This window comes from Mus musculus, chromosome 8 (assembly GCF_000001635.26).
Source record: "Mus musculus strain C57BL/6J chromosome 8, GRCm38.p6 C57BL/6J".
In the NCBI taxonomy this organism is placed as follows: domain Eukaryota; kingdom Metazoa; phylum Chordata; class Mammalia; order Rodentia; family Muridae; genus Mus; species Mus musculus.
Window position 1 is genome coordinate 18,488,787 of NC_000074.6, and position 72,089 is coordinate 18,560,875.

Consider the following 72,089-nt stretch of genomic DNA (forward strand, 5'->3'; position numbering starts at 1 on the left):
AAAGCCATTGGCAAGACTAAATATCCACCTGACACTTGAAATTTTCTGGTATCACGAAACCACCATCTGCAAGGACACACGGCTGGCCCTTCCTTTAGCTTTCACAATAACTTTGTTTTGAATTCATACAGCCTTACCAGCACAAGCCATCACTGTCCATTCACACCCACACACTCTCCAGATGGTATCAAATTATTCCCAATACTCCAAACTTGAACCTAGATATTCTTGCTAGAGTTCTCTGGAAAAACGAGAGATGGTACCAACCTTCTGAAGTACTTTGTGTTTAATGATTTCAGAGGAAATCTCATTCAAGGTCACAACAGCTCATTAAAAAAAAATTCCCATATGTAGTTGTAATCTCCAAGTAGTTCCATTAAGGGGGAAATGTGCAGGATTTGATTTTCCAGAGACTCAAGAGGAAAAAAAAAAAAAAGCCTTGGTTGTTCATCTCCTCCAGGAATCCCTCCCCTGCAGACCATCACAGTCCATACTCTGGGTGCTTCATGCCATGAAATTCCAAATTTGGTCCCATCCCTCACTACACCTAAGGGCAAATAACAGGCTAACAACCCCTCTGTTTTTAGAAAGCAGAGAGCAGCAGGTCAGACAACTGGGCTTCTAGCAAGGAATGCAAATGCTTTCAGTCCAGACAGCCCATCACAACCTCAGTGACAGACAGAAGCCATCACAGATCACAGAGAGCCCTGCCTCATAGGTGTTCAGAATGACATCATCAGGGCAACACACAGTTGGAATTTATAGTGATTACTTGGTAACCGCAGTGCTTCTAGAGGATTCCAAAAACTCCCTTTCAGTTACACACCTTTGTTTACCTTCTAAAGGCTTCAAATATTGAGCAACTCTGCTAATGTATAAATGTGTGAAAAAGAATCACACAGTTGGGGCGTCATGGATGAGGTGTCTGGGGAGAAATGATGGGTTGGCTTCCTGGGTCTGGTTGGCTGCTTCTGCTTTGTTTTAAGACAGGGTCTTGCCATCTAGCCCAGGCTGCCCAGAAACACTGGACAAACATCTTGACTCAGATTTCCAAGGCTGGGATCATAGGCACAGGCTCCATGCCCTTTTTATGGGGTATTTAATTCAGAGTTCTCTCTTCGTTTGCAACCTATAAGAAATCACATGACCCACAGACAGACTCCAGTAATCCTGTCCTTCCTTAGGCAAAAGTGGTTCTGACAGATAACCCCTAAACTATAGAACAACCCTCCAATGTCTGTGTTTCAAATTATCTCTGACCAACTGCTTGGCATGCTGAGAACTCATGTTTGGCATTGTTGGTTTTCCTTGAGTTCATGAATCCTGTGGATGCATTGAGTGGCCAGTAGATGCCTGGTATTGTGCCAGCACCTGAGATATAATTGTCAGTGCAGGGATGGGAAAGGTGGCTCAGCAGCTTTAGAGCACTGACTGCTCTTGCAGAGAGCCTGGGTTGAACTCCCAGCACATACATGGCAGCTCACAACCATCTCTGAGTCTAGCTCCAAGGAACCTGACATCCCGTCCAAGTAACTGTAGGCAGCAGGCACACACATGGTACACATGGCATACACGCAGGCAAACATTCATACTCATAAAATAATAATAAATAAGTCATATCTTAAAAATAAGTGTAAAGAGCTCACAGTTGTGTGGGAGGTGAACAAGTCCTTCAGGAACACAAAATGAGACAAACAAATACTGATGAGGTACTAAGAGACTTTAAAAGAACAAGGGTCCCCAGTCAGGACTGGTTACAGATACAAATGATGAGGAAGGGACATATAGGGTAGAGGTACAGCACCAGCAAAGCTCAGAGGCATATGCTGGTGAGCTGCCAAGGGACACAGAAGGCAACCTTGTGTCTGCAGGAAAGGTGGGAAATGGGGAAAACAGAGCTAAGAAAAGAAAGCTGTTAACTCCTCCCACTTAGGATTCCAGACTTTACTCTGAGCCATCAGGTGATTTGAAGCAGGAAAACCATGATTGGATTGATGTTGGAGAAAGACTCCTCTCTCAGCAGTGGTGTGGAGAATAGACGAGCGGGAAGGAGCTGAAGTGGGAACCAAAGTGAAATCAGAGCATCTGCAGTCTTCGCCACCTTCCTGCAGAGATCTGAAAACGTGTCTCGAATGGAGTCTTCAACTTTCCATGCAAGGATAACAACCTACTGAAAATTATAGCATCTGTAGCCACCAATTCAAACTCCATTATTAGAAACATCCAGGGCAAAGTGTATTACCATTTCAAACAAAGAGGTTGCCATTGATACAGGAGGCAGGGCAGGGAGCTCACTGATGGCAGATGCTCAAGGTTGCAGTCATAACATCCAAACAACAGTGTTTGCTGTTAAATCAGAATGAATACTCTTCATTTTGTATTAGGAATTACACACTCAATCCTCTGAAAGTGTCCCCACAATGCTACTATTCTTGGTGATTCTGCTGACTCACGTGAGATGGATTTCTAGTTCAAGTACTTAAATATCACCCTGCCTGCCCTGTTTGTCTTCTCTTTTTGTATTTAGGCAATTAAAATTAATCAGTAATAACGTAGGAATATCATGCTTTCTCTTTCCACCTCCCTGTAATATGTACTTGTAATCATTTCTGTGGCTATGTTTCCATACACAGGTCTACAGTTTTCAGGTAGGGGTGAAACACATGCTCCTTTATATCCCTGTATCACTTTCTTCTGGGAACTCTGGGTATTGTTCAGGGCTCTCCAGAGAAACAGAGTCCTGTGTCTACATGCAAGCACATAGACATCATAGGAGACTCAGCTCATGTGATGGTAGAGGATAGAAGGTTCTACAACATGCCATCATAGCTAGACACATTGCACACTCAACAGTATGATGCAGTTGAAGTCCAAAGGTTTAAGACCTATGGGAATCAATAGTCTACATCCCAGATACTAGAGATCCAAAGGTGAGACTCTCATATTTTTGAGAGTGATGGAAGATGACTTCTGACTTCTCCAGTTCAGTCAGAGCACATTCAACCATTGTCCACATTGCAAAAGAAGATGACTATTGCAACTCAAGCTATCTGGGTGCTACCTTCCTAGGTACAAGAGTCACCTTCATAGGCACCATAGCAACAGTATCTGGGCATCCCTTGGCTAATACAAATGATGTATGTTAACCATCCCAGCCCCCACTTTCCTCTTCCTTGCTGTGGATTAAAGTGGTTTGACTGCAGTGCTCCCTGTCAGACGCTGCCAGTTTGAAGAGGTAAAGCTGATCAATTATAGTCAACCTGAGATTTCCAGAGACACTGGGACAGAAATAGTCTCTTCTCTGAGAAAGCCCACAGCAGCAGCATGGCCTGGTGATGACTGTGTGGTTTCTGTGAATGGAGATCATTTGTGAAGTAATAAAATTCAGAGGTGAGATAAAGTATGCTATGTAGCATCTCTTGAGCACTTGGACATCCAATGGTAACCTCTGACCTCATGGATCAGTGCCCTTGCTTTGTCCTCCTGAGCAAGGGATGATTACGATTTCCATCCCAGGCAACAGCATTTCTGAGTCTCAGAATTTACAACCTTTGAGAAGGAAAAAGAGAGAACTCACACAATTATTCCTGGACTTAAAGAGTCATTAGCCTGGCCACACTCCTTCTAGAAGGGCATGAGCTTTCCCCAAACCATTGTTAGCATCTCAACATCTTCTCCACTTCTCATCTATTCACACCTGCTAGCACTCCCTGTCCTCAAAGGAATATAACAATAGTAGTAGTAGTAGTAGTAATAATAATAATAATAATAATAATAATAATAATAGTCAGATGTCACCTTCCCTTGATCTCAGACAATGGAGATTCTTGCCTTTGGATCTCTAGTCCCTGGGTTGTAGACTATTGACTCCCATAAGCCTTAAACTTCCACAGTTGAACTGCATTACAATGCTGGGTGTGCTGTGTGCCCAGCTCAGTGATGGCATGCTATGGGGCCTCCTACATGTTCATGTGTGTATATCATTACATGAAGAGTCTATTATCATCACTACCATCATTATTATTATTACTATATATATATGTATATATATGTATATATATGTACTTGTATGTATTGAGTGCATGTAGACGTGTGTGTGTGTGTGTGTGTGTGTGTGTGTGTGTGTGTGTGTTTAGACTCCCTGGCCAACCAGCCTTCCTATTTGACTAAATGGAGACCAGTAAAAGACCCTGTGTCTCTGACCTCTCAAGACAGATCCCCAAGGTGATTGCTTCTGAAAAATGACATCCAAGGGTTTCTTCGAATTCACACACAGACACACATTTACACACATACATGTACACACATGCACACACATACACAGAAGAAATAAACACACAGATATACACATGCACACACATGTGCACTACAATTGTGGATTCCAGGGCTGTGCTGCCACATTGCCTGAGACCTCACACTACCAGAGATTGTGAGCTTGAGTCATGACCTGGCTATGTGGCTTTTTCTTACTCCTGGACCTGTTCTGTCATTTCACATTGAAGGTAATATCTCCAATGAATTAATCTGAGAGGCTTTCATCCTCTGAAGAGAGACGCTGCACTTGGATACCACTTTAGGATTCTTCCAGTCTATGGTTTGAAAAGAGCTTGCACAAGAGCTCGTGTCTCTAGCTGCATATGTAGCAGAAGATGGCCTAGTCAGCCATCATTGGGAAGAAAGGCTCATAGGTGTTGCAAACTTTATATGCCCCAGAACAGGGGAACGCCAGGGCCAAGAAGTGGAAGTTGGTGGGTAGGGGAGCAGGACTGGAGGAGGGTATAAAGAACTTTTGGGATAGCATTTGAAATGTAAACAAAGAAAGTATCTAATAAAATTTTAAAAAGAAAAAAAGAGTGTGGTGTGATGGTGAATGCCTTTAATCCCAGCACTCTGGAGGCAAATGCAGGAGGATCTCTGAGTTGGAGCAGTAAAGCCCTAAGAGAGCATAGAAAGGTCTAAGTTCTGCATTGCCTCAGCATAAGGAAGCAAAAGGGTAAAAGTGCAGAAGGAAGGGAAGCTCCAGAAGCCACAGAGGGAGGAATTCACAGTCAGAAGTGATCTTGAGAATGGATGTCCTTGGATGAGAGCTTCATCACAGAATTAGAATGAACTGACAGAAGCAGAAACAGACCAGCTAACACCAGAGATAACCAGATGGGGAAAGGCAAGTGCAAGAACATAAGCAACAAAAACCAAGGCCAGATTGCCACAGCACACTAGAAAGGCAGGACTCTGATTTAAAATCACATCTCATGGTGATAATAGAAGACTTTAGAAAGACATAAATAATGCCCTTAAAGATATACAAGAGAACACAGGTAAACAAGTAGAAGACCTTAAAGAGGAAACACAAAAATCTCTTAAAGTATTATAGGAAAATGCAACCAAACAGGTGAAGGAAATGAACAAAACCATCCAGGATCGAAAAATGGAAATAGAAACAATAAAGAAATCACAAGAGATGACAACACTGAAGATAGAAAACCTAGAAAAGAGATCAGGAGTCATAGATGCAAACATTGCCAATAGAATGCAAGAGATAGAAGAGAGAATATGGCAGAAGATACCATAGAAAACATTGACACAATAGTCAAAGCAAATGCAAAAAGCAAAAAGCTCCTAACCCAAAACATCCAGGAAATTCAGGACACAATGAGAAGACTAAACCTATGGATAATAGGTATAGAAGAGAGTGAACATTCCCAATTTAAAGGGCCAGTAAATATCTTTTAAAAATTTATAGAAGAAAACTTCCCTAACCTAAAGACAGAGATGCCCATTAACATACAAGAAGCCTACATAACTTCAAATAGACTGGATCAGAAAAGAAATTCCACCCATCACATAATAATCAAAACACCAAATGCACTAAACAAAGAAAGCAGTAAGGGAAAAAGGTAAAGTAATATATAAAGCAAACCTATCAGAATTATACCAGACTTTTCACCAGAGACTATGAAAGTTAGAAGATCGTGGACGGACATCATAAAGACCCTAAGAGAACACATATGCCAGTCCAGACTACTATACCCAGCAAAACTCTCAATTACCCTAGATGGATAAACCAGATATTCCATGACAAAACCAAATTTACACAATATCTTTCTACAAAACCAGCCCTACAAAGGATAATAGATGGAAAACACCAACACATGGAGGGAAATTATACCCTAGAAAAAGCAAGAAACTAATCTTCTTTCAACAAGCCCAAAGAAGATAACCACACAAACATAAAAATAACATCAAAAATAACAGGAAGCAAGAATTATTATTCCTTAATATCTCCTAACACCAATGGACTCAATTCCCCAATTAAAAGGCATAGACTAACAGACTGGATACATAAACAGGTCCTAGCATATTGCTGCATACAGGAAATGCACCCCATTGTCAAAGGAAAATACTACCTAAAAGTAAAGGACTGGAAAACAAATTTCCAAGCAAATGATCCCAAGAAACAAGCTGGAGTAGCCAATCTAATATCGGATAAAATCAACTTTCAACCAAAAATCATAAAAAAAAAGAGAGAGAGAGAAGAGAGAGAGAGAGAAAGAGAGAGAGAGAAAGAAAGAAAGAAAGAAAGAAAGAAAGAAAGAAAGAAAGAAAGAAAGAAAGAGAGAGAGAGAAAGAGAGAGAGAGAGAGAGAAAGAAAGAAAGAAAGAAAGAAAGAAAGAAAGAAAGAAAGAAAGAAAGAAAGAAAGAAAGAAAGAAAGAAAAGAAAGAAAGGATGGAAGAAAGGATGGAAGGAAGGAAGGAAGGACATTTCATCATTTCATACTCATCAAAGGAAAAAACTACCAAGAAGAACTCTCAATTCAGAACATCTGTGATCCAAATTCAAGGGCACTCATATTTATAACGGGAACTTTATTAAAGCTAAAAGCGCACAATGCACCTCACACAATAATTGTGGGAGACTTCAACACATAACTCTCATCAATGGACAAATGAGGGAAACACAAATGAAACAGAGACACAGTGAAACTAACAGAAGTTATGGATCAAATGGATTTAACAGATATCTAGAAAACATTTCATCCTAAATCAAAAGAATATACCTTCTTCTCAAAACCTCATGGTACCTTCTCCAAAATTGACCACATAGTCACAAAACAGACCTCAATGGATAAAAAAAGACTGAAATACTCCCATGCCTCCTATCAGATCACTACAAATAAAGGCTGGTCTTCAATAGCAAAAAAACAAAACAAAACCCACATACACAAGGAAGCTGAACAACTCTCTACACAATGATAACTTGTTCAAGGAAAAAAAGAAAGAAAGAAAATAAAGGCTTTTTAAAATTTAATGAAAATGAAGGTACAACATACCCAAACGTATGGGACACAATGAAAGCTGTCCTAAGGGGAAAGGCTCTGAGTGCCTCCAAAAAGAAACTGAAGAGAGCATACACTAGCAGTTTAACAGCACAACTGAAAACCCTAGTCCTTTTTGAAAGAACAAAAAAGAAGAAATACACCCAAGAGGATATGGTGTCAGGAAGTAATCAAACTCAGGGCTGAAATCAACCAAGTAGAAACAAAAAGAACTATACAAAGAATCAACAAAACCAGGAGATGGTTCTTTGTGAAAATCAACAACATAGATAAACCATTATTCAGACTAACCAGAGGGCACAGCCTATATCCATATTAACAAAATCAGAAATGAAAAGGGAGATATAACAACAGAAACTAAGGAAATTCAAAAAATCATCAGATCCTACTACAAAAGCCTATACTCAACAAAACTGGAAAATGTGGATGAAATAGACAATTTTCTAGACAGATAACAAATACCAAAGTTAAATCATGATCATATAAACCATTTAAACAGTCCCATAACCCCTAAAGAAATAGAATCAGTCATTAAAAGTCTTCAAAACAAAAACAAAAACCCAGGACCAGGTGGTGCAAAATTCTATTAGACCTTCAAAGAAAACCTAATACCAATACTCTTCAAACTATTCCACAAAATAGAAACAGAAGGAACACTATCCAATTCGTACTTTGAAGCCACAATTACTCTGATACCAAAACCACACAAATACCCAACAAAGAAAGAGAACTTCTGACCAATTTTCCTTATGAATATCTATGCAAAATTAGGTAATAAAATTCTCACAAACCAAGAACACATCAAAACAATCATCCATCACGATTAAGTAGACTTTATCCCAGGAATGCAAGGATGGTTCAAGATACAGAAATCCACTACATAAACACGCTCATAGAAAGAGCCACATGATCATTTCATTAGATGCTGAAAAGGAATTTAACAAAATTCAACATCCCTTCATGTTAAAAGTCTTGGAATAATCAGGAATTCAAGGCCCATACCTAAACATAGTAAAAACAATATACAGCAAACCAGTAGCCAACATCAAACTAAATGGAAAGAAACTTGAAGCAATCCCACTAAAATCATGGACTAGACAAGGCTGCCCTCTCTCTCTCCCTATCTAATCAATATAGTACTTGAAGTTCTAACTGAAGCAATTAGACAACAAAAGGAGGTCAAAGGGATACAAATTGGAAAGGAAGAAGTCAAAATATCACTATCACATCTCCAGAGAACTCCTACTGCTGAAAAACTGTTGTGTCCGGCCAGCGGTTCACATGTCTGGGTTCTGTTCTGGGAAGGCATTTTGGAATCTGGAAGAGAAGAGGGAGCTAGGTGATGTGAGAGAAATATGAAACCAAGACAGTCATTCTGATCAAAGTTCAATTTTAATGTCAGCAAACACGCTTTATAAAGAAGAGGGGAGGCCCATACCTAGCCATGCAAAGTTTCTTTGAAGTAGATAGGTCAGTCTTTTAGTGGGAACTCGTGAAGATTGCAGTTCGGTGCTAACTCCAGAAAATCTTGGAAGACAACAGGTTCTGCCTCAGGCAGGTTGGGCCTCGGGCAGGTAGTGGCACATCAAAGGAGCAGCACAGCAGGTGGCTCCTCTTAAGCGGCGGATGGTCATAGCCAGCTTTGCTAGGCTGGAAGGAGATAACAAAAAACAACTTCAGCAAAGTGGCCAGATATAAAATGATCACAAACAAATCTGTAGCCTTCCTCTACTCAAAGGATAAACAGGCTGATAAAGAAATTTAAAAAAAAAACACCCTTCACAATAGTCACAAACAATATAAAGTATCTTGGTGAGACTCTAACCAAACAAGTGAAAGATCTGTATGACAAGAACTTCAAACTCTAAGAAAGAAATTGAAGAAGGCCTCAGAAGATGGAAAGATCTCCCAAGCTCATAGATTGGCAGGATTAATACAGTAAAAATGGCCATCTTGCTGAAAGCAACATACAGATTCAATGCAATCCCCATCAAAATTCCAACTCAATTCTTCATAGAGTTAGAAAGAGCAATTCTCAAATTCATCTGGAATAACAAAAAAAAAAAAAAAAAAATCCAAACAAACTAACAAAACAAGATTGTGAAAACTGTTCTTAACAATAAAAGAACTTCTAGGGGAATCAGCATCCTGGACCTCAAGCTGTACCACAGAGCAATAGTAATAAAAAAATAAAATTTAAAAAAAAAAAACTGCATGGTACTGGTACAGTGACAGAGAGGTAGATCAATGGAATAGAATTGAAGAGCCAGAAATGAACCGACACATCTACAGTCACTTGATCTTTGACAAAGGAGCTAAAACCATCCAGTGGGAAAAAGGCATCATTTCCAACAAATGCTGCTGGTTCAACTGGAGGTCGGCATGCATAAAAATCCAAATTGATCCATTCTTATCTTCTTCTACAAAGCTCAAGTCCAAGTGAATCAAGGACCTCCACATAAAACCAGATACACTGAAACTAATAGGAAAGTGGGGAAGAACCTTGAACACATGGGCACAGAGGAAAATTTCCTTAACAGAATACCATAGCCTATACTCTAAGATCAAGAATTGACAAACGGGACCTCATAAAATTACAAAGTTTCTGTAAGGCAGAGGGCACTGTAAATAGGACAAAAAGGCAACTAGCAAATTGGGAAAAGATCTTTACCAACCCTGCATCTGATAGAGAGCTAATATCCAATATATACAAAGAACTCAAGAAGTTAGACTGCAACCAGGTGTGGTGGCGCACGCCTGTAATCCCAGCATTCGGGAGGCAGAGGCAGGTGGATTTCTGAGTTCAAGGCCAGCCTGGTCTACAAAGTGAGCTCCAGGACAGCCAGGGCTATACAGAGAAACCCTGTCTCAAAAAAAAAAAAGAAGAAGAAGAAGAAGAAGAAGAAGAAGAAGAAGAAGAAGAGGAAGAGGAAGAGGAAGAGGAAGAGGAAGAGGAAGAGGAAGAGGAAGAGGAAGAGGAAGAGGAAGAGGAAGAGGAAGAGGAAGAGGAAGAAGAAGAAGAAAAAGAAGAGAAGAGGAGGAGGAGGAGGAGGAAGAGGAAGAGGAAGAAGAAGAAGAAGAAGAGGAGGAGGAGGAAGAAGAGGAAGAAGAGGAGGAAGAAGAGGAAGAAGAAGAGGAATAGCTGTCTCCTGAGAGGCTCTGCCAGTGCCTGACAAATACAGAGGTGGATGCTCTCAGCCAACCATTGGACTGAGCACAAGTTCCCCAATGGAGGAGCTAGAGAAAGGACCAAAGGAGCTGAAGGAGCTTGAAGCCCCATAGGAGGAAACAACAATATGAACCAACTAGCACCCTCAGAACCCCCAGGGATGAAACCACCAACCAAAGAGCACACATGGAGGTACCCATGGCTCCAGCTGCATATGTAGCGGAGGATGGTCTTGTTGGACATCAATGGTAGAAGAAGCCCTTGGTCCTAAGAAGGCTTGATGACCTAGTGAAGGGGAATGCCAGGACAGGGAAGCAGGAGTGAGTAGGTTGGTGAGCGGGTGGGGGTGGGGGAGATGGAATAGGGGTTGTCAGAGGGGAAACGGGGATAATATTTGAAATGTAAATGAAGAAATATCTAATTTTTTAAAAGGAAGAAAAAAGAAGAGAAGAGAAGAGAAGAGAAGAGAAGAGAAGAGAAGAGAAGAGAAGAGAAGAGAAGAGAAGAGAAGAGAAGAGACGAGACGAGACGAGACGAGACGAGACGAGAAGAGAAGAGAAGAGAAGAGAAGAGAAGAGAAGAGAAGAGAAGAGAAGAGAGCAAAGAAAAGGAATTGTACCCCATCAGAAGCAAACTCAAGGACACAATTACAGTTTCTTGACTCTTCTTTTCTAATCAGTTAATTTTTTGAATCCCTGACATAGAGACATAAATGCATATGCACCAAAGCTATATTTGCTTTCATATATTCTCTTGGGGGGGGGAAAGAAGTACTTCAAAAGATATATAGCAACCCCTACTTTGACATAAAGCCTTAATTTAATATTACTAATTATGGGATTGCATCTCAAATCCAATGAATACATTTAGCTCTCTGTATTGGAGATAAAATCATTTAACATGATTTGACAAGCCTATGCCTCAGCAACTAATTAATTTTGTTACAACCCACCAATCAATATGCACAGACTAATGCTAACTGGTGATGACATCCTGCCTCCACTGCTATCGATATGCTCCACACAGAAATTTCTGGAAGGGATTTCTGCTAATGTTCTCAGAGGAAGGACCAAATGCCACAGGATGATAGCAAACTTTAGGCTCAACCTCTTTCCACATATTTGCTTTGCTAATTATGTTCTTCCTGCCTTATTTCTGACAGCCTCTACCCTGTGGCTTCAGTTGGTTAAACCTTTACTTATAACATCAGCTTCGTGCATTACCCTATAGCACAACTCAGAGGGAATAGAGTAAGAAGTGTTCCTAACACTCAGTCAGGAAGCCTGGGAGCAAAGAGGTAACATGAGGACATGCCACAGGAAGGAAAAGGAAAAGGGGCCTTCCACCGAGGAGCCAGCAACCACTCAGAGCAGGAAGCTGAGTTGGCCTGGTGAAAACACGTCCTTTATACACCATTAAAGTTGGGTCATCATCGCTTCACGGCCTTTTGGCTAAGATCAAGTGTAAAATTGGGCCATCTTCTGGTAGCAAAGCCTTCTCCAGGTAAAGCTCAGAAGGATGTCAGAGACTCCTCTGGTGTAAGTGTGCATGTTGACAGTGTATGCAGAAAGTGTCCTCTATAGCATTCTTCCCTGCTCACCTACATACTGCTCCTTCCAGGATTGGCTAACCCTGCCTCCTTGTTAATCTGTATGTAATAACCCTGCCTCCTTGTTTATCTGTATGTAACCCTGCCTCCTTGTTCAACCGTGGGCAACAGGCCACCTCCCTATATAATAAACACACTGAGCTTCTGGATGCTGAGGCTTCTTCTCCATCAGAGAGCCCAGTCTACCTCATGCCAGCTCTTCTGTGTTGGCTCTTCATTCCCTTGCCATCCAATTAGGTGAATCCCTGGAGCCATGCAAGGACTCAGGTAACATCGGTGCCACACAGTGTTGCCTGGACACAACAGGACCATGGCACACATAAGATCATACAAGCTACGGCTTCATGCTCAAAACCTGAACAAAGTCAGGCCAGCCCAAATCCCAACATAGATGGGGAAGGAGATCTCATCACCTACACTGGCTGAAGAGCTATTGGCTTTGGATGGCTCCTGGGGTCAGGTGAGTTCTCTTCAGGAATGTGGCCCCTAAGAGGCAGCCCATGTTCCAGTGGATGTCCTTAAACTTGTGCATATACCAGCAGCATCAGGCAAACTCTAGTTAAATAAAAGTGTTCTTGAATTGGGAGTTCAGATGGCAAAGATCCAGGAGGAGCTGAAGGGGAGGCACTGGGCATGGGTTTGATCAAAATAAATTATATAAATGCACAAAATTCTCAATGTATATGTATGTGTGAATGAACACATACATATATATATACACATACATACATATATAGATACATACATATATTTGTAAAACTTTATACACATACACAATCATAAGTTAAAAGAAGGAATAACTATAGGGTGATTTTTCTAGCCAAGCCACTTGGCAGTGTCCCTTAATACAGCTCTTCATGGCAGTACAAGTTTCCTGCTTAGGAACAGGAATTGGCTGCTAATCCATCTACTCCTTATGGAGAAGCCTGCAGTGTCTGGACAGAGTCAGCTACACCATCAGATGAACTCCCTCCCTATAAGGCAGACACATAAAAAGCTATACGTTTTAGGGGCTAATCTACACCCAATATGGTAACCCACCTAGTCCTAAATCAAAACAGGGTGCAAAAACAATAGGTAAGACATAAGTCCTACAGGCAGCTGAGCTGTTTACCAAGTTAGACAATCCACTTGACAGTGGCAGCCTGGAACAATTTGCTTAGCTATCTGCTGAAGGAAGATGTTCCAGCTCACTGGTACTTCACTTGCTAGATGCTTGAATGAGTCCCAGAGAAGCAGAAATCAGTGCCACATTATGCATACAAGAAGTTATGCACGAGTCGCCACCCTGACAGCCAGTTGCTGCCCATCATTAGCCAGTTTACTTATCTTTCCTCGCCTACCACTGGTATGCTGTGCAGTGTGTTTTATCTATGACATATCTGTGTGTTTGACGTGCTTTTGCAAAGCCTCATGCTCTGGTCTTCCTGAGGACCCCTAGCTAGCAATGCCATGAACACATATACTGTTTGCATAACACAGTATCAGCCAACCAAAGCAAAGTGGCAGGCCAACTGATCTCCTTTCATTCCTGTTGCTGTTACAAAAAGCAACTTAGTGGAGGAAGGGCCGTATTGATTATTACAATTTCAGGTTACTGTCCATCACTGTGGGAAAGTCAACACTGGAACTTCAGCTAGTCCCATGACATATCCATAATCAAGAGTAGAGAGACATGAATGTGTGTGGGTTCATTTGCTTGCTCACTTACTAGTCAGCTCATGTAGTTCAGGAAATCCCTGCCTAGGGAATGTTACCACCCACAGTTGGCTGGGCCAACCCACACTAATCAACTTAGGAGAGTCTCCTGTAGACATGCCCCCAAGTCCTAACTGAGACTTCCCAGGTAATTCTAGGTTGCTAGGTTGACTGTGAATGCTAGCCATTGCTCAGGCATTATTATCCATCATAGAATGCCTATGGCACAGATTCTCATTATGTCACAGTATCAGAAACTTCCAAGTCTGCTACTCCCTCAGTCTTTGTGTGGACCTATATTATGCAACACAAACAACTCCCAGTTGATCATATACTTTTCTTGTCGATGTGACCACCTAATTACTTGCAGCAGGTAATTGAGAAAGACCTGACTATCTCACCACAGGTATATTGTGTCTTTGTGTCATTTAATGCTTAAAGAACTTAATTTTCTTCCTTTCATACATCAGAGACAAAAAAAATCTGGTGACTTATTTCAAAAAAGTAAAGGAAGTGAAAGCAAAGAAAATTGAGATGAGCTTGAATCTTAATTATCAGTGTGCCTCCATGCACAGCAGAGCATACGATGATGCTATAACTGCTCTGGGAAGGAAACAGGACCATACTTATTTTCTAGCCCAGTTCACATGGGAATACTTTCTTTTTCACCTAATTTGGGAGCTCACAAAACAGCTCAACTTGTCTGATTCTTTCTGTCTCTAGTTGAAATCTGTTCTTTATCTAGTAGGTCCTATAACAGAAATTGCCTTATACCTTTCCTGAAATGCTTCTTGGCTTTTGTTTTTGTCTTTCTCAGTATTTGCACAGATAAGTGTCAGTGTATAACACACGTCCTGTGTAAAGGCCGTAGACTGGGTCAGAAGGGACATGTGGGATTTCAGCAGATCTTTCTCAAACAGGCTGGGAAATCACTGTTCTTACCATGAGGACACATTTGTGTGGAAATCACACAGAGATCCATCCTCCACCCAGCCCCTCCTCTTCTCATAGAACAGAGCACAAGCATACTGAAAAAGTTCCTGATAGCCAGCATCAGAAGAAGCACATTAGGGGTCAGGCTTAATGGTGATAATTGTGCTCTTATTTCGATAGTATTAAGTTTACCCAACTGCACTGTCTTTATATGCTCTTATAACATCTTTACCACTGTGTATATTGTAAAGGCGGATTTGTTTCCATGTTGGTTACTGTTTATTATTTTAAACACCACCTGCCACTTCTATGATCCATGTCAGGGGATGAACTACTAAAATAACAAAAGAGATAACATCTGTTTGATGTGACTGTCAAGTTCCAGGAGGCCTGTGTAGCTCCAAATGCTGCCCAACCTGGCTCAGAGCTCACACTCAAGCCACAAGAATACCAATTCACAGTTGGAACCCCAGAGGTGAAAAGCTACTTGCTTTGTATTAGTTGTTGGACCTCCACTAAGTCATGTGACATTTCTGAGCTGAGTGTTCCCTTCTGCTAAACTGGAAACAGTGATAGCCCACAAAGTACCAATCTCATAAAGGAATAGGAGTGGAGACTGGTAAGCTATGTTTCCAGTAATACAGAAGCCTGGGCAGATATACACAGACCTTTGTTTTGGCTAAACCTGGATGTGTTTATAAAATGAGGAAAGAAAAACAGGTTCAAGATCGGTCATTTCATCAAGCACCCAAATCCAAGAACGGACATTGACCCCATGTGGCCAATTCCCACCAGGGGTCAACCTGTTGTAAAACATCTCAACTAGGATAAGACAGTCTCTAAAAACATATGTGAAATAAACAAGGCATAGACATCTGTTTGTAAAGGTTAGCAAAACGTTCCTAAGGGAATAGAAGCTGAGCAAACTTGTTTACATCTTTGACACCCCTGAGGACTCTGGCCATTATTATCCTAGGCCAGCAAATGAGACTAAGTCAAGGTGATTTATACTCTAAAAGTAATATAATTTGGGGGTGAGGGGTGGGAAAGAGCTAAATGTGTGAGAGCACTTGATGCATAAGCATGAGAGTCCACAAGACCTGGGCATGGACACACACATATACAGACATACATACACACACACATACACACATACCTACACACATATACACATACACACACATAAATACACATACATATACACACACACATACATACACACATATACAGATACACACACACATATACACATACATACACATACATATACACATGCATACATACACACACATACATACAGACGTACATATAGATAAACATACACACATGCACACAAACATACACACACAGACACACACACACACACACACACACACACACACACACACCTGTAGCCCAGGGCTATTGGGGTGGAGACAAGAGGATAATGGGGCTTTCTAGCCACCAGCCTAGCCCCAGGTCAATGAAAGACACTGTCTCAAGGGAATAAAGTTGAATTTTTAAATTTTCAAATGATAGAACACGACATCCAACATCTCCTCTGGAGTCTGTGTATGTACATGGGTGTGCTTACCACCCACAACCACATGCTCATTCAACATGAATGCAGAAAGGTGGCAGGAGGACTGGATTAATATAATTCATTTATACTAGGAAGTTGATAGGATATTAGTTACAGTGAGATGTAAAACATTGACCAGTGCACAGCTAACTTGTACTGTCTCTGGAGTCCGTGTGTCCCTGGAATAAGCAGTATCCTTGCATGGGAGCCTGTTCTTTCTGCTGCATACAGGATGTGTACTGTACAAGCCAGCACTGGCAACCATGAACTGGAACTTTCTTTACATTCTTACTCTCTGGTTCTGCCACCACGTGGATCCCTGAGCCATACCAGTCTATGGTTAACTTTGAAAATAACTGCACACATGCATTCTCCACCTCCACTCCACAGTCAGTATAAACAAGGAAAAGACATGAGAGTCTGGGAGATAACAGCCATTTCCCAGGGCTTATGACTATATGGCCAGTTTCATTCAGATGAAATCGAATGCATTCTGATATCGGGATTCCTAATTGCTATTAGGAGAATTATTAGTCCGTTCTATGTGACAAGCTCATAATCCACCATGGGCTTTGCCCTCCTGGCTTGATCCTGTGTCATTAAGGCTTCCAGGGGCTCCCAAAACAGCATCAACAATTGAACATCAGGTCTTTGGTATATAAACCTTTGGGAAGAATATGTCATATCAACCCATAACACCATCAAGTTTTGATAATATGCCAGTGTGGACACACATCATTTGTGTTCATGACATATACACATGCAAATACATATAAATGCATACACACATGCACTCACAAACTCATATACCCACACACATAGCTCGTAAACACCATGCACACATGTGCACACACACAAGCACAAAGCACATACAAATGCACAAAGCACACACATACACACAACACTCACTACATAGCACATAGCATATAAATACATAGGAAATATACATATATATAGAATATGCATATACTGATATAACACAGACCACACACACCACACAAATATATAACACACACACAACACACAAAGGCATAACACACATATAAATAACGAACATGTAACACATATACACAACACACACACACACTTATACAGACGTGACACATACATACACATAGTATACATACAAGATGCACACACAGCATACACATGGACACAACACACACACACATATACCCCTATACAAGCATAGTGCACACATATATAATACACATAACAGCATGCATACACATAGACACAACACACACATATATACCTATACAGATGGCACACACACACAGTGGCCACTGTCCAATCTCTAACATGAGCATGTCCTCTCTTCCCATAGCTATTTATAATACTCTGTGATGATTCTCATTATGTCTTCCAAAAGTGTGTTCACGGGGATCTCTTTGCCAGATTGGCATGATCTGTGTATTACCAAAGCCCTGCAAAGCCCTGCTGGAAGGATTCCATGGCGGGGAGGAGGAACAATTGGCAAACTGAGTACATGCAAAGATAATGAAAGCAGCTGGGCCCCATTTAGCCCTTGCCATTGTACATTGTTATCGCTCATTGTTCTGGCTTCCTGTGCTAGTGACATAATTCAACACAAGTTCCGAGCTGGGTTTCACATGGAGGGACTTGAGAGAACAGCAGAAGCATGAGACTAATGGGAAATTAGATTACACATTCACTATAAGGAAACACTGCTCTGGTGCCTCTCGGCATCCCATTTGTCAGCGGCAGCTCTTCCCTGAGATAACACAACCGCTTCCCACCACACTGAAGAACCCTTCACCTCATTCGTTAGTGTGCCATGTGCTCTAACATCACCAGACCCACTAGCGTGAACCGAAACCATCTGGCCAATAAACAAATAAACATCGGGATTCAATGTTATAAAAAAATTGAGATCGGTCAAATCTATACAGATAGAAAATAAATACAGATACCTAACCAGTAATGAACAGGTCGCCAAGCTGTGGTCCCCACAAACTGCTTATTCTAAAGTTGCTCCTTTCCTATTCAATGTTCACTGTCACAGTCACCATCTTGCCTTTACACAGATATGACTGACAGTCCCCAGGCTGAATGACTCAATGGCCAGACTGAGCTTCCTAACTGTATTTGAAAACCGCCTCTGGGTCAGCACTGCCCAGCCTGACAAGCTGTGGATGTGCTCAAGGTCCTGAGGCACTGCAGAGAACCAAGTCAGGCCACGGCAGAAGGAGCACAGAAAATGACAGATGGGTCCACTTGAGTGGAGGTCACAGGAGGGGTGGCCAGCTGAGCCTCTTCCTATAGAAACTGGAGGATCGCAAACACCAGGAAGCTAGAGGCCTGCAAATATCCATTAGGAACTTAGGTCCTGTCAGAATACAGGTCAGGTCTATGAAAAATAACAGGGTGGGACTAACATTGTGGGAATTCTAGTCGGCATTAACTTTCCTTGTCCGTATCCGAGTTTTGTAATTGTAGAAAATAAGAATGTATCCTTCTAGGGGTTGGTTGGAGGGAAATGAGACATTACCTATGGGGTCCTTTGTGCCCTGGTAAAGAGAGTATAGAGAAGCACATAGGCATCCAGACCTCCTTGATGGGGAAGAGCGGGTCTCTGTTAGACAGTAGATGTGGATGATAACCCACATATGTCCCTCTAGCCTCCAGGCCTAGGAGGAAAGCTATGCAATATAACAAAGAAGCATCCTGAAGAAGCCACCTAGAGTGCAACTCGCTCGACTCTCTTTACACATACAAATGCATACACATATATACATGCACTCACAAACTCATATACCCATATATACATAGCTCACAAACATCATGCACACACATACACACACACCCAAAGCACATAGCACATGCACATATAGCACACACATACACACAACACACAGAGACTGCCTCAGAAGGCATGGCTTATAGTTTCAGCGAGATTGGGAAAGGGAGAGGATATGAAAGCCTGTTGTCATAAGCACCCACTTCAGCAGGTCACTAGAGAGCTTATTCTTCTAAGGAGTATGTACCTTTAAAAACAGAGCTTCCTTCCTCCCTCCTTCCCTCTCCCTTCCTTTTCCATGTGAGCACACTATAGGAAGACAGTCATTTGCCAATCAGGTTCCTCACCATATTTGATCATGGACCTCTCTCTGATCCTGAGCATCCAGAACTGTTAAACAGTTCCTTGTTTGAGCCATGTGGTCTCTATGATGCTCTGCTACACAACCTGGACCAAATGGGACCATCGGGATCTCTATAGCAAACACATACAGATCACCATGAACTAACAATGAGCCCATTCATTGAGCAGTAAGCTCTGTGCACTGTGGAATCATGTGTGGGTCTGAGAACCTTTCCACTTCAGCCTTTTAGTACTGAGGGACCTTGAGTGATTATTTAAATTTTCTCTGCCTTGCTGTCTTATTTTTGAAAAAGGGGTAAGTAACAGTGATGTGGATGATGGAGGTGGTGGTGGTGGTGGTGGTGGTCAAAATAAGGAGGATGATGGTATCCACCTTTCCAGGATGCTGGGAAGCCCTCAATGAGTTCATCTACAAGCACCAACTGGAATAGAGGCTGGACACAGGAATGAGTGTTCTCATTAAGAGCCCAGGGCTGAGCAGTAAGAACTCGGGTTGGGAACCAACCAATCCCATGAAACTGAGAACGGTTCTCCACTTCGTTGAGCTTCGATGCTTCTGCGGTAAAATGAGGCTGTAGATCATCAGGGCTTTTATTTAACCTATAGAACTCTTGTCATTTCCCATCCTAAACTTTCCTGCCTAAAATTGCTATAGATGGAAGCAAAGGCCCAGTTTAGCATATGCCGTATTTGCTTTACAGAAGGGGTCAGAGCTGAGGAACTTGGAGTGGCTGGCAGGAAGCTAACTCAAGTAAGCCTTCACCTATGGGTAGGGAAATCTCCGGTGTTCAGGGGTTATTGTCAGGAGTTCACACATACAAGTTCACCTAATAGCACAAATCTACACTGCAAGTGATGCATTGCAAATGCTGTGAAAGACATTGAGGTTCAAAGAAGCTTAGAAACGTTCTCATATCTGGATAACTGATGGGGCCCTACGCCGGGTCCTCACTACTCAGCTTTGGGCTCTCTAGTGTAGTAGCTTGTGCCCAGCCATTATTCCAGGTGGTGCTTGTAGAGCAGCTCATTGAGGTTGTTCCAAGAAAGGCAGATACCATTGCCCCCTTCACCAATGTCTCCATCCTCATCTTTGGCACCTACCTTCTTCCATGCACAGGACAGTGAAGCGGAGAGAGTGTAATTCCCCATTGAAGGCTCCTTGGGTTGAAGTAGTGACCTCTCTCGTGGGCCACTGTCCTAGACACAGAGGCAGGGGGGGGGCGGGGAAGGTCTGCACTGCACATGATGCCTAACAGGTGCAATCCCAGCTCTGAAAGTGACCAGAAGTTCCAGCCTTCCAGTTGTCACTCAGTGTGTGTGAAGAGCTACACCACACTAGACACCAGTCTATCTGATGCCCTGAGGTGAGCAAACAAGGTTAAGAAGAAAATATTTTACAGTTACTTTCCATTTGTAAAGAATACACGTGAAATTATTTTAGATAATTTTACTCTATATTTCACCCAAGAAGAAAAAAGCATTCTTTACTGTGATCTATTTCTCAAGGTTAAAGAAAATACAATGAGCTGAACACTAGCCTCTAATGATCTAAAAATAACTGTTGCACGCCTGCGTTTCTGTGCAGGTACCACTTCCGATTTACGCATTTGAGTTGCTTAAGTTAAATGAACTGTATTAAATTTAACACCACAAATTAATTTGTAGAAACTTTTTTGTTGTTGTTGTTGTTGTTTTGAGACAGGATTTCTCTGTGTAACCCTGATTGTCCTGGAACTCACTTTGCAGACCAGGCTGGCCTCGAACTCAGAAATCTGCCTGCCTCTGCCTTCCAAGTGCTGGGATTAAAGGTGTGCGCCACCATGCCTGGCTAATTTGTAGAAACGTTTGATTGGGTCTTTGTGAATTTCACATTAAGCACCCCAATCCCATCCATCTCTCTCCCCCTCATGCCCACCCTTGCAACCTCCTGCCCACCAACACAGAGAAAAAAATCTTCATGGAAGCTGTAGTGTGTCACAGGGTATCTCATAGTACACTCTTTTGTCCACACTTCTTTGCTTGCCAATGTTCATTGCGATGAGTCCATTGGTCTGGTACAAGGCCTCTGGCTTCTGCTACTCTACCAATACAGAAAACTCCCTAGGACTCCTCTCAGATAGCCTGTTGTTGCCATGTGTCATGGATATCCTGTAGTTTTGGATCTGTAGGTCTAACACCTAACCTCCAGTCATTCGTCAATGAGATAGATGTTGGGGTGGGCTGATTCAAAACCCTTGATCTGGACCTGAGAGGTATCTGAGCTGATCAGCAGCCTGTCATCTCTCCAGCTTTCATGCCTTGGGACCAGCTCACCAGCAACTCAGGCAACCAGGGCCACCTCTACCCTGCTGCCCAGGGAAGGTACAGGGCCCACTCTCCTGAGTATTTCAGAACTGGGACATGGCCATTTCCCCCACTCTCATGACTCCAGGGCCAACTCTCCTACCTGCCTTAGATGGCCCGGGTTGAGAGCATGGGAGGGCATTTCTCCCTTGTCCATGTCACCATGGCAGGCAAGTTTCGGGACCAGCTCTCACATGCTTACACCCTCAGGGCTGGCTCTTACCCTCAGGCCTCGCTGACTTGCACTCATGCCATCAGGGTCAGCTCTACTATGCTGCCCAGGTGAGGTGCATGGGCTGCTTTCCCAAGAGCTGCAGCTGATGAAATAGGGCCAACTCTCATGCTCTCATGACCCCAGGACCAGGTCTCCAGCCTGCTGCGGATGGTAAGGGGTGAGGTGGGGAGAAGAGTATTTCATCCTCTTCCATGCTACCACAGCAGAGACAAGTGGTAGGGTCAGCTTTCTCATGCTCGTATCCTAGACTCACCCACATTCCCACAGTGTGAGGGGCCTGCTCTCCTGAATCCCGCAGTTGCCTAGGAGCAGAGTCAGCTCTTCTACTTTCCTGCTCCCTAGGCCAGCTCTCTCACGACTCCCAGGTGAGAGGTAGGGCCCGTTCTGTAAAGCTCGCAGGCATCAATATAACTCCGGGTGCTAGCCTAGACCAGGGATGTCCCCCTGGCCTTTGGTGGTAACCGACCCCTGTGCTGCAGGACTACAAACCCAGATAGTCACATTCCCCTTCCACCCCCCATGGCAGCACAGGCCAGGACTTCACCATAATGCCAGGAGTTATCATCAGCTACTCACATCAGGCTATTCCTCACTTCCTTCAAGTCCCCAGTTCTGCCTCTGTTCATTGTGCCAGCATCCCTCTGTATCTCTCTCTCTCTCTCTCCATTTCTCTACTACTTATTTGCTCCTCTTAGTGGCATCCAGAGTAGCATCTTGGAGTGTCTGGAGTCACCTCACAAGTGGTCTCAAGAGTGCTATGCCCTTCTGGGGCATTATGGCACCAGACAGAATTCAGCTCAGACATGGTCTGTTTTCCCTGGGCTGCATGGCACTGGACTGGTGGTCATCTCAGGCTATGTCCGTGGTCCATGGCACCAATCTGGTGGTCCTCTTGCTTGACCCTTGGCAGCTGACCCTACCATATGTCTCTGGTGGGAAGGTGTGGACAATGGTGAAATACCCTTCTCCCTCCTTTGATCCTCACCACCTGTGGCATGCTGCAGTCCTGGTCCTAGAATCCTGAGAGCAGGAGATCTGGCCCTGTCGCTCACTAGCTGCAGTTGGGTGAGTGTTGAGAGCTTTTGGTGCTACTTATAGGAATTTGACATTTGTCACTGAGCTCAAGCAAGTAAGTAGGCTCAGGTAAGAACGTCAGAAACAGTGACCATGGGGCTTTGTTTACTGCTTTGTTTAATTACTACTTGTGTGATCTCTTTGCTTACTCTCTACTTGATTACTATCTTGTGTGATCTTTTTGTTTGCTACTTGGCTTGATTACTTTGTCTTTGATCTAAGAACTGACCATGTATTTTTGGATGTACCTAGAATGATATAAAAGCAGGCTGGAGAGACATAGAGCTGCTTCAGCTTCAGCACTGGCTGGGGTCGGGTTATCATTTTGTCTAATTGTCCTTGTCTTTTCAATCCTCACTCCCTCCCTTGAGATCTGGTTGACGGACTGAGCTGGCTTGGTCAGGAAAGCAAAGGGGTACAAGCTTGCTTCCTACCCAGCCTGCCTGAGTGGCCCCTTAGAAGGGTTGTCTATCTCGGGCTCACTTTTGCTAGAGTCTCGTGGTCACAGGCAGGGTTCTTCTAGTTTCTGTCTTGCTCCCAGTCCTGGAAGCCTTTCTGAATATGCTTGGTGGTTGTCTCAGGCTACCTGGCTGTCCCAGATCCTCACTCCAGACTGGTGGTCATCTTGGGCTCATGTTTTCAGGGACTGTTAGGCTACTAATCATTGAGATGTCCACAGATCAGAACGCTGGGAAAAACACAACCTATCTCCTCTCTGCCACCTACTGACACACATGTGACACAGCAATCACACTTACCATGCCTCTAGGGGCAGGGTACAAATTAATTTGGAGAAATTAAATCCCTTCTGAATTTGGTAAGTGTCACAGTAACAAAGTCAAATGTTTCTGGAGGGATTGAGCATATTGACTATAGTTCTTGTATTTCTCTTTTTCTATCCTCCTCTTATTCCGCTCTTGGCAGGCTACCCCAGACAGCAAAGAGAAGGGACATCATCCTGAGAGTTCTTTAAAAGACAATTAAACCACTAAATTGGTAATGTTCACAGACCAATGTGTACAAGCACTGTTGCTCCACCCCTATATGTATTCCTTGCCTATATGTAGAGTTTCCAGTTATAATTCTGAAACTGACCATGGGGCTGTTTCTGTGTTGCTGAACTTCCTCACACTGATGCATGTTCGTTCTTGTAACTCCCAAGTGGGAAATATCTATTAATATGGCTGTCCTTGTAGTAGAAATATTTGTTATTGGGTAAAGGAAACGATAGCCATTCACTCCATTCACAGGAGCAGACTGTATAATCCAGTTTGATACTTCAATATGTAAACCGTTACCCCTCCCCAAAAAAAAAGAAAAGCAGCAATATAAACACCTGAAAGTGAGGAGATGGAGAGAGAGGGAGAGAGAGAGGAGAGAGAGAGGAGAGAGAGAGAGAGAGAATGAATGAGATTTCACAAAACAAGGACCAAGTAAGACAAAGAGAATGAGATTTCACAAAACAAGGACCAAGCAAGACAAAGAAAAAGGCACCACATTGACACCGCCTAGTGAGTGTGTCCTGGTGACATGTGTGCCATCATCACAACAGAATTCCCCAGACCAGAAGGTTCAAGCATGAAGCATCTACTTCTCACAGGACAGGAGGCTAGTGCCTACGAGAGCAAGTTGTTGACTGACTCCACTTTCCGTGAGGATGTACACATTTCCAAACTGTCACGTTGTAGAAGAGAGCAACCTGACCCCTTGGTTTCTTTTCTGAAGGGGACTAAAGTCAACAACAAGGTCCAGACTTCATGACTTGATCCTTCCCACCAAGGTATCCTCCTCTAATTTTATCACGTGGGATAAGAGCTCAATCTATGAACTAAAAGCAGGGGACACAGCATCTAATTTATACTGTGATTTTTTAAAAAAAAGAAAACTGCTATTACTTAAACATTTGTGTAGGTAATCGCTTTTTGGGTTTACAAATAACTGGGTTTACAAATAACATATTTCCTGTGCCTAGGCAAAGATAAAATAAAATAAAATGCCACATGGAATAAAAGCTACAGAATAGGAATACTATAATATTGAGCAAAAAAAAAAAAAGAAGACTTTTATATGTACAAAACATTTTTAGTCTTTTGAAACAAGTTACAGGAGCAGAATATCTTATTGACAGCAAAACAAACTATTGTGATTATAAATTTTCACCATCTTCCATGTCCCTTGCTGCTGTTTCATGTCTGTGTCAAGAGCATCGTGATTGATTTCTCATCCCACTGTTCTGTCTTCCTATTTATTCCAGGTTGTGAAAACGGAACTGTGAAAAAGAGAGTGCATATAGAAAAGATGTGTAGTGGTCAGGAAAGTGTGCCTTGGGCGATCAAATTATATGTAACATCATTAGATGTGACGAATCCTTGGATGCATTCTGCAATTGCTGCATGTCTGGCTTCTCCCCGGGCCTCGCTGGGAAGGACTCAGACACATTTGGACTAAGGACAGTGTGCTGTTTCTTTTGTCAACTCATTAGCGGCTTCTGTGTGCCCATATAAAACATTCATCATGGCCATCTCCCTCTTGTGCTTTTTTTTTTTTCTGTTGAAAAGAATGAAAGTATCAAATGCGCCCAGTGGGATGTGTTCTTCTGTGCTTGATAATGCAAAGGAGACAAAGATGGAAAGGTCCTGGACCTCAGTTGTAAAGAACTCTATATTTCATCAGAGAGAAGGTCTGTGGATGTGAATAACCATAGTCCAGGTAGACATAGGTAACAGTCAACAGAGAGGTGAGCATACGGGTTTAAAGTAATCAAGAGCAGCATTGGTGCTGGTTAGAAAGCCCATGCTCAGGGAATTCATGAACTTGTATCCTTTCTGAGGGTATAAGGGACAACTGTAAGAAGGAAGCAGAATTTGAGCTGGCCATTAAAGAATGGGGGTAGTACTGAAAGAACATGGGACATTTGCCTTTCTGCATCTGGGTTACCTCACAAGCTATGATCTTTACTAGTTCCATCTATTTACCTGCAATGTCTATGATTTCATTTCTCTTTACAGGTAAATAGTATTCCATCACGTACAGGGACCATTTTCATGACCCATTCCTCAGTCATAGGACATTTAGGTTCCTATGTATTGTGAATTGAGCAGAAATAAACATGGCCTAGCAAGTATCTGTAGAGTAGGATTGCACTCCTGTGGGCGCATGCTAAGGATTGGTATGCCTGGGTCATATGGTAGACAGAGTTTTAGTTTGTTGAGAATTCTCCATACTGGTTTCTACAATGTCTGGACCACTTGCATCCCAGCGGCAGCGGATGAGGGGCCTTTCCCCTACACTCCCTCCAACATCTGTTGTCAGGTGGTCATCACCTTTGCCATCCTGATTGGAGTAAGATAAAAATCTCAAGAGTTGTTTTGATTCCCATACCCCTAATTGCTAGAGAGAATAAACTTTTTTTTAATATTTCTTAGACATTTTTTTCTTCCTTTGAGGTTTCTAGTTCTACATCTTCAGGTCTGAGTACAAATAATGGAGTCACTTCAGAAACCAGAAAAGTAGAAAGGGGTCGCGGGGTGTGGCAGGAGAACAACAGGGATAGGAATAGCAAGGTGAAAGTGATCTGGTGGAAATAAAGGAGTAGGAAAAAAGGAGGGGACTGGAATATAGAGGAGAGGAAGGTAAATATAAAAGAAGGAGGGAGAGCCTACAATAACAGTAGGATGTCTGAATAGGTCAGAAGGAATCATAACCATCCCTAAAAATGCCTAGGATACATGTAAGTTAGTGTATAAACATATATACATTTCAGCTGAAAGTTTGTCATCTGGGCTAATAATATTCCCTTCAAGAGTCAAAGACTACCTATCAAAAAAAAAAAAAAAATCCAACCCCAGGTTTGACAAGCCCTCTTTTGAGTTGTTAGCCAGAGTTGTTCAAGAGACTCCCAAACATGATATGCTATTGCTGTTGCCATTGGTTGCTGCCTAGGGTGGAAGGTAAGTCTCTATTGCTGAAGGCACCATTGACTTTATACATAGGGTCCAAAAGCATCCAAGTGGAAGTGGCCTAAAAGCCTCTTCCCTGAGTACCAGCTTCATGGTACCAGAAGTCTGTATGCAAGCTTCCAAACAAAATACTGGACAACCAACAGTCCTACCCAGATATGACACCTATGAATCACATCAATGAACAGCATGTCACCTAAGGGTGCACTATTGGCACACATACACTGACAGTAATAACTCTATAATTAGACATAAGACCATTTATGAACAAGAGGGTAATCATGACTGGTAGCAGAAACCCAGCCAACTAACCAAGGCTACTAAAGTCATAGACCATAAAGAAGAACCTATGACCCCCAGTTTTCTAAAACAGCGTAATTCTTAACTAGATTCTAGATATTTGTCCCAATACCACAAAGCATGGTCAGCAAAACCAGCATCAGCAAAGCCCAGCAATGACCAGCAAAGAATGGCAAGGCAAACCAATACCATACAGCATCATCCACTGTCTTTCGGGTTATAATTATACTCTTTCCAACGTCACATGTTCTTGCAAGTGTGCACTCTAGCAAACCATCACATGCCCTTTTCCCAGGCTGCTTCCAGAAAAACACCACATGACACAACTGAGTCACCAAAGAAACCAGAAATTTCCACTTCAGCCTACAATGTTCCTCTACTCTTTGCTTGTTCTTTATACAATGTTATTTTGTTTTGTTTTGTTTTTTCTTTTTTGTTTCTTTTTCCTTTATTTTATTAGATATTTTCTTTATATACATTTCAAATGCTATCCTGGAAGTTCCCTATACCCTCCCTCCACCCTGCTCCCCTACCCACCCACTCCCACTTCTTGTGCCTGGCATTCCCCTGTACTGGGGCATATAAAGTTTGCAATACCAAGGGGCCTCTCTTCCCAGTGATGGCTGACTAGGCTGTCTTCTTCTACATATGCAGCTAGAGACAAGCTCTGGGGGGTACTGGTTAGTTCTAAGATGGAACACAGGGCCCCCAATAGAGAAGCTAGAGAAAGCACCCAAGGAGCTGAAGGGGTCTGTAACCCTATAGGTGTTTTGGTTTTTCAAGACAGGGTTTCTATGTGTGCTCCTAGTTGTACTGGAACTTGCTCTGTAGACCAGGCTGAACCAGGCTACTTTGAATTCAGAGATTCCCCTTGTCTCTGCTTCCCAAGTATTGGGATGAAAGGCATACACCACCATATCCTGCTCCATATACAATTTTTTAAATGTCCAATACTGGAGTATGAAATTAAGGATATCACATGTTATAAGAAAGGTCCTTCCCTCATGGACACTTTTGCAAAAGCTATGGGTTAATCAAAACTGGGACAAGATCCATGGTCTGTGCTCTAGTCTATCAGTTTTCCAAAAATGTGCCCTACCAAATAGCACAGTGCATATGTCCAGATGGCCATGGCAATCTTGATAACAGCAAAAAAAAAAAAAGCAAAAAACAAAACAAAAAAAATAAAACTGGCATATGTAACAATATGATTTAAATAAGTGTGAGACTGTACCCTAGCTGAGGAGCTATTGGTGATCAGTGTGGGGGTGGGGGGGGGGAACATGGCTGCTGATGGGGGACTCATGCTCAGACAGACAGCACTAATTGGACTCAGTGGGTTTCAAAAAGAGAAACAAAATGAGAAACTTGGGAAGATCCAGGGGGAATGGGAAAGGAGGACTGGGTATAAAATCAAAATGTGTGTGTATGTGTGTGTGTGTGTGTGTGCATTGTATACATACAACATAGTCAAATATAAGTAAAATTTTCATTTTAATTTGAAAACTAATAGTTTTTTTAAAGGAATTAAATGAGTGGTGTAGCTCTCTAGTAATGACACGGGAAAATATTCTCAAGTCATTTTAAGCAGAAAATCGATGTCTAGGGCTATGCAAAAAAAAAAAAATATTCTCCAGTTTTGAATATAAATCATGTGTACACACAGACATTCTGTTAACATACTTTTTATATATGAAATATATATGAGGAAGAGAATCACAAAGAATGCCATGTAGACACCTGCACGCATAGATCCCTGTGAGTTGTGAGGCATGCTTATATCCTAGAAGCCAGTTCAACTATAGTACCTGGTCCTGACAGATGTTCTGAATTGATTGAATGCTAGGTTGTTTTCTGTTATCTTCTTTCTTCTATAGTTTCTCATAATGATTCCGGTATAGTCAGAAAATTGAACGGTCTTAAAAATGTATCTGGATCTGTGTCAGAGCTGGGATGTTCAATTTCATTTGCTTCTGTCCTGGGCAAATGTAAGTGATTTTTTTTTTTTTTTTGAAAAGCTAGCCTCTGAGGATGCTGAAATGAGCCCATCTCCAGGAGCAGAAACAAGGGTAATCATGGGAAAATAAAAGAAAGATGCTAAGTGCCAGCTTCTGATCCTCCTCAGCTTCCCTGTGACGGGCTTGCTTTGATGTAAGCAGCGACTGTGAGTCTGGTTCCATTGGAGAAGCCCAGGACAAGCAGGACCTGTGGTCCTTGTTCTCTCTCCTTTCACAGCAGGCGGGCAGGCAAGGCTGTAATCCAGGGTGCAGATGCTGGTATCAGCCCAAGACTTTGCCGAGATTGAGGTTATGACCGAATTAAACCCTCTCAAGGAATAGACTTCCATTCTCAATGGTGATAATAGCTTTTCTACCTTTCTCAGTGTTTCTTGTTTTTTCCTAATGTTTTTCTGCAGTAGAAACACCACAAAGAATCAAAGAATCTTCCTCCCAGGTCCTCCACTTCAATAAAGAGGGAAAATTAGTTACTTTACATGGCCGTGACCAAAACACCCGACGGAACAATTAAGGAGAGACAGTGATTATTTTGCCTCGCAATCCACACTGAGTCACTTGGGCCCACCCTTGTCAGCAGAACATCACGGTGAACAACATAGGTAGTGGGGGATAGCTGAGCCCTCTGTGGTGGATAGGAAGCAGGGAAAGAGGAAAGTGTCAGGAACAAGATGCACCATAGACTCCCCTCCCCCCACTGACATACTCTCTCTATCTGGGTTTCACCTCTCAAAGTTCCCAGAACCTTCTAGAACATTGCCACCAGCTGGATGTGAAAAGTTCCTGGAGAGACACTTCCTATTTAAACCACAAAAGGCCATGGCAAATTTGATATGCCCTCACATCCTGAGTTTCATGTGACCAACATGGTGGGGGCACCATATCCCCAGGGGCATGGAGAGTGGTGTGCTCCTTCCCTCCACTTCCTCCCTGTGTGTATTTCTAACACAGCCAGTGCCACAGTCATGTGTGGCTTCTGGTCAGAATGTAGACTCAAAGGAAGCACAGCTCTGAAAAGAGATCTCCATCTTCCACAAGTGTCCAACCTGACTGGTTCTGTGGTGAGTCATTTTATGTGAGTCAAGTTGGCTTGACTATAGTACCCAAATAATCAAAGTTTATTCTGGGTGACTCTGTAAGAGTATTTCCTTAATAGTTAAACTGATGAGCTTTGGATAAAGTAGAGTGCAGACAATGAAGTAGGTTGTCTATATCCAGCCAGAAAGCTGAATACACAAAACAACCAGGCCTTCTCAAGCAAGAAGGAATGCTCCACCAGAGTCTTAAACTTCAAGTGAAGGGTCCAGTCTCATTCTCCAGCCCAGCATCTACATGTGGGCTTATCAGTTTCTATAACCATGTGTCTGAACCACAGAGTATCTATCAATAGATCTATCTACCTATCATCTATCTATCTATCTACCTACCATCTATCATCTATTTATTCATCTTCTCCCTCTGTCTCTCTGTACATACATACATACATACATACGTACATACATACATAATACATACTACTCTCTTGCCCTCTCTGCATTTTTATGCATTATATATACATATATATGTAAAACACACACACACACACACTGGGTGTGGAAAATCCTGGTTGATACTACCTATCACATATGCTTTCTAGATTTTCTTGCCTGAGTCTGGAGCAACTTCTGCAAACCCCAAGCTTAGATTGTCACTCCATTAGCACCTCTGTACAGACTTTGTGGCTTCTGGGCAGCTCACCCCTGGACGGTTCCTTCAGCCACTGCCTCTCCATTCCATGTCTACCTTCAGCTATGCTGTGCTTTATCCCTGCATATTATCTCACACAAGCAGGAGGAATCACTAAGAGACAAAAGAAGGACTATGCCTGGTAGTCAACTTGCTTGCTGTTGTACACAGTTTCCCTGTTGTCCGTACAGCCTGTCTCCCATCCAATACCCTTCTCTTTCTGCTTTTTGTTTGGACCCAAGGAGACTGCGGAAGCATCTGTAAGTTGATAGCTTACTCTGCAGATCTGGCTGCCCTTTGGTACCCTACTTCAGCAATGCAGAAAAGCAGAACAGACAATGAAGGGCATTCTGCTATACCTGCCAGAGATGTGGGGTCAGAGGAAAAGGACTTCCACAATAATGAGTCTGGGTACCTTTACATTAGAATTATGTTGCACTGACATTTGGTATACTCATATCAGAAAAGTTTGCTGGCTGGCTGGTTGCTCGGGTGGTTGGTTAGTTCGTTGTTACCTCTGCACTTGGACAGATAAAATGATAACTGAATAACTTTCTTTGGGGTGAGCAAAGTGTCAATATGTCATGTGCTATAACGGAGCTGAGAAACCACGAATGGACTACCTATGGTGGTAGGATGCAGACACAAGGGACTAGACATCCACAAAGCAGGTGTGGTGGCCTGAATGAAAAGTCTCTGATAGGCTCAGGTATTGAACACTTGATCGTTAACTGGTGGTACTGTTTGGGGTGGTTTGGGAGGCATGACCTTGCAGCAGGAAGTAGATCACTTCCTGGGCAGGTTCTGAGATTAGGTAACCTCACCCGACTGACACTTCAGTGTCTATGCGCCATGCTTCTGGATTAGATGTGATCTCTCGGCTTCCTACTCTGGTCATTTTGCATTCTTGCTCTGTTGCCATCCCTCCCAACCAAGATAGACTCACATCCCTCTGGAAATATAATCCCAAATAAACTTGTCTTTCTTAATTACATAAAAGTAACTAATGTGGGGGGTCATTCTGCCAGCACTTAAAACACATAGGGGAGAAATGCAGCATCTAAATGAAACATTTTATTTGAGAAAATAATTTTCTTGATTTTTTTTGGTTCATTCAATTAAAGATATACATTGAGTATCACCTGTCATATAACCAAAAAGAAATGTACTTTTCTTGTGTCTTAATGCACATCATACATCCAGTCTTAAATAATATAATTAGGCAGGTATCATCATCTTAATCAAACACTGTGTTACTTAGGCAAGACATGGGGAGGGGAGAAATTTGTTCAAAGAATACCTGAGTAACATCCTCCCCTGACAAGAAACTCAACTTTCAAGGAATGGGATGTATACAGCACAGAAAATTTCACCAGATCCTGCATAAACAAATCTATATTCCATGGCTGAATTAGGCCCTTCAAAATCCTGGCGTCCATTACAGATCTGAATCTGCTAAAGTGTGTACCATGTGAAGGTCCTTCCTTCAGCCCTGAGGTCAATAGATTGGGAAAAGGCCACATGAAGCTGGTAATGAAGTAGACTCAACACAATGCTCAAGTACACGTAATAAAAATTCATTACCTGACATAACATTTTCCCTGAGGCTCCTATGGGCTCTAAAGGGCAGGTTTGCACGTAATTAAATATCAAGGAGGTGTATAAGGGACTCTAAAAGTCTCTTCCTCAGCCTCTCCCCCACCCCCAGCTTATGACTGTTTGGATAAGATTATGTCTCAGAAACAACCACCTTCCCCCTCCCCCATATTCTTTTCTCCACAGTAAGTAAAGACTATCAAACAAAAACAGACACAGTAGGGTGAGAAGCCTCAGAACAAGGAATATTGTAGGGTTCCATAAGACTACCTTAATGTAGCTCTCAGCATACTGACTGAACTCCAAGCGTGGCTCGCTCGGAACACAGCTGGGAGTGCCCTTATCTTGCTGCTGTACCCAGCATACCTCTTGGCTTCTCCTCCATGGCTTACCCAGTGCTTGCCTTCTTCTTGTGATGCTCTTACTGCTGTTTCCTTCCTTCCATGCCCCTCACTGTGGTTTCAGGCTCTATGCCCTGGCTCAGCTCCCAGCTGATTTGTGTGCTGCGACAAGCCAGCCCTGCCTTTCAGAAGCCCCTTTCTGAGCTCCAAAGTCTCCAACTTGTCTGGAAGGCCTAAGAAGGTGTCTAGTTCAGGCTTTAAATGCTACATCTGCAGAAAAAAAAAAGTGCAATGGCTAGAAACTCAGCTCTCAAGGATTCCCGGGGCTCCAACTATAAATACTGTACCCCAACTCAAGTTTGTGAGAGTACATAAATGAAGGTACTCCAGAGTGATAGGTCACATAGTCCATAGAGTTGAAAAAGGATATACTATTGGAGTTGGCACCCACTCCGTGGAAGCAGGCAAGTGACTACTGCAGTGTGGACTGCCAGCCTAGAGACCTCTCCCAGTGGTACAGAGGAGCCCAAAGGCTGGCCATGGAGGGGCCCCCTCCTGCTCAAAGACACAGCTTGTTCTGTTTGAGCCCTTGACTTAAATGATTCTCATCTACATTCTAGTGGACAACTCGCTTTATTCAGAGTCTCCTTCTGACTTAAAGGCTAATAGCATCCAAATTCCCCTTGAAGTTGCTACCTAAATTAAACACAACACACCATAATACTGTGGATCTGTAATTAAATTATAATAAAGGTTTTAAAAAATGGAGGGCTCTTTGATCTTATGGCAAGCCTTAATGGCTTTATGCGCATCATACATAAAACCCTGTCTTAAATAATGTAATGAGATGCCTCTCATTGTCATCGGAATCACATGCACATACACATGATTAAAAATAATACAGATAAATCTTTTTAAAAGAATGCAATTAAATAGCCACATATTTGCAGTCCAATGAAGTGTTTTCATTCAGAAGATCTGTTTAAAATATCTGTGAGCCACCAAGAAGAAAGCAGGCAGCCTCGTCTTTGGATACGGCAATTGAACAGGCATGCTACAAAAACAATTCTATAAATAGCAAAGAAGCAGCATAATGTCACCCCCTACCCGCTCAGCAGGGTTTATGGTAAGAAAATACTGCCAACTCTGAGTCCAGGGCTTTAGTTATAGTTTAAATGCATATAGCTAATTCGGGGCAGAGGGATGTTTGGTGTCTGTATGAACATCAGCGCCATCATCTACACTGTTGGCAGGAATTCACCTCCCTTCAAGGAACACAGCGAGAAGGACTGAAAGGGCAAGTGTGTCAATGTCAGATGTTTCTGTGGAAACATTCATAGGCAACACCTGATCTTCCTCAAAAAACAGAAACAACCAATGCACAGCAGCAGAAGAGGGGAACAAACTGCAGCGTATTCCCATGAGAGAAAAAAAAGCAAGTGTACAAGTCCACACAGCATGTGGGTGAGTTGTTTAAGCACATTTGAGTCAAAGAAGCCAACAGTGAATAGCCTCCATGTTTCCACTTAGAAAATGCTCAAAAAACAAGGTGTTATAAGTCCTTGAGAAAGCCCATCCCAGGGACAAAGAGGGCCGGAAGGAGCCTCTGCAATCCCAAAAGTTTTTTGTTTGGTTTGGTTTTCTGATTTAGTCCAGGGTTTCATAAAATACAGCAAACTCTACACTAGAATATTTTTCATGAGTGCATGTCCTCCTGTTTTTTGGTTTTTGGGTTTGGTTTTTGTTTGTTTGTTTGTTTGTTTTTTCGAGACAAGGTTTCTCTGTGTAGCTCTGGCTGTCCTGGAACTCACTTTGTAGATCAGGCTGGCCTCGAACTCAGAAATCCGCCTGCCTCTGCCTCCCGAGTGCTGGGATTAAAGGCATGCGCCACCACGCCCGGCTTTCTACTTCTGTTTTAAATAAAATTATCAATCCACATGTTTTTTGAAGAATGTGGGGTTATATAGATGTTTCTAATTAACAACATCAAAAAGAAGAAGAGGAAGAAGAAGAGGAGGAGGAAGAGAAGGAGGAGGAGGAAGAGGAGGAGGAGGAAGAAGAGGAGGAGGAGGAGGAGGAGGAGGAGGAGGAGGAGGAGGAGGAGGAGGAGAAATTGTCCCCAGTTCAAGACAGATCCTCACAATGCTTCCTGAACCCACACAATCCACTGCAAAGCAGTTACAAAGCAAAGCCAATTTTTAAAACTTTGCATAGAAACCGGAGGTGAGTTTAGAGAGCTAAAACTTGTTGATTCTGTTGAGAGATGCTGACAGGTGAGTTGAAGCACCTCAATTTCACTCTGTTATCTTTATTTTAATAAGGGAGCAAAACAGGATTAATAATTCAGGAACAAATTTTCCTGAGAACAAGAAAGTCTGCGATGGCTTTAATTTTTAAATGTGAGTCTCCCAATCATTTCCCTGCCTGATGCTAAAAACTTCTACTTACTTCTGTGACTTGTTTGGGCACCAAACCCCAGCGGAAGGAAAAGGAGGCAGTTGGGTACAAACCCCAACAGAAGGAGGTGGGGCTTTTTAAAATTCCAGAAAGTCTCTTGGAAATCTAAATGACTGATGGAGTTCAGAAAGCCATTGTATTTTGTTTGTCTTAATACAATATCACCTATTCTTTTCTATTGAAAATTATATACTACATGAAATGTACCATCTTAGCCACATTTGAGAGCACAGTACAAAGGCAATTCAAACATTCTGGTTACATAACTGTATTCATCATCTATCCCAGAATTTTTTTTTAATGTGGCAAAAGTCAAAATCTGTACCCATTAAATACTGACTCCCCATGCCCCATCCCTCAGACCCTGACAAATCCAATCCTACTTTATCTCAATAAATTTGAACATGCCAGCTATCTCATATAACTAGAATCCTATATGTCTGTCTTCTTGAGATTAGCTTGTTTTGATCTGCAAATAGCCCTCAAGGCTCACCCAAATTGTAATATTTGTCAGAATTCACCCCCTTTGAAGGCTGAATAATATTCCTTTTTATGGAAAGACCCTTCTTTGTCTACCCACTACCTATGTGTAGATACTTAGACTGATTTCACCTTTTCACTAGTCTATCATACTTTAAATTTGATATTCTCAGTGATGAAATAAAAACAGAGGTTTGAAAATATAGCTCAATACTATGACACCTAAGGCTCTAAGTTATGTCTTTAGTACTGTACCACACTAAAAAGAAGGAAAGAAGAGGAGAAGGAGGAGGAGGAGGAGGAGGAGGAGGAGGAGGAGGAGGAGGAGGAGGAAGTGGTGGCAGAGGCAGTGATGAGATTGGTAGCAGCAGTGGTGGCAGTGGTGGTGGCAGCAGTGATGGTAACAGTGGAAGAGAAATCGAAAAGGAAAGGAAAAGAAGAGGAAAGGAGAGGAGAGGAGAGGAGAGGAGAGGAGAGGAGAGGAGAGGAGAGAAGAGAAGAGAAGAGAAGAGAAGAGAAGAGAAGAGAAGAGAAGAGAAGAGAAGAGAAGAGAAGAGAAGAGAAGAGAAGAGAAGAGAAGAGAAGAGAAGAGAGAAAAGAAGGCCACATTTTATTTTACACACCTTCCATCCAATGGCAGGTTTGATGTTGTCTGCCCTGAGACATAGCTGAGCTCCCTAGCCATTTGACTCATAGAACAAAACAAAATGTTATCTGTTCAGACTTCAAAAGCAGATGGTCTTGTCCTCTACTTACTGGAGGACAAGATGCTTGAGAGTCATGGTAGATGCTCTTCCTTCTGTCCTAGCTGATGCCAGCCTCCCCTCTATCTCTACCAAGGCAGCAAGTATGGAAAGAAAGCCACATGGGCCCTTCAAACCTGTTCTCCCATCAGATATAGAAGGAAAGACAGACAGTCTATCTGGAGAACAAGAATTACCAAGATAGCCTGTGTTCGTAATAAAATCATTAAGCCGGTAAGTTTTGAGGTGCAATGTGACAGGAATATAGACAACCAGAATGACTATGACAGTAAATCTTCAGAAACTTCCCTGGATTCTCCCACAGAGGAAAAAGACAGCAGTCTTAACATCCCAAAGATGGCAGGAAGTCCATTCCTAGGACCAGATTGTGCAATGTCTATCTGGTCAACCCCAGAGAGGCAGAGGAGAAAGGAGTCTACAGGACATATGTGGATATTTTGATGCCATGGGCCTGCATTTGTTAACTTATTGGATAGCATTGTGTTGAATGTGTATAGTTGATAAGTACTGTACTAGGATTTGGATGACAGGTGATTGTGTCACATGCCTGTGCTCAGTGTTGTCACATCTGTTCTCACCAATGCTTCCCGCTCTGCCACTTCACCATGCTGAAATCAGCCATCATGCCCACAATGTTTTTCTGAAACCCACCATAAGCTGAGAGACATCCTCCTGCTTAAAAGGGAAAAAGTCTGAAAGCAGAAAAGGACACAGCTGAGCAGCACTTAGAGCTAGTATTTTGTGGCATCTTCTAATGAACGGTTTCATTCGCTTTGATTCAAATCTACTAAATGTTTCCCAGGGTGTTTGGAATTCATGAGACAGCGACAGAAGCTCACTGTTAACTTCTTAGCCTAAGACAACAGAGTGAATTCAAAGACAAAAGCAAGCAGAATACAGATATCTCTTAGAGATAAAAGTCTTAACTTTGTACAAGACACAGAAAAGTCGATTGTTCTAACAGGGCTCTGTCTACCCGCCAAGCTTTGTGTGATCACTTTCCCATGCTCAGACTTGCTTTATTTGTTTTGGAAGGAAAACAAGTGAAGCATTGCCCCCCAGGGAGGGAGGAGGTCTTGTAACTCAGGTAGAGTGGTCTCTGAACTCACAGGACCATATCTACACATCCTGGCCTTCCCTTAGTCTGTCTCTGTGCCAAGACCACCTCAATATGTGGACTCAGTCTCTCCTGTCCCTGCACCATGATATCAGAGCTACACACTGTGGAAACCAATTTCAACCAAGGAGTGGATGTCCAGCATCAGCCTTGGGTACATGAAGTGTCAGTGGGACTCCAGGAACCCCTGATCTCCCACACACCTACAAAACTGCAGCCTTCTCCTCTTTCCTAATATGTGTGTGTAAGTGTGCTACAGACGTCTCTTTCAGTTCTCATGTATTAAAACAGGGATGCTGTCATCCACTAAGTTCCTTTTAATCCACTGCACACTTTAACAATGACTTGGTGCTCTCAGAATGCCCACAATGTAGCTATAAATGTGGGGAATGATTTGGAGGTGAAAGAGATGCAGAGACAGAACTTCTTGGTTCAGATGACAGGGTATTATTAATGTTGGGCACTCACATGCAGTGGGGGTCTCGGAGGTTCCCAAGGGTTGTAGGCGGACCTATGCCACTTGGTCTATATGCTGTGAACCATGGAGAGCTCAATAAGAAATTACCATTGATCCTTGTATGATGACAATTCAAGGTGCTTCTGACCTCAGGCAGGAAGGGAGGGATGTTTTCCCACCCTGGTCCTGTTTGTGTTGGACGCTGGCACTGGGCCCTGCTCCCTGCATTCTTGGTTTAGGTCCTAAAGGGACCGGCTGCTTTGACACCCCACGCTTCTTCATCCAAACTATTGCAAAGTAAAACATGAAATAAAGTATGACTACTGAATCAGCCAGGGTTCTCCTGAGAAACAAAGCCATGTGACAAAGACCGGACAGAAAGACATCTATTCTGAGAGACTGGTGAATATTATGACTGAGCCTAGGCAAAGAAATAGCTAAGTCCTAGCTAGAGTCCAAGAGAGCAGATATCGCAGTTTAATACAAGCCCAAAGGCCACAGAACCAGGGAGGCCAAGTTTATGTGTGACTCCAAATCATAAGGCTAACAACTAGGTTTGCTGATGCCTACGTACAGGGAGAGTGGCCATCCCAGCTTAAGCAGTGGGTGGGAATTTTACCTCCCTCTTCTTCTTCTATTTGAGCCCTTAGAGGATTAGAAGAGGCCCAAACACATGAGTGGCAGAAAATATTAACCCAGCCCTCCAACTAAAACTGATGTCTTCTCAAAATCCCCTCAGACACATGCAGAATTGTGTTTCACATTATCTGAGTCAAATTAACGTCATCTCAAGCAAATGAATTACAGGATTACTGTTTGCATCCATTCTACATAAATATTTCCATATGCTTAAATCACCTCTAGCTGGCTTTTCATACCTGAGACACGGCAGATGCTATATAAATAGTCTTCTGCCGTATTGCTGAGGGTGCAGAGACAGGGAAATTACAGCTATCCATTGCCAGGACCGACATAATCCCTAAACTTTTTTGAATCAAAGATTGCATTGCTGGCATCCACTTCTTTAATGTTCAGATATATGTGAGTTCAGTGGGGTCCTGCAAAACCAAATGGGGTGAGCATAGGCCCTCCGTGTCTACTCCTCAGCCTTGGGAAGGCGCCTCTTTGTCTCTGCCATCAGTGGTTCTGTCAGTACTAAGTGGCACGGTTTCCAGTCAGAGCTGAGTCTCAATGAGTCCATCTGGAAAAGGTAGGGAAGCGAAACCTCCCCTTTCCAACACTGAGTAGTTGGAGCGAACAGGAGGCCTAATTGGGGCTGCAGCATCAGCCCTACAAACACTGCCAGGAGAGGTTTGTAAGACTTGGATTCCTGGTGATAGGCACTTCTTAACTAAACACATGGCACCGAGCTCTGGGAAATGGCTTCTGTCTCTTTCCCAAATAAATGTTTATTGTGAGTCATGCCCACATTAATGTGAAGATATTTCTCCATCACACATCCAAAACTCATGACTGTCCTTAAATAATAATTCTTGCTTTTATCAATTCCATGCATCTTGGGAAGAAATGTGTCTTTTTATTTAGCTTCTTGGTTGCTAATCAATTGCTAATTATCTTTAACCATAGCGACAACCTTCCTAGAATTTTTTTTTTCCACACGGATTCATGGCCTTTTTTTTTTTTTAAACGGAGCCAGTTTCATGCATTGGAAGGAGTAGGCCCATGTATTATTCACTCCACATAAATGCATGTGCTCTTATTTGAAAATTTTCAAAGATCTTTGGAAGAATCATGGAAGAAAGCACAATCTGACAAAGACAAGTCCTGGAACAAGAAAATTATATACAGTGGAAATGGAGAAAAATGGAGCAATCTGTGTGAAATGAAGTCAGGAAGGATACAAGAACCGGAAGGAAGGAGAAAACTAGCAGATGCCTCTCATGTGCACATGGCTCTCCTGTGGCAGACCCCTGACCCCAGTGAACACTAATGAAGTACAAACTCGTCTGAGGATCCCTTCTCTGACCTCCTACATCATGAGCAAAGCTAACCTACCCTAGGTATTAAGAACTACATTTGCCAGAGCTATAGAAAGGATGAGCAAAAATAAGCATCCTCCCACGGGCTTCTGTCCATCAACTTTCACCTACTTCCCACTTGGCCATCAGTGCTGACTCGGACAGGTAGAGACAGAAGTGGATGTCAGTCCACCCACTCTGAGTGTAAACCTCGGGCCCACTGTCCTCTCACCTTTGGCTTTTCCTTTCTATACCACACCTACCCATACACTACTCTTTGACCTTATCTAATGGTAGTATGTTTCCTCTTGGGATGTGAAGAATGGCCAGCCAGGAAGCCCAACAATTCCCCCAAGTGTGTGGCTTTCAAGCTTTATGAAGCAGCAGGCTGGCTGTGCTTCATAAAATGATTCATCAAGTAATCCTACTAATATGCAAGAAACAAGACAGACTCATCATTTCACTAACAACGTTAAATGTCACACTTACAAAAGTGAGGTTCTATAGTATAGGGACAATAGGGAATGAGCCTCTCTGTGTTCTCCAAGCCTCACAAGTCAGTACGCTCCTTTTCTCTTCCTGAAATCAGAAAGGAAAAAAAGGTAATAAAGAGAACCAAAGCCATTTTGCAAGCCACTCTTCTCAGTGAAAGTAGGAAGCAGATACAGCCCACTGACTACAAATTCTGTGTGCAAACTGACAAAAGCCACTGGTTTAAGGGAAAAGCCACACAGCAATAATGGAGGAGAAGAGAGCACAGACTCAGTTTGTGGCAAGAATGACATACACAACCTGCCTGGGGGTCAGTGGCAAAAGGGAACCCCTGCATCCCTGACTTGCCAGTGTGTGTAGAAATGTTACTAACAGGGACAAGGCAGCTCACGTGCGAGGCTTATGTGCTGGTCGGATAAAGCAAGAGGCATGTTTATTATGCCAATCACTAGACTGCTCTTTGTGACCACCAGTATTTATGTTTCAGATTCTGAAAATGGCAAAGAATAATAAACACACTGGGGATCCAGGACACCATTTCCAGGTGTTGTGTACGTTTTTCCTCGGGAGATATAAACAAGCCTGCCTTGAACCCATCTAGATACCTAATGTCAGTGCAAAGAAATGATTCTACCTAAGTCCAACCTGAGGGACTAGTCAGTTTATTAGGGTTACATCCAGGGGAATGGGTGACTCAAAGGCAGGAGAATCATTGAGAAGCCTCTGCCAATGCAGGGATGACTCGAGAAATCTGTCTCTCTGAAGTTCCCTGCCCAATTTGCAGGCAATTCCACCTGAGGGTTTTTGCCAAGGCATCTATTAGTGTTTCTAGAATCTGCTGAGGTCTTGTAATGCTCTGATCTTCCAGAGACAGTTAGTCCATAAGCTGCTGGAACCTTCTAAGTTCTCTTTGCTCCCTGGTCTTCTGAGAGTGTTTCAATTCGAAAAGAATAACTTTTGAACACCTAGAATCCTTCCTAGAATATCAATAAAGGATTGATCTCAGACAGCTAAATTACAGAATTAGCAGATTTAAAAAAAAAAAAAGATGTGGCTGGTGCTGTTTAAGCATAGGACAGCAACATAAGCAGAAGATTAGGGTAACAGCCTGCGGTACATATGCTATGTTCCCGAGCAGTGTGGGGGAAAATTTAATTTAAAAGGTAGCAGAAATAAAAGAGGAGGAAGCTTGGAATTAAATTCATTGAATGCTTAATCCAAAATAGCTGGGAGTTTTAAAATATAGCTTAAAGCTAATAAGGTAATTAAAGTATAAACATGCATAAAAATACTAGACAAAGCCATGAATAGTAATATTAATAACTATGAAATAGGTGATTGTGGGATTGGAGCAAAGAAATAAACAAGCTAATTTTATGATTGTTCTCTGAGGGGAACCAATAAATATTCTTTAAGGAAACAGAGTCCTGAGGTAATTACATGACAGTGCAAAAGGGGTGGGGGGGGAAGCCTTTGAATAAAAATACCAGCTTCAGTAATTATCACAAGAGTGAAGTAAAGGAACAAATATCTCACATAATTACATATCTGTAATATTCTATTTTCAGAGGTTTGGGGTTCACAGAAAAGCTGAATGGAAAGCATCAAGAATCCCCAGGCCCCCATCCCACAGATGCACATCCCATACCAGAGGATCACAATGGTTACAACCAACCAATCTATGAAGATAGATGGTTATTACTCAAAGTCTACAGGCGACACTGGAGCTAACTACTGCTGTGCACCACATGTGTCTCATGTACAGTGATGCGAGTCCATCATTACAGCATCACACAGATGAGTTTCACAGTCCTGAATCTCCCATCCTCTGCTCCTCTCCCCGCTTTAACACTGACAGCCATCATTTCCCTTACTGCTCCTGTCATCTGCCATCTCCAAAAGGTCATGTACTTGGGGTCACACTGCAGCTTTTCCTATTCACTTTTCACTTGCAATTCGCATATAAGCTGCCCCCATGTTTTCTCACAATTTGATATCTTACTTCTTTTCGTTGCTTAGTGATATTCTACAGTTTAGATTACTATAGGTTGTTTAGCCATTCATCCTGTAGTTATAAATATAACTTATGAAGGCTCAGGTACAGACTTTTGTGAAGATAAATTTTGATTCCTGTGGGTAAATATCAAAGGGAGTAGCTGCTAAATCAAATTAACTGCTCTGAGTTCAAGGCCAGCCTGATCTCTATAGCAAATTCCAGGCTCCTCCCTGTCTCAAGAAAAGAAGCTTAAAAATAATAAAATAGTGACAACTCACTCCCAAATGAAACTAGAGATTCTGCTTCTCTACCTGAAAATGTCCAGAAGACAATCCCACATAAAGGTACAGGTTCTCTAAATCTGTGCAGTATCTTAAGTAAAACCAAACTTTGGCGTGGGGCGGGATATGCAAATCATTTAAATATCCTGTTGGAAAGTAATTTGTTAAATTAGATATGGAAAAACATCAGCACTAATAGAAAAGATTACTAAATGCATCTACATTGAAATTAAAAGTTAAGGGCGTGTCAGATGACTTTCTGGGGATGACTTGATGCAGAGCCTGATGACCCACGTCCAACACCTGGGCACTCACATAGGCGGAGAGAACCAGCTCTTGCAAGTTGTTCCCTGACATCTACAGGTGCACCTGGCATGCACAGTTTTCTCCAGAAATGTTCGGTGAAAAACAGTGACGGTGAGTGATATACAAACTCATCACTAAAGGTTCCCACCTCCTTCAGCGGTGACAAAGCAGTGAAAGTACTTCGAGTTTTCAGGCTGAATCACGTTTAAACATGTATGTAAGACTGCACTGCTTGTTCTCTTCGGGTTTTCCCGCTGTGAACAGAAACCATGACCAAGGCAACACTTACAAGAATGACATCTAATTAGGGCTGGCTTACAGGTCCAGAGGTTCAGTCTATTATCATCAAGGCAGGAGCATGGCAGTGTGCAGGCAGGTGTGGGGCTGGGGGAGCTCAGAGTCCCACCTCTTGCTCTAAAGGCAGCTAGCAGAAACTGACTTCCAGGCAGCTAGGATAAGGGTATTAAAGCCCATGCCTTCAGTGATACATCTACTCCAACAGGGCCACACCTCCTAATAGTGCCACTCCCTGGACCACACACGTACAAACCATCACACTTGGTTTTCGTATGGCTTGGATGTCTTCAGACCCAGAAGACAGAGAAAGACTGCCCGCTCCTCCCAGGCACAGATAATTCCTAGAGCAAGAAAATACTCCTGTGTGATTGTCTTTTGCATATAGTGAGAATTTTGGTTTCTGTTTTAGTCAGGGTTTCTATTCCTGCACAAACATCATGACCAAGAAGCAAGTTGGGGAGGAAAGAGTTTATTCGGCTTACACTTCCATGCTGCTGTTCATCACCAAAGGAAGTCAGGACTGGAACTCAAGCAGGTCAGGGAGCAGGAGCTGATGCAGAGGCCATGGAGGGATGTTCTTTACTGGCTTGCTTCCCCTGGCTTGCTCAGCCTGCTCTCTTATAAAACCCAAGACTACCAGCCCAGAGATGGTTCCACCCACAAGGGGCCTTTCCCCCTTGATCACTAATTGAGAAAATGCTTTACAGTTGGATCTCATGGAGCATTTCCTCAACTGAAGCTCCTTTCTCTGTGATAACTCCAGCTGTGTCAAGTTGACACAAAACTAGCCAGTACAATTGACCCCTTGTCAACTTGACACACAAAAACATCACTAGTAAGCCTCAACCCTTACAATCTTATTCATCCCCAAGATCTAAATAACTTTAAAAGTCCCACAGCCTTTACATATTCTTAAAATTTCAATCTCTTTAAATTATCCATCTTTTTTAAAGTCCAAAGTCTTTTTACAATTAAAAGTCTCTTAACTGTGGGCTCCACTAAAACAGTTTCTTCCTTCAAGAGGGAAAATATCAGGGCACAGTCACAATCAAAAGCAAAAGTCAATCTCCAACTGTCCAATGTCTGGGATCCAACTCACGATCTTCTGGGCTCCTCCAAGGGCTTGGGTCACTTCTCCAGCCATGCCCTTTGTAGCACACGCATCATCCTCTAGGCTCCAGATGCCTGTACCCCACTGCTGCTGCTGCTCTTGGTGGTCATCTCATGGTACTGGCATCTCCAAAACACTGCATGACCCCTTCAGTCCTGGGCCTTCAATTGCAACTGAGGCTGCACCTTCACCAATGGCCTTCCATTGCCTCTCACAGTACCGAGCCTCAGCTGCTTTGCGTGACCCCTTCATGCCTTCAAAACCAGTACCACCTGGGTGACCCTTACATATTACCAAGTCCCGCTGCAGCAGGAGTACAACCTTGGCCATCTCTGGAACACAGCCTCTTTGTGCTTTCAGAAAACACTTCCCAGAAGATGTCACCTCAATGATGCTGGTCTCTTCTTAATTACCGCTAATTTCTTAGCTCCAGCTAACCAGCATCAATAGTCCCAGTAATGCAAAGTTTTTGCTTTGGTAGTTCTGGTATCTTGTTAATCACAGCTGATTCTTCAGCCCCAGCTAACCAGAACTACAGAATCTTCACAATCAAAACAGCAATGGCCCTGAAAAGAGTCTTTAATTTTCCCTCTGAAATTTCACAAACCAGAGCTCCATCTTCTGCACTGTTCTCAACATTATCTTCCAAGCTCCTACACGACATCCGACAGAGCTCTTAACAACGGATGGATCTTCAAGCCCAAAGTTCCAAAGTCCTTCCACAGTCCTCCCCAAAACATGGTCAGATTGTCACAGGAATACCCCACTATGCTGGTACCAATTTGTCTTAGTCAGGGTTTCTATTCCTGCACAAACATCATGACCAAGAAGCAAGTTGGGGAGGAAAGGGTTTATTCGGCTTACACTTCCATGCTGCTGTTCATCACCAAAGGAAGTCAGGACTGGAACTCAAGCAGGTCAGGGAGCAGGAGCTGATGCAGAGGCCATGGAGGGATGTTCTTTACTGGCTTGCTTCCCCTGGCTTGCTCAGCCTGCTCTCTTATAAAACCCAAGACTACCAGCCCAGAGATGGTCCCACCCACAAGGGGCCTTTCCCCCTTGATCACAAATTGAGAAAATGCCTTACAGTTGGATCTCATGGAGGCATTTCCTCAACTGAAGCTCCTTTCTCTGTGATAACTCCAGCTGTGTCAAGTTGACACAAAACTAGCCAGTACAGTTTCTTAAAAAAGAAAAACAAAAACAAAAAACATAGTTATACTATGTGAATATGTATTTTTTTTAATCCCAGGTTGCTTCACAGCAAATGATAATGATTTACCTCCTGCACTAGAAGAGGTGTGATTGTGGCCAGCTGAGGATAGTTTAATTCTGGGAACCCTGGAGAAGGTATAAATGAAAGAGTCCTGAGAGGGCCCGTGGTGGCTATTGCTCCCTCTGATGCTCCTAGCTGCTGCTTTTTGGTTTAAGGAGAAAAAGCTGTTGGAGATATTCTGACAACAAAGGTTGGACTACCCCCAAAACACTCAAAGCTCAAAGCAGGAAGTAGTCTAAAGAGGTCTATGTCCTCTTTCCTCTCTACTCTTCTCACTCTCCTACTTAGTGCTGGGAAGTTAAAGGGGATTAGGGTAGACTAAGGGTTGGAAGGGAAGTAGAGGTATAAGAACCTAATAAAGTAGCGTAAAAAAATACACCAACATTCATGTGCCTATCAGCAAGCCCACCACCAACTTCCAAACCACCCTTGTCTGTCTAGCACTCTCCAGGAGGAAATATTCCCCTAGATCCAGATCCAAGACAACTAGAGACAAGCCCAGAGCCCACTGATCACTGTCAACCGTTCTCCAGCCTGCTACTCTGCCTTGTGTGACCTTGCCCTCAGGAAACCATGACATAGTCTTGGGACCAGGACTGCCCTACTCTGTCTCTGTTTTTTCAACACTTTTAAAAATTATGTATGCATATATGGACATGTGTACCTATATGTGCACAAGCAGAGCCTCCTTCACTGTCTACTTTATTTCTTAAGACAGTATCTCTCACTGAGCTTAGAGCTTACAGATTAGACTAGACAGAATAGACAGCAAGCCTTAGGGAGTCTTCAGCCCTAGCCACTCCCATTCCAACCCCAAGTGAGGTTATGGACATCCACTGACACACTTGGCTTCTATATGGATGCTAGGTGTCCCACTCATATCCTCATGCTCCTTTATCAAGCAAATTACCCACTTTGTCCCTAGTTCTCTCTCTATTTCTTAACTGGTCTGGCTACCATCTCCAGCAGGACGACCATTCAGAAATCCATTAATAAATCTGACCTCTCCTTTTCATGCACAAGAGAGTGAATCATGCCCGAACAGTCCAAGAAGCATCCAGAGATGTACAAACCCACCAGTCCTGATTGCTCACTAACCTCTTAGATATTTGCAGTCCCTTCCCCAACCCGTAACCCCACTCTTGATCCCCACTCCTATTTCTTATATGAGTTCATGGGTACCAGGTCAGAAATTTTCTCCTCTTGGAAGCATGAGTATTCTAACCAACCACTCCTTAAAAGACTTCAACACTGAAATGCTGCTTCGTATCTATTAGGATAGCTGTCATCACTCAAAACAAAAATGCACATGTATGGCAAATGTTAATGAGATGTGTAGGCACTGAGACCAATATGCAAATGAAAATGTGGTAAGGAAAGTGGGTGTCCATTGTGGAAAACAATATGGCAGTTCCCCAGAAAAACATCAAATTACCAAATGACTCACCAATTCCATTTCTGGGTCCCTGCCTGCAAGAACAGAAAGAGGATCCTGAGCAAGCTCTCTTATAACTGTTCACAACTGCAATCCTTGCCACAGCCCGTGTGGAAGCAACCCTGATGTCCATACACAGAGGCACAGATAAGCAAAGAAACCAGAAAATAGTATTCATCCTTCAGGGATAAAACCCCACAGTGTGCTTGAGTATTGACTAACCTTGAAGGCTTTGCAGTACATGAAGCAGGCCGGTCATAGGAGTGGGGTGCTACTGTTTGATGGATACATAGTGCCAAGAAAGATGAAAATCTGCAGAGATGACAGTAGTAATGACTTCATAACATGAAAAATTGACTTAATGTAAGAGAACTGTACTCCTACAAATGGCTAAAAGGTAGCTCTATCCTGAGCACTTAAAAATGGGGGAGAGAGCAGATAAACTGTGTTGTGTATATATTACCACAATGATTAAAATGATACAAGACTATATATAGTACTTCACTGTTTAGTTACTGGGATTTGAGTTAAATGCACACAGACACTTTGTGATCAGTGTTAAGCAAAGAAGGTCTTATTCATTCAGTAATATGGCAAGTGGAGGGGTGGCAATAAGGGTGATTATGCAGGCACTTTGGAGACCAGAGGTCAACCTCTTGTGTCACTTCCCCAGATGCCTTCCACCTTTTCTTGAGACAGGTTCTCTCATTGGACCTGGGACTCTGTCTTCATTAGGGCTTTACGGCTGTGAACAATACTGTAACCAAGGCAACTCTTATAAGGACAACATTGAATTGGGGCTAGCCTATAGGTTCTGAGGTTCAGTCCATATCGTCAAGACAGGAGCACAGTAGCATGCAGTCAGGCATTGGTGCAGGAGGAGCTGAGAGTTCTACATCTTCATCTGGAGGCTGCTAGGAGAAGACTGGCTTCCAGGCAGCTAGGACTAGGGTATTAAAGTCCATGCCCACAGTGACACACCTACTCCAAGAAGACTATATATACTCCAACAGGGCCACATCCCCTAATAGCACCACTCCATGGGCCAAACATATTCAAACCACCACAGACTCATCAGTAGCTCAGTCTGGTAAGTTTCAGCAAACCCCTGGGTCGTTCTGGTTTCTGCCTTCCCAGGTATAGCATTGCAAACACATTCTACCACACCTGGGCTTCTTGCATGGGTTCAGGTCCCCGTATTTGCAGAGTAAGCACTTTACCGAACAAGACATCCCCTAACCCTTCTTCAGTAACCTTGAGGTGGCCTCTCTATAGCAGTATGAGACTTCAACCATCCATTTTGGAGATAACCCAATAGAAAACAGGTACAACGCAGAGTGAGTGTTGTCAGTGGAAAACTTAAGCCAGTGCTGAGAATGACGCCCAGCAAGAAGGCCTGCTCACACATGTAGACATCCTCATGTTCAGTCAGCATCGGCCCAGTGAGGATGGCCTGCAGGCCATCCCCTCTGAAGGGCAGCTAGAATGGGGCATGGAGGGACAGTCAACTGAGCCACACTTGCAGACTTCTGTAAGCACATCAGGCAGTAGCTTGAAACTTGGTCTTTGATTTGTGGGCCTGGTGCCTCCTCCAAGTGAAATAAACACAAGCATTTCCGCTGAAGGCCCAGGCAGGGAATCTCACTCTCCTCTTAGAGATGACAGCTCGCTTTCCCTGAGCCCTGCGCAAATGGAGCAACAGGGGATATGGAGTCTGTCCTCCTTAACATTCCCTTCTCATAAAGGAAAAGCTGAGGCTGATACAGAGGCACGAGTTCGCAATTCCTTCCTCTTGCCTAGTACCACCAACACCCCATGCAGCCCGGGCTGGGTAATTATTTTTCCAGGTTTTCTGCTTGAGGCATGAACGCTGTAGGCAGAGTCTTCACAAACCTCAGATTTCAGAAAGGTCTCTTAGCAGCCTCTTTTAAAGGTTTTTATTAGCATATATTAATTATGCATAATAATGGATTTCATCATGATATTTTCATGCATGTATATAATGTATTTCAATCACACTCACCCTGTCAGCCTTTGTCTTGCTCCCGATGATTTCCTTCCTCTTCTAAGTAAGGCCTATTTCTGTTTTTTTCTCTTTCATGTGTGTGTGTGTGTGTGTGTGTGTGTGTGTGTGTGTGCATGTGCGACACTATGAGTTTCATTAGGGTTTCTTACAGGAACACGGGTGAAGAGGTGTTGACAAGAGCATGAGCAGTTTGCCAGTGAAGCAAGACACCACTGAAGAAAAATGTTTGTTCCTCCTCAGCAACCATTGACTGCTAAGGGCCTCATAAGCCCCTCCCTGCTCCATGATGTGATGTTGACAGGGCCTCTTCCTCTGCAGGTTGTAAGAACTGCTGAGAGCTCAAGGGTACCACAGCCATGTCCTGCCCGGAACACAGCATTCCACAGCACTCTACTTGGAAGATGCTGGTCAAACGTCAGGAATTGTCCGTATTATGGGCAATGTTCCTCGTATCATGCGGGGCCTCTCTTGTCTCATTTTCCCTGCTGAGCACTAAGGCCCCCAGCAGATGAGCATCAGGTAGCCAGGTGCTGAGTATGCCTTCACATCCTAAAGTTTAGTGTCAACATGCACTTCCCTGAGTCTCAGAGAGCAGCAGAGGCCTCCAGAAACCACCATGGGGGCAAAGCTAGTATACAGCACAAAGCCTCCTAAAAGTCTGAGGAGGTCTGACAACAAACAATAACTTTCCCAAACAGCAAAGAAATCAAAGTTTCTACCATTGAAAGATGTTACATATGATGTAGAAAAAAATGTCAATCACTGCTAACAGAGTTCATTCACTATTAATGTCTTCAGTACCCAAAACACAATAGGCACAGAAACCCATTTCCCCCTAAAAAATCTCAACCTCAGAAAAAAATATTAACATTTTGCTGTGTTTTATATATATATATATATATATATATATATATATATATATATGCCAGAAACCATGTGCAAGCCCATGATCTATGTTCCCATAGACCACAAAGAGCAAAGAAGCTACTTTCACAGTGTTATGGATGGCTGTTAATGCACAGTTGAGAAAGAGAGACATGGAAGACTTCTGTGACATCCTCTACTTCCTCTACTTAAATATATATGTTTTTTAAGAGTTTGTGAATATGTGTGATTACATACACTGGTATTTTAGAAATGTTTAACTATACGCCAAGCGGAATTTTTAAAAATTTATTTTAAAGATGCATTCATTTGATTTTATGGGTATGAGTTCTAAGTCCTGCATAGCCTTTTTGGAAGAGATAACATGACACAGTTCCTGCCCCTGGAGCAGAGCCAGAAGGGCATGGACCTCCACGAGTGTTGCTGTGGGCGTGAGGTATGTTTGTATAATAATGTACATAATTTACTATATGTTCCTCCTTCAAGAAATGTCCTCCCCAACAAAGTTATTAGAAATGTTCTCCCTGCCAAGGCTAACTATTCCATAATTAGAAGCACCATGACTCTGGGAGGTCCGGGAGTATCTCAGCAATATGGTAAATGCTATGACCCTCAGGTCAGCCCTTAAGATTGTGGGAAAGAACTCTGAAAACATGAGTTCAAGAATGTTTAATTTCTCAACTATACAAGATATGAGAATGCAATATGAACTGTATGAAGGTCTTTTGGGACCTAAAAGAACAGAGGCAGCTTCACTGTGAGCCAGCTTGTCAGAAAGATATCAAGAAAGGAGATAAAGAGATTTAGGGGATGGCAAGATCCCACCCAGATAAGTTTATTGTTTGTGCTTACAAAGGCAGGCAGATTCCTGAGTTCAAGGTCAGCCTGGGACAAAGCTACTTTAGGGCCAGGGAGATTAAGAATCTTAATCTCAGAACCAGATCCCACCTACCTAGCTTTATTGTCTGTGCTTTCAAAGGCAGGTAGATCTCTGAATTCATTGTTATATATTTGCTGTCTCTTCTAGGAATCAAGAGTCTAAGGTTATAAAATGTTGATTCATGGAATAATCAAAAGGGAACCTGGGGTGAACAATTGAATTGATATGTAAATAAAAGATGGGGCTATGGTCAGCAAGGGCTGAGCTGTCTGGAGATCTCTGGAGATCGGTCTCAAGCAGAACACAAGGCTGTCAGCTTGAACCCAGAACTGACTTTGAGTTGTTCCTTCACTGCTCCCAAACACCCCTTCCTCGGGATCCCTGACCAAACTGACGCTGGCACTTAGCATATGAGTATTTGTTTTTATACATGCATGTATGTCATGTATGTGCCCGATGTCCACGGAAGCTAGATGAGGGCATCAGAGCCTCTGCAATAATAGATACAGGCAGTTGTGAGCTAGCATGTGGGTGCTAGGACCATGGACATCAACACAGACATGGTAAGTAAGATCATGGACTCAGACGTTGCCCTCTGAGGCATCATGGGTGACATCATCATGGACCATAGGTAACAGCACAGACTACTCAGATCAGAATGGCCCCTGATGGCGGCACACCCCATGAGCATCAACATGGCTTCAGGCTGCAGCACAGACCACGGTCATTTTCTCTTGGTCTTTAGTGATAGCACAGGCAGAGGACAACTTTCAAGAGTCAGTTTTCTCCTCTTACTGTGCATGTCCTAGGTATGGAACTCAGGTCATCAGACTTAACAAGTACTTTACCCATTTGCCACCTTGCTGAACAAACCTTGTGTTTTTGCCAACTGTTTTGTTCTCAGAAAAAAAAAAAAATGTGATAAATAGTTCCCTGTCCTATAAAAACATTCTTCAAAGTAATTTTTACAGGACCATCACTGATGTCAATCCCCTACTGCTAGAAGTTCAGATCATCCTGTGTCACCCTAACCACAGACAAGACTAAGAAGACCACACCTTCATAAACATCTTCCTGTAACTCAATCATGGCTTCCTTAGAATAACTCATAGAAATAAAATTACTGTGCAGAGTGCTCTAATTTCGATTTGTATTTACAAAACAAGCAGATTTAGAGACCAACTGTAACAACAGCACCTGTCTCCATCATTCTACTTCTAATTTCTTGCCTCCCTCACCCCTGCTCCCAGCATTCAACCTTAGGTATATGCAGTGCTTGATTTTCTCAAAAACTACTTAAGGAGGAAGGATTGGTCTTTTTGTTTTTCTGGTTCATGGTTCATGATTTATAGTTCATGGTTAGAGGGCATGATCTATCATGGCAGGAGAATCATGTGGTAGATGGTCAGCTCCCTCACGCTGCATCCACTGTCAGGGAGCAGAGAGATGAAAGTAGGTATTCAGTTTGCCTTCGCCTTTATATTAAGCCTCAGATTCCATTCCATGGGATGTTGTCCACAGCTAGAGTGGGCCATCCCATTCCAATCAATTTACCCTAGAAACCCCCTCAAAGGCAAGCCCAAGTGATTTTCTTGTGACTCTAGATTGACCCGTCCAGCAGGCCCAGTTATTCGAGGGTCTCGAGGGGACCTTCTCCTAAGAACCAAATGGGGGGAAAAGAAGGACGGACACCAAGTGCGAGAAACGACACATAAACAGTCTGAGAAGCATCAAGGTGTCAACTGTATTCAGCCAGGCTCAAGGCTTAAATGCACAAGTAAAAGAGGAAGTACTTCTCAGCAGGAGGGATGGGGCAGCAGAAATTTTTCTTTAGGCAGTTACACAGGGAAGCAGGAACTTGGTGGTATCAGGGTGTGGTCAGGACATCTGCGATGACTTAGGGCTGGAACATTCTGTGGTTGTTCTCAGAACGACACACGCTTTTGACCCCCTTTTCTTCTGGGGGGTGGGGGAGAGGCCCAATTCAGAGATCAGGACAATAGTGTTGTCTTAATAGCTCCCAACACTAGATCCTCTAAGTTTATCATCAATATTAACCACCTCAGAATCGTTTTCTTAAAAACAGGGATACCTTCCAAACTATGATAGTTTGCTAGATTCAGGATAAACAGTATTAACACAAACCATTAGCTAAGCTTCCAATCATGCTCCTAGTTCTTCAGTTCCAAAGACACTCATTGCATCTCTCCCTCCACAGTCAGCCAGAGAGCATGCTCAGTTACTCAAGATATTTTAAAGTAAAATCGACAGTGTTCAGTTCTGCTGCTGTGTAGAAGACACTCCTGGTTCTTATGTATTTGTGACACCCTCGGTTCCTACTTACCTGTTTCCCTGCTCAGGATCAGGTTCAAGTTCAGTCGATTTCTCCAGCCTTCTTTCTAACCACATTACAAAATTAGCAGTAGTTACATTTATACTCCTGATACAGTAACATGTGATGGAGTCAGATAGTTTCCTGAAGTGTGCCTGCTAATGATAATAAAATAATAAAGCAGGCAGAGGCATCACATTTCTTGTGTTTCAAAAACTTTGTAAATTCATCAGCTAACTGTAAGGCTCTGTTGCTGAGGACACCACTTACCCAAGTCATCAAACACAAAGAAATTGAGCTGCTGCCCAACTAGGATACTCACCCACACTTGCTAATGGTCACAGTTAGGAGAGGTGCGGCCCATACTACTGGAAGAGAAAGGTAATCACCATCCTCGGCCAGCTATAAACCTTATGACCTACAACAGCAACCTGCCTGCAAGATACACTAGTGGCGCAAACAGGAGGAACCAACCACTGTTGGTTTGGATTTCAGGTTCATTCCATGAGAATTAACCCATACCTCACCCTGCCAAAATGGCCAAGAACCTAAGGCCAGACAGGTCATGTGCTTGGGGGAAACCTATTACTATTATTCTGCTAAAGAAAAATAAAATAAACTTATTCCTAATGATATTCTGTTACACCCATAGATCAGTGCCTGTCTCAGCCCTCATAAGAGAGGCTTCCTCTTGCAGTAGATGGGAATTAACACAGAGACAGACTAACAACTGTACAATGTGCAGAGAGTAAGAGACCTTAGAGCATTTGGCCTTAAATGAGATGTCTTCGTCAAATCTCTCCCCTCAAGGGTCAAAGATCTATGTAAAAGGGGAGGTAGAAAGATGGTAAGAGCCAGAGGAGACAGATGACTCTCGGGAAGCCGTGTCTTTCAGATACAACAGGACTGATGCACACTCAAACCCACAGAGACTGTGACAGCATGCACAGGACCTGCACAAGTTCAAGCCACACAGAATTCAAACATCCAGAAAGGCAAGGAGAAAGAAAGTCCCATTCCTAACCAAAACTCTATTTTCAATTGATACATGCTGGGAAAATCAGTTTTACCCATGAAGTTATACTGGGTATATCAGCCATACTCCAGGGAAGATGACATGCTCACGAGTACTTGGCCAACACAAAATGGACTCCATGGTTTTCTGTGTGTGTGCTTTTTTTTTTTTTTCATTGTTATGGTTTAATTCTCTTTCTTTTCGGGGGGTTTGTTTTGATTTCATGGTTTGGATTTATTGACTAAGGGTTTGGTTCTGAGATACTGTGAGAAAAAAGATGAAGTTGGGCAGGTAGGGAGGTAGAGAGAATCTGGGAGGACTTGGGAGGAGGGGAAAGAATATGATCAAAATATAATCTATGAAAATCTTTAAAATGTTTTAAAATGTAATAGAAAATGAAAAAATATGAATTCATCAGCCCTCAGTATATTTTGCTCATCACTCATAATTCACCATCAGTTGTAACATACCTTATTAGGTTCTACCTCAGGTCTGACTTAGTGTAGAAATGCCATACATCAAGAGGACCTGGGCATGTCATGAAATCTGCCTCTGAAGCCTCAAAGCAGCTATACGACCCCAGAGTAAACAAATACCACTGAATCCGATTAAAACTTTCAATGCGCTAGATCTTGAAGTTTGTGTTACTTTCGGGTGTCAGGAATAATTTTTTTCTTTCAATTATTTCTTCAAGCATTTAAAACATATATAAAAATGGGTGGTGACTTGGATTTGACTCATGGGCTATAATGTACCTAATCCCCACATCAAAGCAAACAGCATGTGAGCAGAAGCTAGAGCATACCATGTCTGGTGGCCTTATATCTTGTCAATGTGAATTTTTCTAGTTGCTCTGACAAGAAAAAGAAAAAAAATTAAGCATAAAAATTAAAACAGGCGAGTACGTAAAAGAAACCAATTCTGATGGAATTCTAACTTCAACACTGTGGTAAGGAAATCTCCATGGACCCTGATCTCCCACACCAACTGCAATTATTTAAGAAGGAAATATTTCATTTTTCAGTTTATGTTTTCACATCATCATTATATTGGTAGGTCATAAATATTAATCATCACAGTACCTGAACTCAATAACAGAACTGCTAGGTACATTTTCATATCAAGAACGAAACTGAGGCACTGAGGGACCCTCCAGGTGGACTGACACTTAAGTCAGGCCCAGCTCCTGCATGATACAGGATCATCTCTGGAAAGCTATCTTTCTCCTATCCAAATCAAACTCAACCATGCTTAGGGCTCTGTGCCTGACGCTCTCCTGCCAATTCCTGGAGGGTAAACAGAATGACCCCAGATAAAGCAAATGAAAAAATGGAGAAGAAAAGCAGATAGAAAACTGAAGGTCCCATTTCCTGTATTCTTATGCGGCTTCTTCCTTCCTTCCTTCCTTCCTTCCTTCCTTCCTTCCTTCCTTTTCTGGGCGTCCTCTGCCTTCTCCTCTCGGTGTATCGCCATCACTACTAACCCACAGCCTATTTGTGGGCTTGCTTGTGCTGTTGCAGTAGAATCCGGTTTGATTGAATTCTCAGCATGAAAACAATCTTTACTGACAGCAAGCTTGTGTGTGAAGACATCTCTTCCTCCCAGGGGCCCGATAGCAACAACTCCAGGGAAGAAACCGATGTCCTTCCGAGGCCCAGCAGCTCTAGAAGGGATGAGCACCTTCCCTAAGGAATTGAGCACAGCGTCTACAGCCAAGAGAAGAGACAGGATGACAGAGACGGAAGAAACAAGAGAGAACTTTGCCCACTGGGTTCTTATTCCAGGTCTGTGCCTCCCTCGGACCACGGAGTCTGGCTCCAGGTACTGTTGAGGCTGTCAACACCCTGGAACCCCCAAGCTCCTACAGGTTCCGCCGGAAATGTCAGTTGGTAGGTCATAAACATTTTAAGTATTACATCTCTATTTAACAGAACCGTGCAAGCTGTGTGTCAGGTGCCCCAGTGCCCAGGACATCCATGCCTGCCGTCCACTTAATCAGAATCTAGTCTTCCAACTGAAAGCTCAGGGACTCCTTAACTTCCTTAAGCCAAATAAATAACGACATTTTTTCCAGGCTACTCCAACGTCTGTGCTGCCTGACCAGTTTGTAACATTCACAGAGAACCACATGTCCAGGAATAGTGCTGCCATCTCCTGCCGGCTTTCTTTCACCTCTGGGTCTTGTTCCTGCCTGGAATAGATACTGTCAACAGAGAATCTGTGGCTGTGATTCCCAGGAGAGCTGAAGAGATGGTCATCAGGCTAGGTCTGCTTTGACAGGAAGCCCAGTGGCAGCACTTCACACCCCAACACCTCTCCCTGATGCACAGCCCGTTCAGAGTTTCCAACTTGGCTGAAAAGAGTTATTATGGCCACCCTAATACAGTTTCTGAAATAAAGCTTTAAAGGATGCTGAGGAAATCAGAGTTGGCAAGATGGCTCACAGGGTGAATCCCAATCCTGACAACTTGAGTTTCATCCCCAGAAGCAGACTGTAGACAGAGAGACCAGTTCCTTCAGGCTGCCCTCTGACGTGCATATACACATGCACACTAAATAAATATGTAAATTAATAAAAATATATAATTTAAAATACTGAAACCACATTTATTCATGACAGATGTAAGATCTGAGTCCAGCCTTTGTGCAGAACAGCCCACATCATGCTCACAGTCAGCTATTGAATGGATCACAGGGCCCCCAATGGAGGAGCTAGAGAAAGTACCCAAGGAGCTAAAGGGATCTGCAACCCTATAGGTAGAACAACATTATGAACTAACCAGTACCCCGGAGCTCTTGACTCTAGCTGCATATGTATCAAAAGATGGTCTAGTCGGCCATCACTGGAAAGAGAGGCCCATTGGACTTGCAAACTTTATATGCCCCAGTACAGGGGAACGCCAGGGCCAAAAAGGGGGAGTGGGTGGGTAGGGGAGTGGGTGGGAGGGTATGGGGGACTTTTGGGATAGCATTGGAAATGTAAATGAGGAAAATACCTAATAAAAAGTATATAAAAAAAAAAAAGAACAGCCCACATCTTTGCTCAGGTGTTCCATCAAGCCCTGAGTACCAGGGTAACAGGCTCTTCTGTCCCAGTTTCATAGGCAGACAGCAGTCCTTGGCTATTAACATAAGCAGAGAATTTGAAAGGAGAGGCACGTGCCTAGAATTTATGCACTTGGGAAGTTAAGGCAGGAGGAACAAGAATTGAAGGCCATAGCAGGTTACAGTGAAAACCAGGCCAGCCTGGGCTACTTGGCACCGAGTCTCAAAATGATAAAATTTAATAATTAATTTAATTAGATAAGCAACAGAAATTGACTCAGACTAACTTGTGCATAAAGCATTTATTATTGGAGTACTGAAAGCTCATAAAGTATATGAGGCTAAGGAAATACACAGCCTTCTAAGGAAATGAGATTCCTCAGTAACATAAAAACAGGTCAGCAAGACACACAGTCTAGTGTGAGAATGGTTAAAGAAGTTTCCAGTGTTAGGTGTTGCATGTATCTTAAAACATCCTACAAGGCTGTCTGACTTCTGAGAATGTCAATGACATTGAAGAGTTAGAATTCAAAGACCCAGAGCCCAACTATATGCTAGCTCAGCCCCTAAATAGCCGCTTCTTGGCCACTCTGCATTTGGCCTAATGCCCTTGTGACAACCAAGTAAAACCCTTTTGTAATCTACAAACAGAGCCCTGATTCACAGAAACCCAAAAGCTGACAATGTCATCTCATCAGACAGCATCTGAGGCTTACTGCAGAAATCTCCTTGCTTTGCTGTATCCACCTACCCCATGTCTCGGTCAATGTGTTTTAAGCATCTTGATTCACGATTTTCTTTGCTGTTACTATGAAATAATTCATGAAACTGTTACTACGTTAGAACTTGTAAATTTAGGTAATAACCAGGCCATGGTCACTCAGATTTGGCTCCTGAATAAACCATCTCTTATGCCCTTTGATGTGAAGAGCTGTGTATTTTCTAGCAATGGTCCATTGCAATGTTTTCTTATATCTATGAGCTGCCTTTCAAGACTGTGCGAGCACAAAGTGCTAACTCTGCTCTAGTTGGCTGATCTAGGAAAGATCAGGGCACTTCAGCTTCAGCCAAGGAGAAGAGCATCTCTGCTGCACACACACACACACACACACACACACACACACACACACACACCAAGGCGGCACACATTGTAGCAGGAAATCCTTCAGAAGGAGCTGGGGGAGTGGCTGAGGAAGAAATTCTGGGAAATGATTAACAAAGGCATCACTGGAGGTTAATATTGTTTGTGCAGAGAATGAACAGAAAGGGAGTCTGTTTATGTTGATTGTTTTTCCTAAATAGAATCATTGTAGTCATCAAAGCAGTCAACTACATTTCAAATACAAGTGCTCTAAAATTTCTTCATAAAGGACTAAGCTGTGCCAAGCTTCAGGATGCTGCCCCGAGAGCTTCGTGCAATTTCCTTTCCTTCTTCCTTCCTGTCTTTCTTCCTTTCTAGTTGCCCAGACTAGCCTTTAATTCACAGAAATCCTTCGGTCTTAGTGTCCCAAATGCTTAAAGGCCTGTGGTAACAAGCCTGGTCCAGCCTGACTTCCTTCATTTATTTTTTCCCCCAGCTTGATTAAGGAGTAAAGGACAGGTAACTACTGCTTTCTTCTAAATGTGTATGCATCCCATCATAGAGAAGATTAACTAATTTTAGGGCTTATATCCTTAAAACTCTTTTCTACAGAATGGCTAAGATCAAAAATTCAGGTGACAGCAGATGCTGGCGTGGATGTGGAGAAAGAGGAACACTCCTCCATTGTTGGTGGGATTGCAGGCTTGTACAACCACTCTGGAAATCAGTCTGGCGGTTCCTCAGAAAATTGGACATAGTACTACCGGAGGATCCAGCAATACCTCTCCTGGGCATATATCCAGAAGATGCCCCAACTGGTAAGAAGGACACATGCTCCACTATGTTCATAGCAGCCTTATTTATAATAGCCAGAAGCTGGAAAGAACCCAGATGCCCCTCAACAGAGGAATGGATACAGAAAATGTGGTACATCTACACAATGGAGTACTACTCAGCTATTAAAAAGAATGAATTTATGAAATTCCTAGCCAAATGGATGGACCTGGAGGGCATCATCCTGAGTGAGGTAACACATTCACAAAGGAACTCACACAATATGTACTCACTGATAAGTGGATATTAGCCCCAAACCTAGGATACCCAAGATATAAGATACAATTTCCTAAACACATGAAACTCAAGAAGAATGAAGACTGAAGTGTGGACACTATGCCCCTCCTTAGAATTGAGAACAAAACACCCATGGAAGGAGTTACAGAGACAAAGTTTGGAGCTGAGATGAAAGGATGGACCATGTAGAGACTGCCATATCCAGGGAACCACCCCATAATCAGCATCCAAACGCTGACACCATTGCATACACTAGCAAGATTTTATCAAAAGGACCCAGATGTAGCTGTCTCTTGTGAGACTATGCCGGGGCCTAGCAAACACAGAAGTGGATGCTCACAATCAGCTAATGGATGGATCACAGGGCTCCCAATGGAGGAGATAGAGAAAGTACCCAAGGAGCTAAAGGGATCTGCAACCCTATAGGTGGAACAACATTATGAACTAACCAGTACCCCGGAGCTCTTGACTCTAGCTGCATATGTATCAAAAGATGGCCTAGTCGGCCATCACTGGAAAGAGAGGCCCATTGGACACGCAAACTTTATATGCCCCAGTACAGGGGAACGCCAGGGCCAAAAAGGGGGAGTGGGTGGGTAGGGGAGTGGGGGTGGGAGGGTATGGGGGACTTTTGGTATAGCATTGGAAATGTAAATGAGCTAAATACCTAGTAAAAAAATGGAAAAAATGGAAAAAAAAAAAAAACTCTTTTCTAAATTATGTCTGCTTCTCATTTAGTCTGTTTTGATTTGGAGCGCAGGATCTCACTCTGTGGCCCAGACTTGCCCAGCTCAGGATAATCTTGAATCCAAAGAAACCCTCCTGACTCCACCTTCTGAATGCTGGGATTACAGACATGAACTATCATGCCCAGTTTACACTATCTCTTTTGTAACAGTAAAATATTCTGAGACTTGGGTTTTTAACTTCAGCAAGTCAGCTTTCAAAATGTCAGGGCACTTTCATTGATGGCTTAGTTGGTCCTTTTCTTTTAAAAATTTTTGTTTTACTTTTAATTATATGTTTATGGATGGAAGGGTAGGTATACATATGTGAGTGAAGTGCCCACAGCCACAGCAGCCAGAAGAGGGACATCAGATCCTCTGAGGCAGGAGCTACAGGTATTCGTGAGCCGCCTGATGAAGGTGTTGGGAACTAAATGTGGTTCCTCTGCCAAAGTAGTGCACAGCCTTGACTTCTGTGCACGTCTCCAGTCTTTTCCTTTGTTCTTCTCTACAGACCATGGGTTAACTCTAACTGTGTGAGTCCCAGAACTGACGGGGCCTCCATTTCCCCTGGATCTGTACAAATAGGTGTGACTCCAATACTTTCTCACTTAAGGTCACTGTTTTCTATTTGACGCATCATGGCATAGTTTGTCTTGCTGAATGCTGCTTGTGAAAACTGACAACAGCAAAGGAGTCAACCCTGGACAGTGCTTAGCTTGCCATTGATCAGTGAAATTTCGGGGGAAATCAATAATTAGCAATTTCTTTCTCTTCCCAAAATACTGAATAAAAGAATGATAGGGATCAGTCATTTGCTATTCCAGTCAGCGCACAAGAGTTAGACACTTGACCTACAGCCACTTAATCTCCCTGAGCTTTAATGAAGAACTTGTACTGGTTCAGCATTGGGTCAATCTGACTGATGTTCATGGGACTTGCCAAAACCGCTTGCTTGCTTTGTCCAGAAACCGGAAAACATCTTTACAAGGCAGCTTTTGTAGGGATATTGCTGTTGTGGTTTAGAACTTAAGCTTCTCTAAGGGCTCATGTTTTGCAAGCTTGATCCCCAACTGATGGTACCCTTGGAAAATAGTGAAAACTCTAGGTAAAGTGGCCCTAGCTGGAGGACACTGTGGACACAGCTTTGAAGAATATACTTTGAAACCAGCCCCTGGTGTTGTTCTACCTCCCTCCCACCCCCTTCTCTTCCTAAGCATCCCTCACTGCCAACATCATGATGTAAGTGGTTCTGCCCCATCAGGGGTGCCTGCAATGATGCCCTGCCTCCTCTACACAGCCCAGAAACAAGACTCAGCAACCCATGCACTGAGCCCTTGGAACTGGCATGAGATAAACTCTTTCTTCTCCTCTTAGTGGATCTCTCTAGTGTTTTGTCACAACAGACTAAGTGCTGACTAACACAACTACCTTTTCTCTGTGTCTCAACTTAACCTTACACAGCTTCCAATTCAAGCTGTGCAAGCTTCCTCTTTAAGAAACCAGAATGAAAAAGATGAAGAAAGGGGTGTTGTGTCGCAGTTTCCTCCCAAATTAAAGCATTCCTTCTTGGAGAGAAATGTCTTAAAATGGGATATTTATGGGGAAGGTGAAAAGCTGCAGGGAAGCTTCTCAAAGCAGGAAGTAAGCAATTCAATAAAAACTACACAGGAAGCTCCTGAACCTCACCGGACTCATGAGATTCCTCCATGAGTCTATAAACAGAAAACACTACTGACAGTCACTCTAAGAACCCAGCCAAGCATCCTGGAAGAAGCAGAGAGCAGCCAAACTGCCTAGAAGGAACAAAGTCTGAGCTGCCTAGAAGTACAGTCAAGCTGAGATGCCCTGAAGGAACACACTCCAACTTGCTGAGCTGCCTGCAGGCTGTGCAGGAAGTTTCTCATCCCCAGCTTTTGTGATGTGTCACCCACACTGAGCTGGGTTTTGGTGGTACAACTAGCTGTCTTGGAGTCATTTCTACTCCTGTAAGTACCCCCTCATCAATATTCCTGTAAGTACCCCCCTCATCAATATTCCTGTATGTAACCCCAACAAAACTCATTGGTTTGACATATTGAGCTTTGGTGGTAGTTTCTTTGGTCTGTCATTGGTTCCCTATCTGGGGTGAATAGACCTTTGTTCATGTCTCCCCAAGAAGTCTGTCACACAATAAGAGGAAAGAGATAGGATTTGGAGCAAGTGGACTGAACACCAAAGAAGGTTACATTCATAAAATATGCATAAAGTTCTCATCATATGAAATGGTCAGAGTTACAGGGAAAGGAGAGTTAAAATAGACAATTTCATGTTTCCACATAAACAAAGCTGGATAGACTCTAAAGATAGAGCAAAGAGTCGGGCTGATTGGGTCCTGGCCCTTGTAGACAGAAAAGCAGATGTCAAATTTTGTTAGATTATACTTCTTTGTGCTGCGTCAGTGGTTTTCTATGAGAGAAAGAAAAAAATCTTTCATTTGGGAGTGACTCATGACAGAGGAGAGCTGGAAGCTTAGCTTGGGTCCATAAATAAAAACTAAGCAGGGCAGGAGGGCCTGGGGACACTGCAGCCTGAGGGAACTGTGTGGAGAAGGTTGGAGAGGTGTGAATGAAGAGGGACAGAAAGATGTCAGAAGATGTGAAGATCAAACAGGAAGGTAACATCCTCAAACAAAACTCCCAATAAAACAGGTAGGCTTGAGATATTTCAGCTCAGCATTTCCCTCCAAATAGTGGGGAAATGTAGTAGCTAAAGGAAAAACAGGATGGAATTTGAGACTCTGGGTGACACCCGGAAAGACTTCTGGAATTCATTCGGGGTTTACAAGATGGATAGCTGGATCAAGATTTTACCATATATAGATTCAAATGAAGAGATTATTTGACTATAATGAATAAAACAGGAGAAAACCAAAAATCAATCTTTCTAACAAGATTCTTCATGTGGCTCTCGGGTTTTTGCTTCCTCTCAAATGTTTATCTAGAACATTTGTTCCTGGAGATGAGTGAACTCATTTCCCAGCTGGAGGGTTTCATTTCCTGCTCACTATTCTCTTCTCGAAGTTGGGCTGATTTCTTAGCTGCTGTCATTAAGGATGCTGCCTCAGACATGGCTCCACACAGTTCTCCCAAACTGAGACTCACTCTGGAGCTAGACACTCCCTTTAGAAAGGATGAAGACGAAGTACGGACAAAAATGCAAACAAACAAAGCCGGCTCTGGAGTCATTGAGACAGACTGTTGTTCTCACTGCATAATGTGCTTTGCCCATGATACTTGAAGCCCCTAGGTTCAATAAATTGTATTTTTAAAAAAGAGAGATGATAATTTGAAAAATCTATGTAGTAAAATTTTATGATTAGCAAATGTGTTGTTTACTTTGTGTCTGTGCATTGTATGTATGTCTATGTGTCTGTCTGTGTGTGGATGTGTGTGTGTGTGTGTGTGTGTGTGTGTGTGTGTGTGTGTGTGTACCTGTGTATATAAATCCCAGAGGTCAACATCAGGAGACATCAAATCCATTGAAGCTGAAGTTACAGGCAGTTGTGAGTTAGGAGCTGAACTAAAGTCCTCTAGAAGGGGAGCAAATCCTCTTAACCACTGAGTCATCAGCAAAGTCTTACAGAAATTTAGTTTTGGGAGTGGGTGGGTAGGGGATTCGGGGGGGGGGTATGGGGGACCTTTGGGATAGCATTGAAAATGTAAACGAGGAAAATACCTAATTAAAAAAAATTTAGTTTTAAGAGCCAGTGGAGCCTAATTCCATTGTGCTTATAATATCTACTAGCAGGCAGACATCAAACCAGATATTCATTCTCTCTAGGTTTTGGATTCCTCAACTGAAAGATAAACTATATCCATCACAATCCTATGTGGAATTTATGGCCACTTGGTGTGATATGCATGTAAATTATATAGCTTAGCTCTTATACATAGTCTCTTAGCAATACATAGTCTCTTAGCAACTCTTCCTATTGCACTGATGAAATATCCTGACAAGTGCAACTTAAGGGAGAAGGGGTTTATTTCAGCTCACAGTTCAAGAGTACAGTCCATCATTGAAGGGAAGCCATGGAGGCAGGAGTTTGAGGCAGTTGGTTACATTGTATCTGAAGTCAGGAAGTGGAGAATGTTAAGTACTTGAATTCAGCTCACTCTCTCCAGAATCCTAGCCCAGGGAATGGTGCCACCAACAGTGGGTTAGTCTTCCTGCTTCAAGTGACCGATGTCCAGAGGCCTGTCGCCCAGGTAATTGTAGCTCATCAGGTTGAAAGTTCAAATTAACCATCACACATGGTCAGCTTCAACAAGTCAGCCACTTTAAGTATTTTCAAAAGGAAACTATGTTTCTGAGAATGAGTAGTTTCCAAGGCATCTGAGCTCTAAGTGTCAAAGCCAAGATCCTAGCACAAATCTATACAAAGCCAATGTTTTTTTCCGGGATTCAAACTGAGTGAGTGGAGTTGAACCCTATCCCTCTCTACAATGACCAGTCTGTCCCCTTGCAGGTGCTGTTGGGTACAAGTTAGTTAATAGACTGTAGGCACTCAGCTACCATAGTCACTTAGTTTATTGGATTGTCCTGGTTTCCCCTGGGGGTGGTTACTTATACCTCAGAGAGTCATCTATCTTAAACTCTAAGCTTAGACAAAAAGAAGCTGTACAAGAGACAAGCCATGGAGATAAATACCTGAGGACAACAGTGAGCTGACCTCATGCAAATAATAATAATAATAATAATAAAATAAAATAAAGCATCTTAATAAAAGCCATAGGAGCAAACTGAAAGAGAGAGTGCATCTCTGTTTCTCTGTTTAGACTATGAATCATCCTCCAGGCAGGGCTTTTCTGCTTTTGCTTTTAACATGTATATATTCATTGCAATAAATGCAAGTTGGTATTAGACACATTATCATTCCTTACTTATTTCAAATATGCATATCTATAGGCAGGTCATATGGTCAACAGTGCGTCTTCCTGAGAGGTGAACTGGAAGCGAGAAGCTACCTTCCCTGATGAAATTATAAAGAAGAGCTTGGGATAAATAAGCCCAGTTGTCTGTAGAAGAAATTGCCTGCTGTAAGAGATCATGTGTAGTCATCACAAGATGTGGCTTATTATTTAAGAACGCCTACAGTTCCCTATATCTAGTGTAAAGAATAGCTCAGCATTGGGAGATGAAGGGTGAGGCTAATTTAGGCAGCAGCCACAGTGCTGGATGCTGTCATGTATCTTTTGTTCACAGAATTTCTACAGCAACTTGATTACCGTTCCAATTCACAGGTAGAAGTGGGGAAAAAAACCTGAAAATACATGACAATGACACTATTTGTCCAAGAGCTCAGGGATGAAATTTGAGTCAAACTCTAGCCCCAGACACATCCTCTTTCCACAGAGAAGAACTTGAATATCAACAGTATGTTCCGGTCCCCAGAATAGAAACTTCTCTATAGTGAAACTGGAGACTTTAGGTGAAGTGAGTCTCTCCCTGAGCATCCAGCAACATTAGAGTCCTCTTCTAAAACACAGCTCTCCACAGTCCTCCCCTAGCAGGTTTGGCACCAGCCCTTTAGTGCTCTTCTTTTGATATAAATTAGTCAATGCTCAATCTAATTGATTTACCATCTCCTTGCTAACTTGATCTCCAAGAGTCATTTTCTGGCCTCTGTAGGTACCCAGGAAACAAAGGTTCTGGGCCTTGGAGAGACTGGAACTGGACTGTCTGTCACATCCTCCCCCTCCACCCTGAAGCAGGTTTCAACCCTACTAATAGAACACTTGCAAATGTCTGGCAGTATCTCTGTGAGACCTGTCTCCCGAGTGAAACTCAGACCCCCAATGCTGGAGTAGCTTACACTACCTCAGCAGCTCTCAAGAGAATCCAACTTGCAGCTGTTAAGCACCTCTGTGCACAGATGTTAAACTAAACACAATGGGTTAGAGTTTAGCTCAAAGATGATAATAAGGTCTACCTCTGCTCTCAGGGAAAACTGTGTCGCAGAAGAGCTTATAGTTATTTTCACCACAAGATAAAAAGTCATCGGAGGGCTGGGGAGATGGCTCAGCAGTTAAGAGCACTGGCTGCTCTTCCAGAGGTCCTGAGTTCAATTCCCAGCAGCCACATGGTGGTTCAAACCCATCTGTAATGGGATCTGATGCCCTCTTCTGGTGTGTCTGAAGACAGCTACAGTGTGCTCATATAAAAATAAATAAATCTTTAAAAAACAAAACAAAAGTGATCTGAACACATTGACAGAGGTCTGTTTCTCGAGGAAGCACAACTTAAGAGATACAGAGCTCAAAGATGACATGGATAAATAAGCATAAAAAGGAGAAAATGTCCCCTTGCTACTGTGATGTCCAAATAGAAACAGAGGCTGCACACTTAGTCTCTTTGACACCCAAAGCAAGATGGGCTCCTCATAACTGCTGCAAGGGCCATATAGAATTCCCTGACACCTTGGTGGTCCTCAGGCCCTGAGGGTCCTAGCTGTCTGTCTCTTTCTGCCTGGCTGGGTCTCCTTCTGCCTCATAACCGATGCCCCAAATTTTTGGTGGAGAAAACAGAAAAGAAAAAAAAAAACCCCAGAGCACTATGTCCAAGACAGTCTATTCTATGTCCCCAAGACCATGTCAGCCAGAACAACATTGCCCCTTGCATGCCCTAGAACATTCACGATAAAGACTGGAGCTTGTTTCAACCTTATGTCACACCTGCAACGATGATACCCCATAGGTGCATCTGGGGTCTGTCGCAATCCTACCCATCCCTGAGACTCACAGCAGAATGACAGGCTAGCAGCCTCCTGACACCCCCCACCTCCCAGTTCCTGGAAAGGCAGGTAGGCTGAGCACTGGATGAGAAAACACTCATCTCTGGATTACATTCTGCTCTCTCCCAACTAGCAGCATCAGAAGCCATATGCTGAGCTGTACTCTTGGCTAATAACCAGCAAGGAGGAAACGAGCCCATGTATGAATTATCCTGTTGATGTTCTTTGGTTTGCAGATTCAAGTGTTATTTTAAGTACTCTCTCTGCCAAAATAATCATCTCCCACCACCGATGCTTCACTTTGAAGGAACCTTGGAACTGGTCTTCAAGCATCCCTGTTTACATCTATAATCTGCTTTCAACCTGCTAAGCTTAATTTTGCAACAGTCACTGGCACCCGAGAGTCCATGAGCATCAGCTAGCCTAAAGAGGAGGAAAAAATGTACTTACTGGCCCTTATGGCGAGAAAACATAAAAGGGGGCAATGCTTTTGCTTGAATAATAGTCAACATCTTTGAAAATGCATCAAATGATATTCTGGCATAAAATTTGGTAAGTGAATTCAGACACACTACTGGAAAGTTCTTGGAAACAGGGATGGATGCTAAATAAGAAACAGAACATTCTCATCAAAGAAAAAGTTAAAAATCAGAAAAGAGAAGGAAAACTTTGGCTGCCTCCATTTTATTCCATTCTGGCCACATCTCAGGTCCTCTGTGTGACCATTCACAATTTCATATTCTAGCTCATTCTCACAACATCTGAACTACACTGTCTTTGTTAATTGATCAATGAACAAACTAAAGACCCTGAGTCTATCTTTCCATATAACTTCAAAACACCCATATTTACAGAGGAAGAAATGATTGTGAGACAGGCACACATGGGAAGAAAACCCCACAAATAGGTGAGCCAAATTACAGCAGAAGGGCAGACTTAGGAAGCCACTTTCCAGGTATCTTTAAAATCTGTTAGGAAATCTCCCAGAGTGTTGTGCATCTAACTTTAAATCCCAAAGCTATGAAAAGTCAACTTAGTAATGAAATCATTCCATTCTCACCCTTACTCTCTGACTAAAGATAGCAAATTAACAAAAATCTACCATGGCTTCTGATCTATAAGGACATTAAATTCCAATGCCCTTTTTTTTTTTTTTTTTTTGATTGATTGATTGGCTGGTTAGTAGTTCAGTTTCTTTTGAGACTGAGTTTCATGTAGTCTAAGTGGGTGTTAACCTCTGAAGGGGAGGCTAGCCTTGAACTCCTGATCCTCCTTCATTCACCTCCCAAGTGGCAGGACTACAGGTCTGCACTGCTACACCCAGCTTTTCTGCATTTGTGTTGTCTACTGTAATACTGCCTCCCACTGGATCTACATAGATCTTCTTATGTAGGCAAGCATGGCTGCCACTCCCCTGTCCCTGCACCTCCTCACCTGCATGCTGATGTGTCCATATATTCATGAGTATGTTTGAAACTTCTACTCTGTCTGCTACCTAGCTAAGCAAGCAGGATAAAAATAAACAAAACAATCCTGGACTGTACGCCTTTTATTCTAATGTTTTATAGAGATCTACTCCCCATGCAAAATCTATATACCACTTGTCTGCATACAGTAACCAAGAAAAAACCACACACACACACACACTAATGAGGGCCCTTTAGAGTCTTAGAGTTGAGATTAAAACCTGGAAGGGTCAGGTTACAAAACACATCTTTCCCTCTCACTCATGTTATTCCTCCCACATTTACTCAAAGGAATTTATCAATTCACAAGCTTCCAGAGAACCAAAGGGATACCAGTATGAACCCTGATTTTCTTTGCTCACAAGAACAACATTTGTTCTTTCTCCAACTTCGAGGAGCAGATTGTGTATGTGGAGGTAGAGAACAGGGCAGCAATTAGCCAAACAGGAGAAAGTTCTTAAACTGTCCTGCACTGGGTGCAGACACAAGGACGACATGAGCGTGTGATTCAGTGTGGATCTGTCTGTGAAATGTTCAAGGCAGAGACAGGTCTCCCCAAAGAGCCCTAGCTGCACCTGTGACAGGATCCTGACGTCACCTTCTTGCACAGCTGTCAGGGAAGAGGAGAACAAGACTGATGCAGGAGGAAACGTTTTGTGGATTCCAGGTGTTCTCACCAAGTCAGTCACTGCTGTCTCTGCTGCACCTTCTCAGTTCGGTCCCCAACTCCTCCCCATGCTCAGCACCCCACTGTGTCGCCTTCAGCCTGTCTTCTGCAGCATTCACTGCAGTCACACTCTGCACATTCCTCTTTCCATCTCTCTGGACAGCAGACGGTGATCACAGATATGCAGACTCTGCAGCCAGGCCACTTGGATTTGCATTCCTGAGACTGCCAACCACTAAGCCAGGGGTATCTTGGTTTCCTTGATTATAAGGGAAACTAACATTGGTACTTCATCCCAGGGATCATGTGAGGATGCAGTGAGTAACCACGGCTTAGAGGAGCACCTGGTTCTTGCAGGTGTCTCTGGGCAAGCTCTCCTCTCACTATCCTGTGGTCTGCACACTGGGAGTCCGGCTGTCATGCTTTCTCTTTCCCTGTTCCTCTACTGTGTGTTGGATGTTAGTATCCTTCTTCAATCTGTGAGCTTCTCAAGAAGAGAAATGTTTTTTCTGTACTGAGCCTCATCCTGGGTCTGGCAAACAGCACACGGTCGATACGTGAATGAGTAAATGAATTAAAAGTGGTGAGCAGGTGAGTAACCATAGACAAGGTTTCTTTCTAGTCACAGCTCAACCTCACTCCCCTCATAGAGCAGTTGAAGACACAGACTAATCCTGCTCCTGGGTGTATTCTTATAGGCAATAAGTATTGTGATGGTTTGAATATGCTTGGCCCAGGGAGTGGTTCTATTAGGTGGTGTGGCCTTGTTGGAGTGGGTGTGTCACTGTGGGCGTGGGCTGAAGACCCTCACCTTAACTGCCTGGAAGTCAGTCTTCCACTAGCCACCTTCAGATGAAGACGTAGAATTCTCAGTTCCTCCTGTACCATGCCTGCCTGGATGCTGCCATGTCCCCACCTTGATGATACAGGACTGAACCTCTGAATTTGTAGGCCAACGTTGTCTTTTATAAGACTTGCCTTGGTCATGGTATCTGTTTTACAGCAGTAAAACCCTAACTAAGACAGAAAGTGGTATCAGTGGTATCAGAGACTAGGGTATTTCTGTGATAGGCCTGCCTGACATGCTTTTGCTTAGAAGAATGTGGATTTGGGGACTTTGGATTTGGAAAGCCAGCCGTGGAATGCTTTAAATGGGGCTTAATGGGCTGTCCTAGTAGGAATATGGACGACTTTGTTACTGAGAGTGATTTGAATTGTGCAGATCTCGCCCAAGAGGTTTCAGTGGAGAATCTCAGTATGTGGCCTAGAGACTGTTTTTACGGTATGTTGGTGAGTGTGCAGGTATGACTACCTGTGTATACATGGCCCTCATTGTACTTAATGGGAGGAACAATATCCTAATTGTGTTTAGCAAGATTTTCTCTTGCTCTGGACGAGGTAGATTTTTAAATCAAGTTAGATGTTTGCAGCAGAATGGGCCTCCTGACAGCATTGGTGTACCCAACAGGTGACACTCGTGCTGCATCTGAAGGGCCATATCACCCTGCTCTGCCTCCTACAAAGGCTTGCTGCAGTGAGGGCAATTGTTCAATTGTACATACACGTCATGGGCTTGAAGCAGCCATACACTATTACCTGGGGTGCATTTCTAATTCATTTACTCTAAGCATAGTATTTATAGCCAGACTCTGAGAAGGAAGGAGTTGACTGACTCTCACTTGGGTAGCAGTATTGAAGGCACAGTATATGTGTCTGTGTCTGTGTCTGTGTGTGTGTTTGTCTTTCTGTGTATGTGACTCTGTATGTATGGTGTGTGTCTGTGTGTCTGTCTGTGTGTATGTGCTTTATATAAAATCTAAGATCCACAAATGGGAGAACTTGCTGTTTGTCCTTCTGAGCACAAATCATCTCACAATCTCCAGTTACTCCAGTTTCCCCACAAACACCATAATTTCATCTCCAGACAATATTTTTTTTAAAAAATGTTTTTCAAGATTCATATTACTTAAAATACTGAACAGTCTATAGTACAGAGAAAACACATTTTATCATCTGATACACAATCAGTATATAGATTAGATAATAACAAAACTGTCTATTAATGTATAAATTCTTAACAGTAAATCTGCTGTGAGTTGTGGGTTGTCTCTGTGGAGGAATGCTTACTGAACACACATGGCCTTACATTCTACCCCAAACACAACCATGACTCAATAACTTGCCTCTGTTTGAATTCCAGCATTCAAAGTGAACACTTATTCTTCACAATGGAGGAAATGTTCTGTCTACATTTCTCCACCATGGCTCTGTCGCCCTCCCCCACAGCCCTGCCCCCATCCCTCGCATCCATCTTTAGTTAGGAAAGCATCTTCTTTATCTTTACTTTTCATCTTGGGATGAAAGTTTTTCAGGTCCAGATTTAATTACTGTAGGCAAATACCGTACAACCACGTCATGACACAGTTTTCCATGTCAGCTGGTGTGACAATGGCTTCCAGCTCATTCCTGATAAATGATGGCTCTGCTATATAAAGTCCCTCCGGTTCCTAGGTTCCTAGTGCCACACAGGAACTTGTCATCCCTGCTCAATCACCTTTGAAACTGCAATCTCAAAAACTGGTGTGCGTTCATGCAGCTATAATCCCAGTACTCAGGAGGCTAAGGTAAGAGGATGGTATGAAGCCAGCCTGGGCTAC

At 42.9% G+C, this 72,089-nt stretch overlaps 2 long non-coding RNA genes and 1 other non-coding gene across 4 annotated transcripts; all 3 read right to left on the minus strand.

The window, feature by feature from the left end:
- Positions 1-8,710: 8,710 nt before the first annotated feature.
- Positions 8,711-33,279, minus strand: Gm40463. The gene is made up of 2 exons (XR_870171.1): positions 33,071-33,279; positions 8,711-8,987 (listed from the first exon to the last, which is right to left on the minus strand). It is a non-coding gene; the product is annotated as a predicted gene, 40463 (long non-coding RNA).
- Positions 23,729-23,859, minus strand: Gm24469. The gene has a single exon (XR_003947701.1). It is a non-coding gene; the product is annotated as a small nucleolar RNA SNORA17 (small nucleolar RNA).
- Positions 33,280-53,188: 19,909 nt separating the features above from the next.
- On the minus strand, positions 53,189-56,467 carry Gm35740. Of its 2 annotated transcripts, XR_001778745.2 has the most exons (5): positions 56,089-56,467; positions 55,411-55,458; positions 53,913-53,958; positions 53,603-53,745; positions 53,189-53,217 (listed from the first exon to the last, which is right to left on the minus strand). It is a non-coding gene; the product is annotated as a predicted gene, 35740 (long non-coding RNA). The 2 variants fall into 2 exon arrangements; XR_001778744.2 differs by having other exon boundaries at positions 53,603-53,958.
- Positions 56,468-72,089: the final 15,622 nt, after the last annotated feature.